Below are 59393 nucleotides of genomic sequence, written 5' to 3' on the forward strand. Positions count from 1 at the left end.
ACAGAAAAATAATATAGTTATATATTTTTATGGCATTGTAAAAGTCTGCATAAAATATTTGGCCCAGTAATCAATAATTGAACAAATGATAAATTTTAATGAAGCACTGTATCATTGGGATACTCTTGTATTTTGCATAGCTTTGACCCTTTTCGGAAACATTTTTGTAGCATGTTGAGAAGTTTATAGAAAGCAGGTGCTGTACAGCTGTATTTGAGTTTCTGCCCCTAAGGTATTTGCCACTATTTGGACGTATAAAAACAAAATGGCTGGCTTAGCGAAACATCTGATACTAAAATGATTTGAGGATCATAGTCATAGCACATTTGAAAAAATTGTTGCAGTTGTGTTTTAATTTCAGTAACCTGGTGCACAGCAGATAAAGATTTATCAATGAAATATATTTCCTTTGCCCATAGTGATCAAGCATACTCTAAAAAGATAAATAGATATGGATTGGATGCTCAATCCTATGTAATGGCCAGAGTTTTCCATATACAACATCTGTATATGCACATGGAGTTAAAACTATTAGCTTAACTTGCATGGTGGTTGAAGCTTTTTGGGAAACAAATGCCTGTGAGCTGCATTCAGGCTTTTAGATTTTGGCCAACTGGGTTGAGAAGGGTTTTACATTGTTTACTGAGTGAGAATTAGTGCTTATTCAAGGACTGAACTTGGGTTTTGGTGGGGGGTTGCTTTCAAGACAGATGTCCATTTATAAACTACCCTTGCTGATTTGAACAAAAGAGGCTTGGCAAATCAGGCGAAGGCCCATCTAGTCTAACGGCCTGTTCTCACAGTAGCCAACCAAATGCCTATAATAAGCCCACAAGCAGGTCCAGCCACTGGTATACAGAGGCATAATGGCTCCAACAGGGGAGGCAGAACATAGACACCTTGGCTAATAGCCATTGATAGCCTTATCCTCCAGCTAAGTGGATGGTCATCGTACATTGTGGGGAAATGAATTCCATATGCGCTGAGTGAAAAAGTACTTTCTCTTGCCTATCTTGAATCTCCCAACATTCAGCATCATTGGATGACCCCAAGATCTAGTGTTATGACCGATAAAATTGCTGTGTTTGTGTGATTTCTTAACAGATAGCCTGCCTTCTCACATACTTTTTACTACACGATTCATTTTGTACCACAAAGCTATCATGGGAAGTGCCAAGTTATGTGAGAAGGGTATGGAAACGGGAATACTGGTGTGAAGATGAACGATATACAGCATGGGTTCCACCAACGTGGTCTCAGGTTTCAGATTGTATCTTTTCAGTGTGGGAAAGAGCCACACTACAGTAGCTCCCACACTACAGAGGCGATTAGCAGAACACAAGAGTTTGTGTGTACATGAACCTTCCATTCATTTCAGTGGATCCAACAGATCCACATATGCAAAATAATGGGCAAAGATTTACTACCTCCTTTTAAGAAAAGGGCAGCTCTTGTGGATGGGATTTCTCCCTATCTGCTCTGGAGTGGGCTGAAGGCTGGTTGTGATCCCTGGGAAATTGGCAAGGTTGTCTCATTCTCAGATAACTGATAGCAGTAACTAACAGGCTCCCCCCTCCACAACACCTAAGTTAAGCTTCTGAAGCAAATCTTGGGTGGGAGACCATGAGTGGACAGAGGTGCCTTGTCATTATTTCTGAGTACTCGTCCTCCCTCTTGAACCATCTGGCTCTGGTTGGTGAACCTCGGTATGCTAGTAAAAAAAGCAAAGTCGATCCTGCGGGCCTTAAGACTGCTCACCTCTGCACTACAGCTCCTGCACCCATTGAAACTCTCTGGATCAAGGTGTATATATGCATGTGCAATAGGTCTGTTTATAGGCACAAATCTGATGCTGGAATTACAGCTACTAACATGACATCTGCTGCAACTTTATTTGTAACAGTACAGGGAAAAGAAGATAAATAATTCCAGATGAAAGGGCTAAACATAATATAAAACCTATTGTTCTCCATTACTAATTATGGGATTACAAGATGTGCAATGTAGAGATGCTTATATGAAATTGACAGAAAATAGTGTAAAAATCCTGACAGTTCGCAGCTTTAATTCGTTTAATAAAAAACATTCTGTATAAATTGAGGATGACAGCAACCCAAGAAATGAACCCATAATCCACTTGTACAAATTAATCTCTGATTATATTTCATCCATTCGTCGTGATTTTTTTTCAGTTTCCTCCCAATGCTGTCACTGTTGATTCCACTGGAAATGGCAGACAAGTAAGGACTGGACTGTATGCTACTTTATGTTTCAGAGAAATCCCCAGGCTCACTGAAGATCTTCCTAGATTTCTTCCACTGTAGCAGAAATATTGTCCTTGATGTTTTTTTTTTAGTGCCATTGAAGTCAGTTATAAAATTGTACATGTTTTTGATTTGCCCTCTTCTCCTCCACCTCCTCCACCACCACCACCGCCGCCTCCTCCTCCTGCTGCTGCTGCTGCTGCTTCAGCTAATAAAAAGCAGAAAGCAAAGGGTTATTGAGGTGATGTGTGTGTGTTTTAATAGTGTTCATTAGATATTTTACAGGTGTTTACTTTGTGGCATGAAAAGCACGTGTGTTTGGCCATTTTAAAGCTCAACACATTATCAGCAATTGTGCCATTTGATGAATAACCATTTAGCAACTTGATGACTAATAACCAAATATTATTCACCTAAGGTATGGCACAATGTATGAAAACTTTTCAAAGGACAAACACACACTGAACCACTCTTCCTGGAAAGTTTCAGCAACTAGGTATACTTAACTGCATTGACAAAATTGTAGCTGATGAAAGGTCTTAGGACAGAAAATTAAATCATAGGTCGATATAATCCTCCAAACTCTTTGGGAAGAAAAAAAGTGGACCTTTTTTTATCCTGAATACAGATGACATGGGGGGGACGAGCCAAAAACTTTTATTGAATCTCAAAATCAAACCCTAAAACTTCTTTTTCTATTGCTTCCAACGTCTTTCAAATGATTCCACAGGTTTTAATTTTTCATAGTTTTTCTCTTTGTAGTAAAGCAAATTGTTGCTTTCTGGTTCATGTAAATTAACATAGCAACATTAGAATGAAAACTTACATTTGAAAGCTGTGGATCACCATGCTACTAGGTTATTTTCGACCCTTTCCACCTGCATTGAAACACGTCACATGATCAGTGGCCTAGCCTCTAGAATGTTTACCTAAAATTAACAGCATGATATTCAAAATATTGATCTTAATTTTTGTAATATCTCATATCATCCTGTTTATTTTCTGTTCTGAACTTTCCACTGTAGTGGTTCAGCAAATAAAATTTGTTTTTATTTTGAAAGGCAAGCATTCAATGCAGCATCACAACCAGGTAGTCCAAAGATATGAGTGTAATCCAAATCATATATTGAACTCCAGTGGCAAGCCTACCTAATGTTTCAGGATTGCACTGTTGTATCAGTGAAGTATCTGAATGGTCCCTACATGCTATATACAAAACTGAAGTGTTTCTACTACTCTACAATTTTTAGACCATTGATCTCTTTCTATAAAGACCCTGATTTTGTGAGCTTACTGTTTCACTGTAACACTGTAATGACTAATAATAATCCTTGAATATTGTACAGACTATTTTAAATACATCCTGCCAAAAATAATATTTTCTTAGCTTTTAGAGGAGCAATCTTTCCATGTTATCTTGTCTTCACCTACTTTTAAAAGATGCTTTTTAAAGGCGGCTTTTCTTTTTGAAATTAAAATTAGCAGATCAGAGGACCAAAGACCCAAAGCACTTTCCCAAACACATCCACATTTTTCACAGGAAGAGAAAAGGCAAAAGAATCTCATCATTTAAAAGAAAAAATGAATTGTGTAGGGTGCCAATTTCTATGTTCTTACGAACCAGCTTAGCTGTTGGCCCTGATGTAGCCCTAGCTATATATCCACAAGATATTACCACATACCTTGTTGCATGGGAAAATGTACATGCACAATGGAATGCACTTTGGAATATGCATCTTATTCAAGGCAGTCAAGTACAGATGAATAGACTTTTTCACTTGCACCTGATCCTATACTCTTAGTTACAAATCTAGTAAGTGGTAAGCCTGTTTATTTATGCAGATCTCCTTAGCAGGATTGGGCTGACTGCGTTTTTATGAGTCTTGCTAATAACTTGGGAAATATCAAGTCCAGAAGGCAAACATGAACATGAACTTGTCGTTGCAGCTGGAGTAACAGATACAACAGCATTTTCTGTTGTTTTTGGCAAGGATACTATTTGTTTTGGACTCAGGTTTGTGCAAGGAACAGCATGAAAATTAAGTATTGTATCCTCATAGGGAACAAGGCATTTTAAAAAAGTTATGAAAGCATCACAAGATGAAGTCGATTCAGTTGCTCATGCCATTTTCCTTTTCCTTCTGCCAAGACTCACTTCTTAAACTTAGGCTAGAAATAGATGTCTAGTTCAACAGATAACAACACCAGTTGATTTCTCTAATGTTCAAAGGGAGATTTTGCTAAGGATTTTCAAACTGGCAATTCATGCTACTGTGACTCTTCCACTTTCCCCACTAACAGCTCAATCATGTACATATCTGCTCGGAGAAGTAAGTTCCACTGAGTTCAATAAGGCTTCCTCTGAGGTAAGTGGATATCAGATTGCAGCCTATACAGCAGCTAATGACATGGTAAGGCAGAGACACTTAGGCAACCTCTGAGCACATAAAATAGATTGAAGACACACACACACACCGTACATTGGACAATTCTCTTCCTTCTCCACGCAGGTCCTTTTTTCTCTGCTGAAACGCTTGGGGGAACTCATGGTGGGAAGGAGAGTGTACTACCTTTGCCCCTGCACTGCGGGCTTTCTCTGCTGGCTTCCTCCTGCACACTACATTTGGCAGGACTGGTCTCTCTACAACGGAGTGCTCATCTAGCATTTGCAGTGGCACCACAGTTTCCAGTGACCTTCATTCTCAGGAAATCAAACCTGAGGGTTGCCTGGCACTCCTGAAATCTCTTACCACTCAGAGACTGGGGCACATGTAACACAGGTGTTTGACTTGCGATTGTGCTTCCTGGAAGACGAACTCTGAGCAAAAGGTGTACTGAGCTAACATGGTAAGAGTAAGCACCAGACGACTTGCTGTTCCAGCAGCAAAACCAGAGGTTTCTTCTATTCACAGAAGGGTTAGGGTCCCACTAATGGCTGCTGCTCATGAAAGCTGCAGAGGAGATGACTTTCAACCAAGTCTACCTTCCTTCTGCCACCTTCCATGGTGTTCCAGAGCCCCTAATGCACTCTGGAACACATTTTATGGGGTGGAAGGAGGAGTAGCAAGCAGAAAGGGGAACTGTTGAAAATTGCCTCTCTCCCCTTCTGTGAGTCGAAGGTTTCATTTGCAGAGCTCAGCTCATGGAATCTCTTAATCCAGCCCATTCCATCCCTACTTACCACTAAGTGCTGATCAGCAGACTTTAGCCTTGAATGCCAAATCCAGCCAAAGTTACCCAAATTGCACAAGCATGTGCATGCATGTAGGAACACATTTTTATATGCCTAACCTTTCTTGGCAGCTTCTTCCTCCTGCCTTTTCTTTTCTTCCTCAATCTTCTTCATCTTTTCTTCATACACGTCAGCTCGCGACTTCCATTCCACCCGGTTGTTTTGAAGACCATCAAACATAGGCGTAATTTCCTTATGGAACCTTGAGAATTCCTAAGTAAACAGTGCAGATCCGTAAACTGACCTTTCATGGTGAAATGGTGTATCTACAGTGGTAACACAGACATTTCTGACATGTGCAGACTAAAGATGGCCATTAGCTGGCAAGCTGCGGTGACAAACATATTTATCTCAGGGCAGAACTAAGTTGGCTAGCAGGAAGGTTTCTGATGTGCAAAGCCAGGATGAGGTAGCATTTGTCAAAAATAAGTGGTTGATGGGCAGAAGGGGTTTAATTCCCCCAGCCTGGCTTAGAAACTTGATTTCCCAGTCAAATGAGGGTAAGTGTTGGGTTCTCCCCTGTAAATGCCCCACGAGGCAAATTTGTGATTAGAAATCATGCACTTGCTGATGAAAATCTAATTCTGTCCTTAGTTTATGTATACGATAAGAATGGTGCTATTTACATTGAAAGGAAACTTTTAAAAGTAGGGCGGATCAGACATCCTGATATGAAAAGCTCTGAGTAATACCAGTAGGAGATGTTTTAGGAGACTCAACAGTTCAAAACATGCACAGTTGTAACCATTTAACATACAGTGGTGCCTCACAAGACGAAATTAATCCGTTCCGTGAGGCTCTTCGTATAGCGGTTTTTTCGTCTTGCGAAGCAAGCCCATTGACAGCTTAGCGGATTAGGGCTATTAGCAGTTTAGCGGCTTTTAGCAGATCAACTGATAAGCGGCTTAGGGTTAGGAAAAGGGGGGGAAAAGGGAAAAAAACCCCGCAGGAACTCGCAAGACATTTTCGTCTTGCAAAGCAAGCCCATAGGGAAATTCGTTTTGTGAAGCACCTCCAAAACAGAAAACCCTTTCGTCTAGCGGGTTTTCCATCTTGCAAGGCGTTCGTCTTGTGGGGCACCACTGTACATATTTGACTCTTATAATTCCTTATGTCTAAAAATTTAGGTATACATTGTAAAAACAATAATATGACAGTCAAATTATTCGTCTTACCTTGTATACAAAAGTACACACAAAATCAATGAAACCAACTTGAAGCTTGGGCAGTTCTTCACCTTTGTTCCTGTCCATCATAGGCTAAAAAATGAATGAAGCAGATATTGTCAGTTGAAATACTTGGAAGTCTTTGTTTTTAAAACAAAACAATATAATAGATAATATAATTACAATGAAACACTTACAATTGGCTGTTGCTGTAGGACAGTTCGTTCAAGATCACCTTGCTCCCAGAATTCATTTGCAACCATGATGGCAACCTAAGAGTGAATAATGGCTTCTATTGAAAGATTCAAGATTAAACAGCAATTGTAACCTAAAACCGTATTCAACAGAAAACATAGCAGAAGAATGTGTTTTTGCCATCATAGTAATAACTCTTTAAAAATGACCAATAAGATATATTTGCCACACATTCTGATCGTTTTGAAATACCACAAACATGTCCTGAATCCAACTCTGAATTGAAATATATCACAGCGAAGAATGTGGGAATGCATTCTACAAGTATTTAATATGTTACTCCAGTATCTATAGCTGGAAATGAATAGTATGCTGTCTACTCGCTACCCTCTGGAACTCACTAACTGATGGCATTCACTGCTGCAAGAGATGGTTATGGCCAATGGTTTAGATGGCTTTAAAATATTACCAAACCTGAATGATTGGCCTTAGCTCTTAGCTCAGAGCCAGAGCCTACATCTGTCTGAACACCAGTTGCTTGGGATGGCAAAGACCATCTGCTTGAGGGCTTTGCAGAGTGCTTGGGCCAGACAGACCCTTGGTCTGATCAGCAGGATCTCCTCTTCTGAATTTCTTTATTATTGTTACAGTAAGCTCGTTTTGGAAAAAGAATAGGGAACAAATCTGGAAATCAACAAACATCTTCACATGCTTCAGCATCAAACATATATCTAGATATTACTGAAATAAAAGCCTCATGTATTTTCTCTCAATAAAAATTACATCAAACTAGATTCTGAAGATGCTCACCTTACTTTGCACCTCCCAAGGTTTAGTGATAGCAGACAAGTCACAGCCAGTCATCATCATCGCCCTTTAAATAAAGATAATAGATTTATAGCAGGAGGAAAAACAGTACTAGCCTTAGTGGAGGAAGGGTAAAATGAAATTGACCTACATTATTACTTCCTTTTTGGTTGGGTCCATAGATATATATTTAATTGCTTCCTCTTCTTTTTCCATCTTTTCAATTGCATCCACAATCTTTTGAAACATAGTCCTTTTCCTGTGGAAATATGGTGACTTTTACAATGCACGCATGGTCACTTTTACAGCCTACTTGGGAATTTTACTGTCCTGGAGCCCAACATGGGCCTCTGAAATGGAATTCTGAGGCCCAAAGCAAGAAACCCTGATGGATATTAGGCACTAAAGTTAATTACGTTGCGTTTCTAATTGCAGTAATGACCTAATGGACTAACCCTGTCAGGTAAACCTTTGCTAAGATTAACAATGGAATCACATTATCATCACTTTTCAGGTATCCTTTAGTTTAAATATGCACCAATATGTACACAGTGTACAGGGTATCTGACTAGTTTTTTTTTTTCACATGATGAGACACAGACAAAAAATCATTCCATACATAAATGCATTTATTTTTTACATTGTTTATGTTTTTGCTTTGTTAAAGTAATACTTAAAAACATTTTTAATCTAGTAGGCTCAAAACATGAAAAACTACACAGAAAAAAAGTTTTAAAAAATTGTAAAATGGCCACAGTAGCTGCATTTTAAATTTTCATAAGAAAGCATTATAGTAGAAAAGAATTTAGCACTTACTTGAAATATAAAGCCAAGTCAGTTGCTATGATTGCAACTTCAAATAAATGTAGAACAGTTTCATACTGGCGCTTATTTAGGTTCTGGAAGATGTTTAAACTCTGCAAGATCGAGATTTTTGCAAATCAATACAGTTTACAAAATTATTCCATGTGTATATGCTACTGTATAATAATGCATCTACTTAAAGTAAACTGTCTTAGTATTTCCTAGTCATCCAAAATAAAAACAAAAACTAGGGATAGCAGTACTGTTGTGTATAAGTTGTATATAAGTAGCTAATAACAGACATTCTGGACAAAATAAGTAAAAATAAATAACCTGAACACAGACACAGACCTCATCTTGTAGCAAGGTTTTACTGTACTCTAGATGGTGTCTTTCTAAAATGGAAGAGCCATGAAGTCTTGCCAGTGGAGATGCTGACCTGATGAAACACAATTATATAGTTTAAAATAATCCACAGGGTGTATTTCTGAACCATGAACTTACATACTGTAGAGCTTATCCACACTAATTTGCTTTTAATTAATAGGAAACTATTCTCCTTCATAGAGTACCAACATGTCTTCCTGCTGGTCCATCCTGTTGTAATATAGTTATTGACTTCAACTTTCATGCATGAAAGGGATAAGCTGAATCCAGAGTTCAGCTGTCCCTCCTTGACTGACTGTGTAGATCAGGGGTCAGCAAACCTTTTCAGCAGGGGGCCGGTCCACTGTCCCTCAGACCTTATGGGGGGCCAGACTACATTTTGGGGGGGAAATTAAAAATGAACAAATTCCTATGCCCCACAAATAACCCAGAGATGCATTTTAAATAAAAGCACACATTCTACTCATGTAAAAACATGCTGATTCCCGGACCATCCGCGGGCTGGATTTAGAAGGTGATTGCCTACCCATGGTGTAGATATAAAGGAGGAATGGAAGTGTGGGTGGTGGGTTCTTGGGGTTGTGTTTTGTTTTTGCAATAAGTGGCTATCTGAACAAGAGGACCAATAAATGATGCATGTTGCTCCCACCACAGCAAATTTATCTACTACGTATCCCTGGTTGGCCACTGCAGAAAAGAGGATTTTAGCCTAGATGCATATGTGGTCTGATCCATTAGGCACTAAGTTGAACTGGCTGCTTTAGATAATGGCAATTTCTTTTCACCACCATCCAATCATGTTCCCTACTTTTAAGACAGTTGTTCCAGATGTATATGTCAACAGATACCACTTACTTCATTTGATACAAGTTGTTGGTCCCTCTGTGATCAATGTCATGGCAAAAAGCTGCAGATACCATAGCAAAGGCTTCTAGGTCCGTATAATATTTCTTTATTCTACCTGTCTATAGAAAGAGAAGGGTTTTAAAAAAAAAACAAAAAAAAATAACAACGTTGCATCTCTGCAGGTGTGTTACAAATGAAAAACAAATTTAGGCATAGATTCAGAGAAACAAAAGATACCATCAAAAGGGTGAACATGGTCTGCCCAACATTGAATCCATGCCGCCAGTTGTGGTAAGTGATATCACGATAGCCTTTTCTCACAGTATACATCCACCTTGTAAGCACCTGTGGCAAATGAAAAGCACTTGATTCTCTGTACTTTTAAGTCTTGTAAACAAAATACAAAGCTATTTTGCCACAGCTATATAATTGGTTGTACTATAATAAAGTTGAGATTAATCCTGATTTTGTGTCAGCGTAGCGTTAACAGAATACTAGACTACATACCCTCCAACATTTCTCCAATGAAAATAGGAATTCCCATGCCATAGTGATAATTTTACAATTTAAACACCCACACATGGTTGCCCCAGCCATTCTGGGCAGCTTCCAACATATATAATAACATAAGAAAACATTAAACATTTTTTAAAAAAACTTCCCTATACAGGATTGCCTTCAGATGGCTCGGAGGTCAGATAATTCCATACCCTCCAATATTTATCCAATGAAAACAGGGACATCCTAAGGAAAAGTGGGACATTCTAGGTTCAAATCAGAAACTGGTAGGGCATCTCTAAATCAGGGACATCCCTGGAAAATAGGGGCACTTGGAGGGTCTGGGACTGTGACCTAGGAGACCAGGGGTCAAGTCCCCTCTCAGCTCATCTTGGCCTGCAAGACCATTTTGGGTAATCCGCCTCCACCCACCCTACGTCTGACATGATATAGGTAAAGGTTGGGCCTAAACAACCTCAGCCCAGTATACCTGAAGGAGCATCTCCACCCCCATCATTCAGCCAGGACACTGAGGTCCTCCTCTGAGGGCCTTCTGGTGGTTCCCTCACTGTGAGAAGTAAAGTTACAGGGAACCAGGCAGAGGGCCTTCTTGGTATTGGCGCCCTCCTTGTGGAACGCCCTCCCATCAGATGTCAAGGAAATAAAGAATTACATAACTTTTAGAAGACAGGGCTTTATAAGGAAGTTTTTTAATGTTTGGTGTTTTATTGTGCTTTACATTTGCTAATATACAAATCATCATCATCATCAGAAAGAGTAGGGATTTGCCAAAGCTCACTTAAGTAGTTTCCAAAGCACCAGACACCCAGCTGATGCAAAGGGAGGGCAATCCTGTTTGGTGACTGACTGATGCCAGTTATGAGGAGCAGCTGCATAAGATGGAGGGTGCCAGTGGGCCTGCCTATGACATAGAGTCAGGCCTACACGCCATATTGCCTCTTCTGTGTTGTGTCGCCACCTATTCCCTGGCTTAGTTTGCATGATGAAATGGTGCGTCCTGGCGCACCACAGCTGAATATATATACAAGAGCAGATCTGCCTCATATTTAGGACTATTAATGGCACGCTAGGTCTGCAAAGGTAATGCTATGTTCTTTGTTTCATATGGCACAGGCTTAGGGAAACAGGCAAAATATATCTGACCTCTGCTGGTACTTTGAACTTTTCCACAACATTTATCTCAAAGAACATCCGTATCCCACACTTGATCAACTCATGTTCTGTAACGGGGAAGTCACTGAAGCGAAATTCATAAAGTTCTACATCCTTTGGTTCAGGCAATTCCTCTTTCTGTTGGGAAAACCAAACAAAACCCCATCAGTTTGACATGTCACAAGGGATTAGGCGGAGATAATTTTTCTGTCTTCAGCTTCCGTGGGAGGGTTGCCATGCCAACACTTTGGAATCAAAACCACCATGAATATACAGATCTCTCATGTTTCAAGCAACAGTTCTAGAAAAATTAGCATTGCATACTAAGTTGCTTAATATCTCCAAATTATTTTTAAGGTGGGGAGGCGTATGTTTATGCATTGGTTAGATCCAGTTAGATTTGTCATCCAGTTAGATGCACTTAGATCATAGGGTATATATTGTTTAGATCAGACTGGCCCAAATTGTAAAGGCGAAAGATTTATACGATCTGAAGAGAAACCTGAGTATAGACTGGCCCAAATTGTGACCCATCAGACTGAACACAGCTCACAAAAATAAAATAAAAATGCATTGTGGCTGCCAGGTGCTTGACTTTTACCGACCCCAGCCATCCTGTTTTCTCTTTCTTTTTTTCTGTGCCAGGCAAAGGAGCAAATCTTGAAGGTTGAATGAGCTGCTAATGGCCACTGGTGGGCTATGTGCAGCTTGGCGGGTCACAGGTTGGGCAGGCCTGGTTCTGGAGAATATTATTTCCCCCCCCCCTAAAGAGTTGAAGGTGACATGATTATAGACAGATTGTGGCTTCTAGTGTGTATAATGATCCCACTTCCCCCTCTGGCTCAACAGGCTTTGCAGGTTTTCAAAACAGAATTGTTTCAAAAACCTACAAAACCTGTCTGATGATGAAAGGCAACAGTAGGCCAAAATACATGTGCATGAGTGTATGTTATAGAATTTTTAAAAAACTTTTGCACCACTTTAAATGTTCTTTCAAACTATTGTATCCCCAACCTGTGGCCCTCCAGATGTTTTGGCCTACAACTCCCATGATCCCTAGCTAACAGGACCAGTGGCCAGGGATGATGGGAATTGTAATCCAAAACATCAGGAGGGCCGAAGGTTGGGGATGCCTGCCTTAGACTGTCAGGTATTATTTGGAGACCTGTGCATAGCCTAAAAGATATAGAGGACATTGCTTTATAATAGCATTGCTACATTAAAATAATCTAAAAGCAGCAACTCTATAAAAACAATATTCAAATAAAACAATTTAACAAAAAATATAAGGAAAAAATTAAATTAGAAATCTTCATGTGGTGCCAGAAAACCGTCAGAGCATATTTCTGGGGAGAACATTCTAAGCTGAGTCACCACCTCTGAAAATGCTTTGTCCCCCAAGAGTTACACACCACATGTCAGGTGTTGGAAGAACCTAAACTAGGGGCCTCGGATGAGGACAATCTCAAAGTGTGGGCAGGGAATAAACAATATTTCAGGCAGCCTGGGCTCAATCCATTAAGGGTTTTAAAGATCAAGACTCTGCACTTGGAACTGCACCCCAAAACAGACTAGGAGCCAGCACAGTTATCAAAACACCAGCACAACATGATCATAATGTCCAGTCTCACTTAGCAGTCTAACAGCCATTAAATTAACTAAAGTCAACCATTGTTTTTCGTGGGGGTTATGTACCTGGCTGCCATGCATGTCGGTGGAGTGGGCATAAGCCCACTCTGTACTGCTATGCCCCCTTTTCTGGACACTTCCCGAGTTGCGGCGATGTGTGCGGTTGCAGCTGCACACATACAGTAATCTAAAGGTTACCAGAGCAACAGCTGGAAAATCAGCCTAAGCTGGTAAAAGGGGATTCATGCCACAGTGGAAACTTGCACCTCTAGTGACAGAGACTGTGGAAGGAGCATCCTCATACTGCAAACCTGTTCCTTCAGAAGGACTACAACCCCATCCAGAATTTGGGGGGGGGACATTTGAATACACAAACATGCTACAGAAAGCCCCTCTGTCTTATATGAATGGAGACTCGGTTTGTTGGCCCTCATACAGTCCGTTACTGTACTCAAGCACCAATGTAGCACTTATACTGATGGCATCTCAGCCCAAATCTCTGGGTGACCTAACTCAGTGGTTTCATGGTAGGTACCGGTAATAAAAAAGCAAGGAACAAGACTTAGTCCCATGGAACACCACAGTATAAATGTTGTTGAGCTGATCAGTGGTCCCCCAGCGTCATCATCTGAAATTGCCCGTTCAGGTGGGAACTGTAAAATTATACCTCCAGTTCTCAATCCAGATAGCCTAGCCAGAAGGATATCATGGTCCACTCCATAGCACTGGTGGAGGAAGAGGAGTGCGGGGGGGAGCGCACTGCCCCCAGCAGCACAATCCCGGTGGGGTGCCATCACGGCTGCCCCCCCCGCCTGCACCGGGTGTCACACCTCCAGGATGCGCCCCAGCCCCGCCCCCGCTTGCTCTCCGCCCCCCCCTCCGGTGCCAAAGCATGAAGCTCCGCCACTGCTCCATAGTATGAAAAGTCATTGAGAAGTCCAGGGGAATCCCTCTCCTGGCACTGGTCATGGGTCAGGGTGACCAAAGTTGTTTCTGTACCAAATGCAAAATCTACTTATATTCTACAGTGCCCAATGGAACTGCTGTTTAGCACTGGGGATACTGAGTGCAAAACTCAACATGCCTCCCTTTTTATTATCATTCTTTTCAAAATAAGTCGGTTCCCTCTTCTATTTATTCTGATCCCAGGTCAAGGACAAGAGCCAGTCACTTCTGGAGCAATGACAGTTTTAAGATGCAACACCTGCTATATCCCATTAGCAAGCTGGGATTCCAAGCTTTCTAATAGGATAAAGCCGTTGTATTTGGCAGTGCACGGGAGATCAGACCTTACATTTAGGTGCCCTCTATCAGGAATTTGGCTGCATTATTTTCTAGAGTTTTTCAGCCCAATGTTTTCTCACATACAAGCTCAGTGGGGGGAAACATGGGACCTTGATTTTTATTTTCAACACACACACCTCACTATCCAGGTAAACTAGAGGAATTACCACAATTCAAGGGCTCAGGCAAAATAACACAAGGAGAACACAGATCAATGCCAGGGAGGGGTGTGATCTAGGGAGAATTCTGAAGGCCAGATAAAAAGGTCTGTAATGCAACTGGCCCCTGAGCCTAAGAATTCCCTCCAATGGTTTAATGAATCTCAGGGTACAACTCTTTGTTATAGAAGACTCCTAGTGAAAATGGCATTCTGTGTCAAGTCTATTTCCCATTATTTTTTCTTCTCCCTATGCCATGATAGGATGCTGTACATATTTGGTTGGCAGTGGTGCAGAAGCACATGATGCCATGAAAATCTGACATATATACATAACAAATACATGATACAAAATGAGAGAACGCTCAACATGTGGATTTCATTTTCAATAAGAACCCTGTGTCTCCCTGCAATACAGTCCTACCCAAGCATATACTATATGAAGTCACAGAGAGGCACACAGCTGTAGTAGCAATGAATTCATCAAACTCCCCTACAAATGCTTTCTTGGGCATGGTTCCTTCCCTCTACACCAGAGCTCACAAAACTGCAGCAAAAGCCCAGTGTGAGCAAGAGCTATTCTTTGCTTCTTTATTCGTTAAGACTACATATCCCATGCTTCACCCTAAGGTCACAGGCTTTTTGCAACATTAAATCACATAAATCTAAACAAATAACATAAACAAAATTAAATCACTAAAACTTCTAGAACCAGTACCCAATGCTCATAATATTTATCATCTCTGAATAACAATATAAATTAACACGTACAACTAATGCATAAAGACTCAGTGAAATAATGGTGTTTTCTGCCTGCCTGATCTCAGCAGAAAGCTCATTGGAAAGCTGTAGCCCAGTTCCACTTAATTGGATCTCCCTTGATGATAGTACAGCTAATAGCACTTCCGCAGCCGAGCTGGGATCATGGGCAGGATAGTATTGGGAGAGGCGTGCTTTCATATAATCAGGTGACTGTTTCCCCACACCAAGCCATTTAGGGTTTTATATATCAGAGTCAACATCTTGAATGGGACTCGGTGACAGTGTTCCATGCTCCCATTTGTTGGTACCCATGCTGCATCATCTTTGAACCATCTTCAGGATGCACATAGAGTGCAATACAGTAATAATAATAACGATAACGATAACAATAACAACAACAACAACAACAACAACAACAACAACAACAACAACAACAACAATAATAATAATAATAATATATTTATACCCCGCCCATCTGGCTGGGTTTCCCTAGCCACTCTGGGCGGCCTCCAAAAGAGTATTAAAATACTGTGATAATCAAACATTAAAAGCTTCCCTAAACAGGGCTGCCTTCAGATGTCTTCTAAAAGTCTGGTAGTTGTTGTTCTCTTTGACATCTGGTGGGAGGGGTTGTAGTCAATACAGTAGTCAATGTGGGTGTGGGTTACTGTGGCCAGGCTTCACCTGTACATGGTGCAGCAGGTGGAACTGGGAACAGGCATTTCATGCCCCTGCAACTACCTCAGCCTTCAGAGGAAAGACAGAATAGGAGTATCCTCAGACTCTGTATCTGATCCTCTGGGGACAGTCTAACACCATCCCAAACAAACAACGAATGCCCTGTCCCATATAAAATATAAGTAAGCCTTTAGTTACTTACCAAAATTTTGATAAGTTGTTTCTCATCACAGTTCTCATCTATAACATCTAAGTTCAGTTTTTCTTTGTACTTCTAACATGGGGGGGGAAAGCAAATAAAACTATTGAGTTCAGTCGATCTCACACAAATGTCCAAACTTCATTTTTGTACAAAAATGTCCAAACTACATTTTTGAACTCACACTCACCAATATGGTCTGAATTTCAGCCGGTGTTGCCTTTGTCTGATACATCAGCATTTCCTGAGCAATGTCTTTTCTGTTTTCAAGCTTATTCATTTTGTCATAGGTGTCAGTATTTAAAACAGACCACCCCAGGAACTGTGTAAGCATCTGAAATGGAGTAAATAAATATAAACATTTAGGTATTTCCATCTGCTCTGCGCAGCTGGGAAGGCACACACACTGTGATAATGCAAAACACCTGTCTTTTATAGACAGGTCTTCCACTAGCACTTGAGCATCACTAATTAGTGAACAAGTTATTTATCCACTACTTTGGATCAAACCCATTGGCATTATCTTTTATAGAAAATTATTACTTTTTATAGGAAATTTCTGTTGATAAAAGCAACAGTGACATCCAAGTCCTCACACTTACTATGACAATATATTAGATGCTCAGGATAGGTTGTATACATACCAACTACTTTCCCAAGATACTGAAGTGTAGTGTAAGATGTTAGTATTTTGTTTTTAAATTTCCAATTATGGTAAAACACCCTCCCTCCAGTGTCTGATTGTAGCCTGACAATGTCAAGCAACTTGGAGCGTACTTCAGTAAGCTGTTCATCATGCTCGTCAAAGGGTTTGCCATCTTTCCTGTTGTAAAATGTAGCTACACCGACAATTTCTTCCTTCTTGTTGACAATAGGTAAAGATAAGACATTTTTAATAATCCACCCTGTCTCATCGAAAGCTTCTTTCTGCAGAAGAGAAAAAGAAAAGAAATTACATTACCACACAGGTATTAAAGCACTATAATGCCTGTGTGAACACGATGGATGGATAGATCAGTCGACTTTCATTCCCTGTCAGTTTTGCATGTCGGGTGCCCTGTTTTTTGCAAATTAAAGACACACACAGAGAGAAAATTGACATTGAGATGTTTTTATTACTTGCTGCTCTGGACTCCTTTGGGCGGAAGATATAAATTTAATCAATCAATAAATGTAAATGGCACACTTTTTACTGTGCTATTCAATGCATTTTACCTTAAAATACTATTTCTTCTGGGCAATTATAAACACATAAGATACATGTTTTAGATCTGATTGGTTGCTACATTCCAACCCACGTGTAATCTAAGACTGGCAAATTAGGTCAATTCACTTTAAAAAGCAGACCAAGAATTGTCTCATCCATCTCTAGTGCTGATGTATTATCTTAGCATTATTTACTTCTTAATGCAATAAACGAAAACACTACCTGAAAAGTGAAGTATTCATCTGCTGGTGCATTCATCATATTACAAATCTAGAGAGAGAAACAATAAAAAGAAGCTGTGTCATTTACATGTCAGATGCCAGCTGCTACAGGAGACAGGCCAAGTAGAGTATTTTTGCTTGTATCTTCTTGGGGGCACTTCTAGATGATGCTTCTACAGAGTGGGGGGGGGGGCTCTTGCTGTTATGGCTACAGACTTCTTCACATACACTGATCCTTGGTAAAGTAAACCTAAAATAAATACCAGATATAATCTAAACTTTGGGTGAAATTTGTGCAAGGAAATCAGGATGAATGCCAAATAAGGAGGTCACCTGGAGGAGCCCTTATACATATATTTAGATTATTGTGAAACATACTGATATAAAGATTTAAACAAAATACACCTATACATATGGAACTGCATAAAAAAACCCCTGAAACTTACAAATCCATTTTCAGCAACGTAAGTTGGCAATCCGCTAGCAAGACACCAGTGATCTGGAGGAGGTGATCTTTGAAGAAGAGAATGAGATAAAATTGAGCACTTCCAAACCAGTACCAGATCTACAAACTGAAAGGTGACCAGTGACACCCATTAAGCTCTTCAGACTGTGGTGTTGGTGTGGGTGGGTGGGATATAGAGGTTTTTTTAAAAAAAAAATGTTGTGGGTAATGAATCTGAGCGTTTGGGTGCAAGATTGGCATTAATAAAAATATATGGAAAGCGCCCCCTCACATATTCTTGTTCTCAGGTTTGTCTCAAATAATTACATCCTCTGTGTACAGTATTCTGGTCTCTCTATCCCACCCCTCTACCCTTATCACCAAGAGAGAAGCTGCTCTCGTGGTCAATGTCAAAGAGAGAGAAAAGGTGCCTTGTTTCATTTAAACAGAAACACCAGAAAGGTATTGAATGGTGCCCACAGCTGCCCTCACCTCAATCCCCCTCCCCAGATCTTAGAGCAAAAGCAGGCACTGAAAGGAAGAAACATCTTGGACTCTGGCTGGACCCCTAGTCTCTTCCCACTTCCCTCCCTTCCTCAAGTGGATGTTGCATAGTGTAAGTCACCAGAGGAAGCCATTTGCTAAATTCTGGAGCCTGGGGGAGAAGGAAGGAATAGCAAAAAGTAACAGAGCAGAGCAAAGCAAAGCAGTGTCCATGTTTTTATATGTACTGCAAGCTGCCCAGAGTGGCTGGGGAAACCCAGCCAGAAGGGCAGGGTATAATTATAATTATCATCACCATCACCATCATCAACATTCTTACTATTTTCCCAGACCTGGAGCACAAAGAGCAGCAGCAGCAGTAGATATCTCTCCTTTTGCCTCGTCTCCATCCACCATGCAAAGCCTCACTGACAGTCTTCTTTGCTACAGAGACTACTCTGACTTGCAAATGAAGGACGGAACACCATGGTGGGCCATAGGCAGCCACACCACATTGGCAACAGGACAACACAGCATGGCAGTCTATGGCCCACCATAGCAGAACCAAGCTAGGGTGGGATGCTGTTTTGCCACCCCACTAGCCTGCCACCCAGAGCAAGTACCCCCTCGTGCTCCCACTCCCACGCAATCCGGGCCTGTTCCAAACACACTCTACTAATTTCTATCTAACAAACTGGCAGGAAACACTCACGGAATGACTTTGATTTCTTCTTTTCCATGTAAGATGTAATCAATAATCTTATAAAAGTTGACTTCCTAAATGCAAGGGGAGAAAGAAATGTAAGAATCTGTCAATAGAATCTAGAAGGCTGTATTTGGAGAGATGAAAGAATTGTACTCACTCGGCCATCAGGTGTTTTTGGTCCTTTGTAAGGCTCTGCTTCTCCCAGTTTAATTGGCCATTCATCATAGAATTCCTGGGAATAGGAATAGATGAATTAGCAAAATGTCCCTGAAAAATGGCACCAAGGATTGGGGGGGGGGGCAAGAGTTCATCTCTGATTTTGTGGCCAGTTAGGCTGCTTCAGTCCTGCTGAAGTGGATTCGATTTAAATAGACTCACCATACACAAGATCATATAGCCTTCCTGTAGTGGCAGCAGCAACAATCAGGAAGTGGGGAGGGAAACTAAAGACATTTCGAGGAGGGGCATGCTTGTTCCACATTTATGAAAGAGAAATAATGCTCCCATCCAAAACATATTTTAGCTGAAGTAGTAACTCCTATTGATTTCTGACAGAGTTAACTTTCAAGTAAGCACGCTTAAGACCACAGCTATATTTTAATGATGATTCATTTACAATTTGTCTGTGCCTTTCATTCAAGTAAAGACGAGTGTGACAAGTGGGGGGGCAAGCTGCCTCTTCTCTGGCACCACCTCATTAGTCTTTTGTAAAAGTATAGTTAGGTTAATTAGTTATAATAAATAGTAGTGACCTTCTCTTTGGTCATGTCCAGCAGACCAACAGAATATCTTTCACAGTTTAAGTATATTCGAATGGTGTACAGTGCTTTGTGAAACTGTCGCTCAATATCTGTAAGTTCTTCAAATACTTTGTTGGCAGACCACAAAAGCATCTATTTAAGAGAGAGAGAGAGGGGGGGGGAGAAATGAGGAAACATTTAAAACTCTGACTGATGAAGGCCAAAGCATAAACGACAACACTGGCAAATCATGAGGAAATATGTCACAATCAGTACATACTTTTGCATTTTGGGGCACATTATGAAAGTATAAGCAGCAGCAAGAAAAATAAGTACTGACTTCACATTTAATTAAGTAATATGTAATACTTTACCTGACTTTTTCTGGATTCAAGATTGTACAAGTATGCCGTGTGATACTGCTTTACAGCAAGTGCAAGGAAATTAATGTATTTGTTAAATAGCTGCAAAGGAAAAAGAGAGAGAGAGAATAGCAATTATCATGGGCATGATCCAAACAAAGTTAAGAGCTTCAAGTTCCACTTATTTCAATGAGACAGTTAAGCACAAAGATGTCTTACTGCTACTGAAGTCAATGGGCCTTCACAGCGCTTTGGTGGGATCGTGGCTCATAATGGTTGTTGTTTTTTACTTGTACCGCACTCTTCCTTGGAAAGGCAAACAGCTTACACAAGGCTCCTAACTTTCTCCTGTCCAGATCTTTACTCACTAAGGCTGAAATCCTATATCCTCTTACCTGGAAGTAAACCTCACTGAACTCAGTGGGACTTACTTCTGAGTCGACATGCATAAGTTCCAACAATGCTATAATTTCCAGTGAGTTAGTTGTAGCAAAAACAGGAGAGGTTCTTGTGGCACTTTAAAAACAATCAAATTTACTGTGGCATAAGCTTTGATGGCAAGATTATCAGATGCATCAGGTTTTAATCTGCGTTGACTGTTTATATATATATATATATATATATATATATATATATATTCATGATTGTAGAGACAAATCACAACCAGTGAGATCAGAGAGAAATTAAAGGCAACCAAGTACAAAAAGTTATAATGACATAAAGTCATAATAGTGACTATTCACAGAACAGTATTGCTGGTAATGCAAACACTTGGCACTGGAAAGTTAATTAACACCTGTAGTGGGATAAAAACCCATTATCCCAGTTCTGGCCACAAGGGATAGAACTGAATTTATGGATTTATATTCTTTTTATTTATTTATTTTATTACATTTCTATGCCACCTTTATCTGCCAAGATTCTCCTCCTCCCCATTTCATCCTCACAACGAGCCTGTGAGGTAAGTTAGGCTAAGTGATGATGACTGGCCCAATGGTCACCCAGTGACCATCATGACTGAGTGGGGATTCAAATGCTGGTCTCTCAGGTCATGTTCCAAGACTCTAACCCAGGCATGGGCAAACTCAGTCCTCCAGAGGTTTTGGGACTACAGCTCCCATCATCTCTAGCTAACAGGACCAGTGGTCAGGGATGATGGGAACTGTAGTCTCAAAAACATCTGGAGGGCCGAGCTTGCCTATGCCTGCTCTAACCATTACTTCACACTGGCTCACAAACTGTAATTCAGCTGTTTCCTGCTGTAGAAATTCCTTTGTTAAATAATTGCTACTTTAAAGTCAGCAGCAGAGTGTCCTGGAAGGCTGACATGTTTTGCTACTGATTTCTGGATATTGCCCTTTCTCATGTCAGATTAGCATCCATTTAGAAAATACAGTAGAATGCTACATTTTTCAGGTGACCTCAGGCCCACAGCTGTCAATGTTTCCCTTTTTTAAAAAGGAAATTCCCTTATTCCAAATAGGATTCCTCGCAAGAAAAGGGAAAAGTCGACAGCTATGCTCAGGCCACTCAGTGAACCCAACTTGTTACTTCTTGTTGCTCTACGGACCACAGCATTCTTCATGTCAGTACTTACATCTTCATCTTCTTTAGAGAATTCAGAGGCATTTTGCTTGTTAAGAACCATGAACACAGCGAGAACCTCTTTCCCAGACACTATTGGAGCTGCAAGCATGTTGACGGTTGTATAGCCGGTTTGTTTATCCACAAAGTCGGAGAAATGATTATTCTGAAACAAATGGGACCAGTCCATTAGCCTTTCAAATATTATCAGCAATTCATTTGTCACTTTTGATTTGCAAAGGACTATACAATCTTTGGGACGTGGGTGGCGCTGTGGGTTAAACACAGAGCCTAGGACTTGCCGATCAGAAGGTCGGCAGTTCAAATCCCCACGACGGGGTGAGCTCCCATTGCTTGGTTGCCATCAATTTTTATTTTAATTCATTTTAATCCATTTTTATAATGTTTTATAATGTTGTACTGTTTTAGTGTTGTTAGCCGCCCTGAGCCCGGCTTCGGCTGGGGAGGGCGGGATATAAATAAAATTTATTATTATTATTATTATTATTGGTCCCTGCTCCTGCCAACCTAGCAGTTCGAAAGCACATCAAAGTGCAAGTAGATAAATAGGTACCGCTCCAGCGGGAAGGTAAATGGCGTTTCTGTGTGCTGCTCTGGTTCGCCAGAAGCAGCTTAGTCATGCTGGCCACATGACCCGGAGGCTGTCTGCAGACAAACGCTGGCTCCCTCGGCCAATAAAGCGAAAGGAGCGCCGCAACCCCAGAGTCGGTCATTACTGGACCTAATGGTCAGGGGTCCTTTACCTTTACCTTATACAATCTTCATTGTGCTTAGTTTCACATTTATTCTTTTGGAATGGAGAACTCAGCCAGAGTAACTATCATATTGAACAGTGACACCTTTAGAAAAGTTCTAGAACTCAACTGGCTCAAGAGAAAGGTCTTCAATATGTTGTTGGACCACTTTCCCATAATTTCTGATTGTTGGCCATGCTGATAGGAGTTGTAGTCCCAACATTTGGAAATTACCATGTTGGCTATTCCTGCCATAAAATCAAACTGACAAAGGACCCTCGGCATGGATACTGAAATCGCCCAGAACAATGAGTATCTGGGAAATAACAGAAACAGCAGCAGACATCAATTACACCAAAACTTGTTGAATTAATGGCTCTGGAATAAACAATCCCAGGAAGAGTCAATTAAATGAACCAGACAATCCATACAAACACAGATAGCTTCTCATTCAACATAATGGAGATATTGCAGAAATGTTCTCTTGCTGCAGAAAAATATGCTTGTTCTCATGAGAAGCAGAATGATGTGAAATGATCTGCATTCCATCTCTATAGGTTTTGCAACACACATATTACACTCCAATTCTACACAGAATCATAGAATTGTAGAGCACCCTGAGGGTCATCGGGTCCAAACCCTTGCAATGCACAAATCTCAAAGTATCCATGATATGGCACATTTTAAATAGGATAGGATGCTGAAAATGATAGTATTTATCCAAAAATTCTGTGCATTAGAACACAAATGAATCCATTTCTTTTTCATAGAGAGGGCATGTTCTGAGTATGACTTAGTTGGATATCACTAACTAAAATTAATTTTGATCACAATAAAGTTACTAGAAGGTTTGCCATGTCAGTAACTGCTACCTGACCTAGAGGAGACTGAGTATTCATTAAAGTGGATAAAGAAACTTATTTAAATAAAATTCAAGATACAATCAATAAGCTCTTAACAGCAGAGGAAAAGGTAATGGCTACAATCTTCTAGATGGGGCTCATGAACAACAATAGCAGGCAGGCATACAGAGAGCATGAGCCAAAAACAGCCATGCATTTTTCCCCCTCACATCCTTTAAAGCAGAGCTTTCCAAACTTTGTGTTGCAACACAATAGTGTGTCGGCTGCAGTCTGTAGGGGTGTCGTGCGAACTTTCCCCGCGCTCGGTTTGCTAGTAAAACTGAATTACTGTGTTGTGAAATGATGCATGTCTAAAAGGTGTGTCACCAACATGAAAAGTTGGGAAAGCTCTGCTTTAAAGCCTTGCCATGTTGGAACTGTGCCCTGAATTTTCACAATGCCTTCGTCCATTGACATTATTGCCATACCCTTCCATGTGCTGCTTGTGAAGCCGAAATAGTGGCAGGCTTGAAATACCTCCTTTAAAGCCATCTGTTTAAGCAGGTTTCCCTGGCTCATAAGATTCACCACACTGTTCTGTTATTCATTTACATTTAATTGAATGTTTTATTGATAGATTTTATGTCTTTACAGATCTATTGCTATGTAATTTTGGTTATAGTGTTGTGTTTATATTTTTTCTTTTCTTTTAAAAATGATCTTATGGTGTTTTATGTAAATATAAAGCAGTATATAAAGCAGTATAAATGTTAAAATAATAATAGTAATAATACACTTCTCGCTCCACATGAGAGAGTGTGTGTCAGCAGAGGGTGTTCATTTAGATTTCTGGTACAGTATAGCATCTTTGTGTCAGCAAGCTCCTTGGAACAAACGGTTTGTACTTACATTTCAGGGTGAAAATCTTTTCATCAGTTGTTGATCAGTTTTCTCAACAATTTGGACAGTTTAATGAATTTCTGTGAATGTTGCTTTCTAAAATAGCCAACTCAGAGTTACTGTTTTTTTAATTTCAGTTGCCCCCTTATGGAGATCTAGAGGATCTTGCATTCAAAATAGCAATCAATGTTTTGCCCTCTAAAAGGCTTTATATTACCTTAATTCCTACCCTGCAATGTTTAGCCTAGATAAGATCTCTTCCATGGCATGGTCTGAAGGCACAGGAGGCCACCATATTACTGAAGCTAAGCAGGTCTGGATCTTGTCCATGTCTGGATGGAAACCACATGAATGCTAACTTGGTTTCCATGATGGAAGAACAGCAGGATATAAATGTAAGAAAGTCTAAACTGGTGTCTAGGTGGAGGAGAGAGTAGGGGCAGAGGAGAAATTAAGTTCCATAAGCCAAATCTGACAAATTTGCACTCTCCAAAACAATATGCAAACCAAAACATAGCTATCCTTCCAAATTTGCATTCATCCAACTGTTGTAATGGAGTCCCCCAACCAAACGTTTACAGAAATGCATATATTTTGGAAATGTGTGCATAAAAATGGACATTTATGAAAATAACATACAAAGATGCATTATATTAGGGGGAATTGCCTGCCAAAATGTGCATACTAGTCCAAACTGCCAATAAAAATGTGTTTATCAAGAGAAATTTGCACTGAAATGCTGGTGAATTTTCATGAGAGGACTTTAAAAATAATAATAATCACAAATTGCTGCAAAATGTGGAGAACTGAATTTAAGACAGGGAAAATATGAAACAGAGAGTACTGAAATGAACAGATCCTTCCATCCCAAGGAGAGAAACCTTGCAAAGATGACTTGGTAGGAAGGTGCAGAGAGATTAGCCTATTATCTAGGAGAGAACACCAAATGCCTAGTAACTGTATACAGCATTATTACTGCTTTCCCATGCATTTGGGAGCCATCAGAGTTTCTGTGACTTCGGCACCCATTAAACCAATCAGCTCCTACCTCACACAGGTCACATGTAGAAACTACCAGACTTAAGCAGCCCTGAAACTTGCAATAAGTCAAGAATGACTGTGGGCATATAAAGGTAAAGGTAAAGGGACCCCTAACCATTAGGTCCAGTCGTGACCAACTCTGGGGTTGCGGCGCTCATCTCGCTTTACTGGCTGAGGGAGCCGGCATACAGCTTCCGGGTCATGTGGCCAGCATGACTAAGCTGTTTCTGGCGAACCTATTTATCTACTTGCACTTTCAAACTGCTAGGTTGGCAGGAGCAGGGACCGAGCAACGGGAGCTCACCCCGTCGCAAGGATTCGAACCGCTGACCTTCTGATCGGCAAGTCCTAGGCTCTGTGGCTTATGTTTTGTCTATCAATAAAACATTCAATTAGGAGTTATATGTACCTTATTTTCAGTTTGCCATTGTTTGTATAATAAATTGCTTCATCAGCAAACAATAATTAATTAATAATTAATTCTGTGATATAACACATAAAATAACCATGACACAGAAGAGTAAATCAGTTTTGTTTGAAATCATGAGGCCAGATTCAACTAACAAGTCCCACTAGGTACAATGAGGCTTTCCCATCTCTCCTCCCCCTGTTACCCAATAGACCAGGCATAGGGAAAATCGGCCCTCCAGATGTTTTGGGACTACAACTCCCATCATCCCTGACAACTGGTCCTGTTAACTAGGGATGATGGGAGTTGCAGTCCCAAAACATCTGGAGGGCTGAGTTTGCCTATGCCTGCAATAGACTCTAGGAGAGTCAGGAGAACCCCGGAACAGCTTACAGGGAGAGGAAAGGGACAAGTCGAAATGCTTGTGCTGATGGAACAATTGCCATAAGAAAACACTTTATTCTAGTGATCAAATACATTTTAAGCCAACATGTTTGAATTATAATAATAATGATAATGATAACAGCCCCCTTAAACTAAGTTGGACTTGCTTCTGAGTAGACATGTATAGGATTACACTGTATGCTTGATACACTTAATGCTGGTAGCCTCATCTGCAATTCCAAGTATATCTTATGTGAAACCTGACAGTAAGAGCAAAATGGCTTCTTCTGATGGCTTTTGGCAGAAATCTGTAGAGACCTAATTACTGCTTGTGTGACATATGTAACCCGAGGGGATCTGGGAAGTTTTGTACAGCTTCAAAAGTGTAGAAAACCCTTATGAGACTAAAGATCCCTCTAATCTAGCATTCTTCCAGTGAAAAGTTAGCATAAGATTTGCATTTGTTTCTGAAGTGGTTGTTTATTTCCTGACACCAAGGATGAGAAAATGAAAAGTAAATAAGGACACAGCATGTGCTGCTTGGTTCAAACCAGCATGAGTTCTCAAGAGTAAAACGGCAAAACGTCGGGAGATTTCCCCAAAACTGTTTCTGTCTTTTAGCTCTAGAAAACCATGCTATTTTCCTGTTCTCTGGCCAAACTCAACCTGAACAAACTATGCTTTTCAGCTCCCATTCTGCAATTAAGTGTTACATTATGCATCATTTATATTGTGTTTTGGATAAAGACAAGTCTACTGGTCCATTAAGAAAACATTTTTTTCTTCATCATTAACTTAATCATTAATTAACATCATTAACTAACAGGCTATACAGGAACATAGAAGGAGAGGGATATCTCTTTGCTTCTTACAATACTATAAACAATATATTTGGAAGAGCACTGCCAACACAAGCAGTTTGACAAGGCGTCAGCACTAAATGCCTTGCTAATGCTCTGCATATTTTACATAGTTTATTTCTTGGCTGAAGCATGAACAGCTAGCAGGCTTCCAGAATTGCTGTTCTTGGGTGGGATTCAATCACCTACAGAAAAAATTAGGATCCACAATTAAAATTGATTTGGGGCTTTTGCACAACACACACACATCCCCTTTTTTGCTATAAGGAAAGCAATGGGGAAAGTGTGGGATAAGATTGATTTGATGCAACATCGTCTAGCCTCTCAGAGTGAACGCTCATTAATTAACCAGTGTCATCTAATATCCCTGAAACAAATCAGGATAATGCTCAACAAGCAGATTGTCTGGGAAAATTCCTAAAGCAAAACATTCCATGGAATCCTGCAGCTGGACTAGTCTTTGTCACCTGACTTTTGCCCATAGTGGGCACAAGTTCTTTGCATTACCTTTATGCAACATTAATGAAACATGTAAACAATGTCCCTATCACATGACATGCAATTCCAACGTATTTTCTTTAGCAGTTCTGACCAACAACTGTAGCCGCCTCTGCTTTAGTGAAGCCACCATCCTATGCTTGGCAAGATGACTTTGAAGGTGGTATGTACTCTGATTCTATGTGCAACATGATCTAGCTATTGTAGCTGAACCCCCTGCAATGCAGGAATATGCAGCTGTGCTTTACAGGGATCAAACTTGCAACCTTGGCAATATCAGCACCTCACTCTAACCAACTGAGCTATGAGGAAGCAGGTAATCCCCACACAGACTAGCAAAACCAGCAGAAGCATCATAATAGCCTTAGTACAAAGTCAGAAGTAAAAGCCACCACCCCCAAGATAAAAACAGCCATATCCTTTTTGACGTACTTCTGGTTTCACTTATGGGCTTGGCATTGCACAACTGCTGCTAGGAAACTTGTGTCATGAAGGCACCCTCATTCCATGTATATAGTGTCAACATTTGGAGTAAAAAGTAAACAGGAAAAAAACCTGTAAAATATTTTGAATAAATTACAACGGTCTGCAACATAACTCCTGAACTGATATTTACCACGGTATATCAATGAACAAGCAACAAGCATTTCAGTGAGTGGCATCTGTGGGGATGCAAAACCCATGCCAACTTCACAATGCTCCAGCTATTGGGTTGTCATTGCAAGCCACCCTAAATAATTCTGTTGCTTTTCACACTGAAGCATATTAAAGCAACTTACAAGATACAAAATCACAAGAAATATTAAAATAAAATAGAAGTAAACCAAATATTAAAAAGCAATAAAAAACCCCACCTAAAGCGCTCATCCAAAAATATATTCAAAAGAACATGCAATCAAAACAATCCCTACCGGCAGGCAGGCAATTTAAACAAAAACAAAAACACAACACACAAGGGAAAAGGAACAGGGAGGGAAGAGGATAGAGGAGTAAAAATAAAAATAAAATTCAGGCTTTATATGTAAAAAACCAACACTTTGAATTGAGCAAGTAAATTAACTGGTAGCCAGTGTAGTCATGCCAAGGTTTGTGTTACATGTTCAATTCATCTTGCCCCGCTAAGCAATCTGATTTCTAACTTCTGTACCAGTTGCTGTTTCTGAACAGTCTTCAAAGGCAGCTCCATGTATAACATACCCTCCAACATTTCTCCAATGAAAATAGGGACGTTCCATTCCATAATGATAATTTTACTATTTTAACCTCACACGTGTTACTCGGTTGCCCCAGCCACTCTGAATAGTGTTGAAGTAATTGCAATACTTGTGATAAAGCCGGGACATGTTTATAATGAAACAATCACATGACCCAAATAGTGACGATGGAGGTCACATGGCTGACAGCTATGTAATCATGACTGATCTAGAGAGTTCCAGTCTCACTTCTGCCATTTACTCACCAGGTGGCCTTACACAAACTACTGTACTCATTTATTGCATTCTGAGGCATTTGTTTTTAGGGCAGGAACTGCTCAAACTTCGTACTTCCACACCACTTAGAATGTCTCTTTTCATCCTGATACTGAATGCAAAGTTCTTTGAATGCTCTAAATTTTTATAGACATGTTATTTCTTGGTGATGTTGATGGTGATCGCAGCCTAGCCCCCTTTAAATCAGATTCCACCAGGGAATTCTGATTGCCTTCACAACTTCTGTGACCGCTTCATTCAATCAGTCTCACAGCAGACTGAACAAAATTACCGGTACTTGCCCTGAGGCTTTGCTTTGCATCTCTGCATGTTACTGTTCTGTGCTTGTCTCCTTTCAACCAGGAAGCACACCCAGATCAGTGACTGATGCAGAAACATAGGGACAAGGATTGTCAGAGATTGTGGGTATTTTTTACTCTAAAAGTAAATCGTTTTGGCTGAATGCAAGTGGTGTGATTTAGTTTAAACCCAGAGCACATATGCACACAGAAACACTCCTCATCTCAGCTATCAGGAATTTGAGGAATACTGTACAAATAAATCAGGTTTTTATTATTATTATTGGTCCAACATCAGAGATTTGGATCATCTCCTTGATCTCACAGCAGGTTTGCAGATCACGGGATCCTACCACTACATTATTTTCATTCATTCATTCATTCACTCACTCACTTGATTTGTATGTCACTTTTCCACAAAAACAAATCATGCTCCAAGCAGCTTACAATGAAGAAAACAGGAATACATTTCAAACAAACACTGCAAAAACATTTTCATAATAACATAGCAAAACCAGGGGTGGACCTTGGTCTTCCATATTTTCAGCGGCACCCTGTGCAAGGACCCACCACATCTCTTTCTGCTCAGTTCACTACTTCATAGTTGCAGCGCTCTGCAGCACCCCCTAGCCTCGGCCCAGTGTGGCAGAACTAGTTGCGCTGCCCTAAATCAGTCACTGGCAAAACAATAGCAAATATAAAAACATACTCCCTGCCCCCCCCAAAAATCACATTTCAGTACTATAAATGCAAGAAGATTACAAAACATGCAACATCCAATTGTTGTTGTCTAGTCGTTTACTTGTGTCTGACTCTTCGTGACCCCATGGACCAGAGCACGCCAGGCACTCCTGTCTTCCACTGCCTCCCGCAGTTTGGTCAAACTCATGCTGGTAGCTTCAAGAACACTGTCTAACCATCTAGTCCTCTGTCGTCCCCTTCTCCTTGTGCCCTCCATCTTTCCCAACATCAGGGTCTTTTCCAGGGAGTCTTCTCTTCTCATGAGGTGGCCAAAGTACTGGAGCCTCAGCTTCAGGATCTGTCCTTCCAGTGAGCACTCAGGGCTGATTTCCTTAAGAATGGATAGGTTTGATCTTTTTGCAGTCCATGGGACTCTCAAGAGTCTCCTCCAGCACCATAATTCAAAAGCATCAATTCTTCTGCGATCAGCCTTCTTTATGGTCCAGCTCCCACTTCCATACATCACTACTGGGAAAACCATGGCTTTAACTATACGGAGCAACATCCAATAGCAAAGCAACAAGGAAACTTCACAGTTTCACCTAAGTCCTAGAAACACCCCTCCATTATGTTGATCACAGGCAAGGCCAGCACCAGGTTTAAGCAGGCCTGCAGCATAGTTATGGCTACCGATGGCCTCCCTGGCATAGTGCCACTTTTAAGCACTCTACTGAGGCCTCATGACAGCAGCACGACAGCAGACCTTGGCAGTCATGCTGGCACACTTCCAATGGGAGCCAATCAGTTGCTTGGCACTAGTCGTCGTTGAGTGGCTACCATTTAAAATTTCCCAAAATGCAATGTCCCATAGTGTCTTATGTAGTAAAATCCAGCCAGCGGAGGATTAGTGGTAGCATCATCAGAGGAGACCTGACAGGTGGTGCTCACCATGAGGGAAGGAGGCAGGGTGGGATCCAACAGCTGTCATATGCCAAGGGCTGACACCACATCTGCTCTTTGGTTTTCGAGATGACGCAGTTGCTCTAATATTGGAGTAGGCATAAATCCCTCCTCCTTCACTAAGCTTACCAACCCTGACCTTGTTCATTGGAAACTCCCTTCCCAACACGGTTCTCTTAATCTTAGCCTTCTAGGTGCCGAAGATCAGCTTATGTTTCACCCTTCTGCATCAGATAGACCTCCACTGTATTACTGTGATAAATAGGGAAGCAACAACCCTTTCTCTCCGCAGCGGCCAAAAGCTGGAATGGAAGTGCTGATCTCTAAGCCACATCATTGACTTAGGTATCTAAAAGAATTTATAAACCACTTAATATTTTTAAAAAATGTCCAAGTGGTTTGCAATATTTTAAATATATATATATAATTAAAAGAAAAATACAACCTAAAAATCAGTTAAACAGCAGTATAAAAAAGCAAATAAAACATAGGGCTTTACAAGATGTCTGAGACAAATATAAGTCTTTACAAGATGTCTGAGGCAATTGATGGTTGCTGCTTCCAAGGTATGACAGGGGCAGCAGCATAAAATCTGTATTTAGGTCACCGTGCAATACTCTGAAGGGCATGGTGCCATGAGTAGAATTTCCCCAGATAATCTAAATTATCTTACAGGTTTGTTCTGAGGCAGGTGGTCTTTCAGTTACTACTATACTAATTTCACTGGATTTATCATATTTCACTGGGTAATGGTCGTATTTTTTGTGCCGATTTTACCTTTCCAAAAAGGGGTGTGTGACCATTATGCAGTGAATTACCGGATGGAGGAAGGGGCCACAGGTGGGCAGTGGATGTGGTTGCTCACCTGCTGCTTACCCCTGCAACTATTATGCAGGGAATGCTCTTGGGCCTTTTTCGGGGTCTGAAAATGGGGGGAGGGACTATTACACAGTGGCAACCAGTATGTGGTGAAATACAGTATATATATTGTTACACGCCACCCCCAATCTCTGCCAAGCGGTGACAAAATTCCAGGGAGTTCCCAGGGCTTAAAAAGGGCTGTGTTTCCTTTTGGACAATTAGGCACAGTGGAGGCTGTGTTGTCTTTATGGAATATGGTTTATATACACATATTTACAACCTGAGTCTAGACTCTAGATGGAGAGAGTTCCCAGCATTCACCTCACAAGAAAGTCCTTTATTGTTCTCCTAAGCGCAGCAAGCTTGAATCTACAAGCAGAGGTATCAGCCATGCTGCTTGGGCCTCGTTGTTATGGCTTGGCGCTCTGCCCACTTTTACCCTCCCAGAACCACTTGCAGAAACAACTGCTAGCCTTTCCGCTTACAGCACCACCCACTATTACCCTGGCAACTTCTCTCTCCAAGCCAGACAGGGAGACTCATGTTTTGCAGCTGGCTTACCATTATCAAACAAACCAGGCCATTATCAAGCAATAGATTCTAACAAAATTCAGAATAAACTACCGGTTATTTTAAAAGGTCTTGATTAAAAGACTAAAGATGAACATTACTAACCCACATATTGTTAACTGCATAATAGAATATGCATTAATACAGAGAAGCATTCCTGGTGTGTATATACTGTATACAACTTCCTAACTTTATTTCTCCTTGACTGAAGTATAGGTCAGGATTAGCATCTCCAGCAGGAGAGAGAGAAAGAAAAGGCTCTTTAACACTTATTATATTAATTTGTTTAAATATATGCAGATATAATAACTTCTCATGACTTCCTATTGAGGCTGAAACCTGAAAGGGAGACAGGATATATTGGGGCAGATTTAAAAACCAACAACAACTACTAGGCATTAGGGATGGGGAAGAAATTTGATTCAGTTTGCAGTTAAAGGCGAATCTGCCAAATTTGCACTTTCTGAAACAATATGAGAACCAAAGCACAGGCATCTTTCAAAATTCACACTTATCCAGAATTTGCTGTGCAGTTCTCCAGCCAAAGTATATGCACATATATTAGGGGAAAGTGTGCATAAAAATGAATACATTAGTGAAAATAAGACTCAAACATGCATTATTTTAGGAGGAATTGCTTGCAAAAATGTGTATATTAGTCAAAACTGAACAGGGAAAATAATAATAATAATAATAATAATAATAATAATAATAATAATAATAATAATAATAATTTATTTATACCCTGATATTTATACCCCAGCCACTCTGGGTGGCTTGCAAAAGAATATTAAAATACTGTGATACATCAAACATTAAAAGCCTCCCTAAACAGGGCCGCCTTCAGATGTCTTCTAAAAGTCTTGTAGTTGTTGTTCTCTTTGACATCTGGTGGGAGGGCATTCCACAGGGAGGGCGCCACTACCGAGAAGGCCCTCTGCCTGGTTCCCTGTAAATTGGCTTCTCGCAGTGAGGGAACCGTCAGAAGGCCCTCGGTGCTGGACCTCAGTGTCCAGGTAGAACAATGGGGGTGGAGACGCTCCTTCAGGTATACTGTACCGAGGCCGTTTAGGGCTTTAAAGGTCAGCACCAACACTTTGAATTGTGCTCGGAAACGTACTTGGAGCCAATGTAGGGCTTTCAAGACCGGTGTTATATGGTCTCGGCGGCCGCTCCCAGTCACCAGTCTGGCTGCTGCGTTCTGGATTAGTTGTGGTTTCTGGGTCACCTTCAAAGGTAGCCCAACATAGAGCGCATTGCAGTAGTCCAAGCGGGAGATAACCAGAGCATGCACCACTCTGGCGAGACAGTCCGCAGGCAGATAGGGTCTTAGCCTGCGTACCAGATGGAGCTGATACACAGCTGCCCTGGACACGGATTTAACCTGTGCCTCCATGGACAGCTGTGAGTCCAAAATGACTCCCAGGCTGCGCACCTGGTCCTTCAGGGGCACAGTTACCCCATTCAGGACCAGGGAATCCTCCACACCTGCCCGCCTCCTGTCCCCCAAAAACAGTACTTCTGTCTTGTCAGGATTCAATCTCAATCGAAAAGTGTTTACGAGGAGAAATTTGCACTAAAATGTTGATGAATTTTCAAGAGGACTGCTGCAGAAATGTGCAGACCTGAATTTAAGATCGGAAAAATGAAAAACAGAGAGAACTGAAATTGACAGATCCTTCCATCCCTACTAGGCATTGAAGGTATCCACGTTCATGGACAAATTCATGCTTCTTTTCCTTTCTTCTTTTCTTTATTTCTAACTAGAAATTACAAAAACTGTACATATTTTGAGAAACCATACCACAATCTCTACTGAGGTCCCATTACTTGAGTGGCTGCTTGCAGATTAATATAATGTCTGGATATTTGCATGCTATCACCAGCTAGAAGATACTTGTATTTAAATGGTACTCAACAACCTATATTCTTTCAATAGTCCTGGTGTGAAGGTACTAGGATAACATTATCTGCAGCCAAGGACTATTCCAATAGAAATGAAATACAACTAATTGAACAACTCATTTGTCCCATTTGACTAACCATTTGTTAGGTCAGTGGGCATGGTTGCTTTCTTCTTGCCTGATACTATTAAATCCAGGATTAAACACTATTAGCTCCTGTGATCAACAGCGCTCTCTCTCTCTTACTAATCCCTGTTGGGGGAAGGGAACAGATGCTGTTTCTAAGCTAACTGATGAAGGTCTAGATCTTCCCCTCTCCTTTAACCCTCTGAACCATTAGTCAGGCCAAGATGCTTCCTCACGTTTACTGGTAACTGTCCAAGATTTAGGGAGATAATCTCAGGATAAATGAACACCAAGAAAGTAGTATCTCCAGTTTTTAAAAATGGATATTTCAACCCACTTGGCAAATTCTATTGATATTTTGTTTTCCGTTAGAGTTCCTGCCTTTATCTTGACATGGGTCTATCAAGCTTCCATTCTAGATAGAATGGTATAGAATCTGGTATAGAATGGTATAGAATTCTGGTATAGAATCTCCACACCTTGTTCACTTGCATTTTCCTGGAGGTCCACACTCTGCTATCAGCTGTTTGTAAACCTATGTTTCCCCAGCATTTCTTCCATATTTTTTTCTTACCAGAGGAAGTCCAATGTTTTTGAGTAGATTAGCACAATCTTCACAGATTCACATGCCTTTAGTGCTACCCTTCTGTCTTTTTGAAGAGGTCATTAGTCATTAGTTTAAGGTAGAAAGTGGTCTTGACATATCGGGCAAGTAAACCTATTCACCTTAATCTTTGCAGTGGTCACAATTCTATAGCCCTGCTCTTTTTTATTTTAAATCCATCTTTTAATTAGTGCTAAAATGCTTTTCTTCCTATTTTTTTAATATTTTATTTAAATATTATTTACTACTATTAAAATATTAGCAAAATACTGCTTAAATGAAAGCTATTGTTGCATAGCAATCTCCAAGCAGTGCGAGATTTCCTTCAGAATGAGCTACAACAGAGACTGTGGTGTCTTTATGATATATGGTTTATTTACACATATACAGTGCTTTTTTCTTAAAAAAAATGTTTAGGGGTACTCTCATTTTGACTCAAGAAAATCACCATTTTATAGTTCAAATCGGGGGAAATAAATACAGTGGTACCTCGGGTTAAGTACTTAATTCGTTCTGGAGGTCTGTACTTAACCTGAAACTGTTCTTAGCCTGAAGCACCACTTTAGCTAATGGGGCTGCCGCGCTGCCGGAGCATGATTTCTGTTCTCAACCTGAAGCAAAGTTCTTAACCTGAAGCACTATTTTTGGGTTAGCAGAGTCTGCAACCTGAAGCGTATGTAACCTTATGTAACCTGAAGCGTATGTAACCCGAAGTACCACTGTACAGTAAATGGCCCAAAGTACAAAGATTCACAAAATGTTTAGGGGTATGCATACCCCTGGATCGCCCCCAGAAAAAAGCACTGCACATGTATACAACCTGTGTCTACAATAGAGGGTGTCACAGCATTAACACCCCAAGAGGGTCTCGCTTCCCCCATAACTGCAGCCTTGAATTCAAACAGCAATCAATCATGGCTCTCTCTGCCTGCTTCCCAACCCACAGTTTATTTTACATCTTCTAGCTCACCTCAACCCAAACTTTCAACTCTCTATCTTTCTAACTACCCACCCGTTTGCCATATCACACAGAACCCCTTCCTTTGTTTCCTTAATGGCCCATTACCCAGGCTATCACCTCACCAGGAAACTAGTGTGGCTATTCCAAGAATTTGAAGGAGGCCCAGGCATTCAGCCCCATAAAACTCACTAAAAAACCTTTCCAGTCACCAGCATTTCAGCAGTGCCCCACGTCGAACATTTCCATCCTTTATGATCCACCAGAAACATTAAACTGTTTGAAGAAGAAACCTGTGAGTAGTAATGGGAGACCGCTCTTAAATGAATAACCACTTAGAGCTAATGAAAGAATTTTGTGTGTGTGTTTAAGGATCTCTCAGAATGTTCCAAGTGGTCACTCAGGTAAACAGGACCTTTGCCTAACCTATCCAGAGTTAGCTATTCAAGCTAACTTGTGTGGATGGAACATAGCAGGGTGAAGATGCAGGGGAAAGTGCAATATCCCCTATAATATAATCACTTGCAGCTTACAAAGTAAGGGAAATGATTTATTAGCCCAAGGAGCCACCCGTGTGGAAGCAGCCCATGCCTCTTAAAAGCTGCATGATAGGTGCAAACACGGGATGTGCAGTTTTCGGTGCCAGGAAACGCTTCCTAATAGTCATTAGTTTCACGTAGAAAGTAGAAAAGGTTAGAAATCCTGTGCTTATTAAGCAAAGCCACAATGGTTTGAGACTCATATCAAAAGTATATTACAGTATTGGATTTACATGAAGTGAAAGGATCAAACTGGCAACAGCAAATCTTAAAAACAAATTCATCCTCTTGATTGTTTATCCCCAGGAAGTCAAAATAGCACTATCCATGCACAATATAGAGGAACCAGGAGGCTCTGGAGAATCCCAAGGTTTTCAGAAATAGGAAAATAATTATATAACTACCTAAAAGCGGGGGGCAGGGTGGATCCCCCAAAGCAGCCCAATGGAGACTAGGCATGCTCAGTGGCCACAGACTATTTTGAAAACGGGAGAGTGGGAATGGAATGTACCGTAATATCCGGGGAAAGGGTATGGCTAACTGATTGGCTATGACACTGAATAAGAGCTCTCCACACCTGTAAATACCATAAAACACAGCTAAACAATGTTTTACGTAACCGTTTTTCTATTTTATGGGTCTCCTTGCATTTTAATGACACTGTAAGCCGCTCTAAGCACAACAGGATGAATATGTTTCTTTTTTAAAAAAACAACAACTAAATAGATGAATAATTATTTAACCCTAAAGGTGTCATTCCAAGAAGATATTTCCTTTTTATACATTTCTTTTAAAACCATCTAAGCAGTGCTATTTTTCTAGAAAAAGAGGTGCTGGGACTCACCATGAATACCTCTCTTGTTCTCTTATAATGCCAAGGCAACCACCTGAGAAGTGACAGAAGTTTGGGCTGAAAAAAAAAGCCCTGTATCTAAGTAATGCTGTGTCTCACTTGAAATTCCTATGGTTCAATCCTGACATAATGTCAGCTTCTTCCAGTGCCCTGCCTTCTAAGGTAACATGGGTAGCCATTGGGCAAAAGACCTTTTCAATCATGCTGCTGTCCCTTCACATTTACCTCAGGGAGGTTTGCCTGCTTTTGTGTCTTTATCTACCTTTATATTTTCTCGGGTCCTTTAAAACGTTCTCAGAATGGATTTTATCTTGCTGCAGCTATGTTTCTTATTTGTTCAGCTCTTTAAAGATGCTTGAATCAGGTTCCTTAATATATTAGTTTTAACATTTGAAATGTTTATTAGTATTCTATAGCTGCCCTGCAGAAATAGGGAAGTGAGGCATGTGAAATTATTTAAATAGCTGAGCTTTTCATTTGCTTGTTTTCAAGGCCAGAAAAATGGCATGGAGGAAGGCAACCATACTGAAATGAACTGTGGCCTTTAAAATGTTTACGCTATAATAAATGATGTATCTTTGCTGTTTCACATTTCATGTAACAGTCGCAATAGGAATGCATGCACTCTGTGTGTCTTTCTCTGTGTGTATAGTGAGAAATGGCAATACATTGTTTGTTTCCTTGCTTATTTATTTTTTTCTGAGCAGCGCATATTCCAGAAGGTTCCATTAGGCTATCTTCCATGCACAAACACCCTAAAACTCTTGCCCCAAATATTAACTTAAAATTCCTTAAAGTAATTTCTTAAAATGGGGAAATTACAGAGTGGTAGCCATGCTAGTCTGTTGCTACAAAAGCAGCAAAAGAATGCTGTGGTATCTGCCATATAATGCTGTGGTATCATGCCTCTGACGAGATTAGCTTTCCCTCACAAAAGTTTAGGCCTCAATATCTATGTTAGTCTTTATCAGTCTTCCTCAACCCCATGCTCTCATTATGTTTTGGACTACAACTCCCAGCCCACTCCTGGTTGGGGATGATGGGAAATGTAGTCCAAAGCATGGCATGCACCAAATTAGGGAAGGCTAGTCTTAAAGGAGCCACAAGTCTCTTTGTAAACGACAACCGAATTCAAACTGATAAAATAGTTGCAAGTTCTAAAATGACTATCTTGAAAAGGACAGAACATTTCAGGAATATTTTCCCACTGCGTTTTTTTTCTTCTTTTCAACAGGAGAAATCATTCTAGAAAAAATTAGCATAGTCTCTTGTTAACTCTGACAGAGAAGAAAATGATCGCAAGTGTGGCAACCAATATTTAAAAACATAGGCCTAGGAATGCCTCATAAATGAACTTTTACTCTTATCCTGGTACCAGTTCACACCTCTGGTTTGCTCTTAGTTTTGTTAGATAAATGAGAAGAGGAATAGGTTGTGGGTAACAGATCCAGACCTTTCAGCTGGCTTTCTGACAAGGTCAGTTGCCCTGGCAGCCTCTCACCTCTGTGGGAGCTGATGAGTAGCAAACAAAAGTGGCCCCTCAGGGAATTGCTCCTGGCTCAGAGACCACTAGTTGCAAGCTTCTCATTTGAAAGAAGAAAGAAATAAGTTGGGCAAAAGTACTGAAACTGATAGGTTGACGTATAGAATTTACTGCAGTGACAATACTGTTCTCTCCAAGGATTTCATCAATGACATTAATTAGGGTTGCCATATTCCCAAATATGGGTTTCCCCCGACATTTTGCCAATTCAGCAAAAATACGCCCAGACACCATTTTGCAGCCGGATATGCCCAGGAAAACCCAGACGTATGTTACTGCATGTAATCAAGACCATTTGCAGTACAATCTTCAACATATCTGCTCAGAAGTATGATTCAGTTCCTTGTGACTTGGCAGCTAGCATAGGAGCCAACTCCTAGGGGCTGTGGGGGCCTTGGCCCCGACAATAAAATATTTGAGGGGGCTGGGCTCCCCCACAGTTGATGGGTATTCCCATTCAAATGGTGTATCATGTGATCAATTATTCAGGGCAGGGCTTACCTGGGCCCCCGCAATATTTTTGCACCCTTGGCAGCTAGTCAGGAAACTTTTAAAGACAGCCATTTTGGAATTTGCATCCATTTTATCTGTTTGGAATTGGTTGCAGTTCATAATCCCCTACCTGGAACCTCAAAGATTTCCAAAGATGGTAATGCTATAGGGTTTTAATAATGTTTAAAGGATTTCAAGTAGAAGCACTGAGGACTCCTAATATAATTAACCACAGCAATGGATATGCTACTGATTAAAGCCCCATATTTGAAGACCTCCCTTAGGTAACTTCCCAGGGACATCAATGGGATTTCTGAGTGAGGTGTTTGCGAAGAATCTTCCCCGCCCCACTCCAGAGCAGGTTCACCATATAGGTTTCCATTTGAGTATTTGGCGCCACGTCCCGTCAAGGCTGCCCTTTGACTCTTTCATTGAACCAGTCCCCTGAATCTCACGGCTTTTTTCAGCCAGAACTCTCTGGAACTCAGTTCCGGCACCTCTCAGGCGGGCGCCATTGCTATTCTAAGAGAAGGAGGGAAGTGTTCGTGGTGAGTTCCGGCACCTCTTTTTTTAGAAAAATAGCACTGAGGAAAAAAACAGCTAGCAAAATTGTAAGGCTAAAGTACTAGTGAATGCTAGACTACACGCAGAGTTCTCAGACATGGAAGTCAAATAGAAAACCTCAAGTAATGGATAGTGGGGTTAATATTTGGCTTTACATGTTTGAGAACCACTGTGAATGAATATGAATTAACACATGAAAATCTCTATTTTCATGTTTTGATTATGTATCATAAATGATACACAAATGATACATCATAAAATGATACAGCTATCATTTTATTTTAAAATGTCAGTGACAAGCAAAACTTTCTTTTTTCCTCTTTTACGAACTTCCAGTTACTGTAAGAATATTCTAAAGAAAAAGGAAAAACTGAATGTTGCGTTAGCAAATGTAAATGACACAGAAAACACACCTAATCCCTCTCCTGCTTTATAAAGAAACTTGAGCACAATCTAGTCAAAGATAAAAATACAAAAAAAACTGTTTAGCTCCATTAATTTCAATAGGAGATATCTAACTGGGCCATGCCCCTAGGTTGATTTGTTTCTTAATTATATCCAAATATCATTGGTACCAAAATGTAGAGCATACCATATTTCAAGCAGCAACAGTCACTCATTAATATTAGAATAACAGTGCTTAGTCTAATGAGATGCACATATCCTCTGGTCCTGTCGATCTTTTCTCCTGTAATCTGCTTTATGAATTTAAAAAGATTATCCACCCAGGCCTCTGTTGATGGCAATAGGCAGTAAGTACAATATTGCTTGCCATAGAAAATGGTCCCAGTAATCAGAACCAAAATACCGAGACAGGTGCTATATGGCATGATTTCAAATTTCACAAGTATATTAGCTTTCCTACCTCAAATCTGGGTATATTTTTGGTTGTGGAAAGTAGTTTCAAAACACGTCATAATAAGCCTGTAGCCAAAGCAGTCTGATTCTATAATCGAACACAGGCCTATCTGGTATGTCCTCTCCCTACAATTATTTAATCCAGGTTACAAGGCATCAAGACAGTTCTCTTGTGCAAGGTCCATTGAAACAAATAGCAGCTGCATAAGGGCACAGCAGTGAATGGTTCCTTGGAGTTGCAATCAGCCTGTTTCCAACTGCATACCCACCAACATTTTTCCAATGAAAATAGGAACATCCTATTCTTCTGTGGGACTGTCCCTGGAAAATTGGGACACTTGAGGGGCATGCAACAGTACTGCTCTCAGTGGCGCCCAATACCTGAAACTGGATGCAGAGCCTCGTGCCTGCCCCGCCTCTGGCAGGTCTGCATCCCATTTATTTCAGTCTCTACTGAAGTCTTTGGGATTGCTCCAGATTAAAGCAGTTGAGTGGAGGTGACTACTGTAAGCTTACACAACTTGTGACCCACTAAACAGACCAATCCAAAACAGAGTTAGGCACACCTAAGTCTAACTCTGCAGAGGATCAGGCAGACAGCCCTGCGTTTCTCCCTCTTAAGGTATTTTAAGGTGGTTATTCCTGAGAGATTGAAAACTCTCTATACTTTTCACACATGTGGCTCAAATCAGCTCTGAATCTCTCCCTCACTATCTATGTGAATGCCACTGTTTGGATGTTCAACTCCCAAGTTTGCATTTACTTTCTTAACACACAGGGTAAATACAGGATTGGGAAATTTGTTAATTGACTGAAAGCTTCCCCCCTCCGCATTTCCAACAATATGTCTAGATATGGGTTTGGCTCTTGAAGGAATGGTCCTGTAATTCCTTCGTTCCATTTGCCCCGTAAACTATAAACTGGGGTGGCCAATGTGGTATCATCCATACATTTTGTACCACAACCTCAGCCAGAGTGTCAGGGAAGCTAGGAGTTGTAGTCTGACAGTGTCTGGAGGGCACAATGTTGACTAGCCTTTCACTTAAAGGGGAGCGGGGAGAGGTTACCCTACACCAAACCCAGAAAAGCTTTCTCACTTACCTTTTTTACATCTGGTATGTTAAATACCTTCTTGGTATGAGCAACCCACCCAACTATCCCAATGTCCAGAGGAAAAACGACTTCTTTCTCAGGAGGCACCAGATTGCTCTCATATTTGGAAGTAGGAGTGACATCCATGAGCCTGCTAGCCACTTCTGGAATACCATTGCGGGAACGTTGAATAAACATACTACACCGGTCAGCTGCCAGCAACTGTGCCAACCTTTGCAGGATTTTGTGCACTATCTTTTCCACAGAGCTGGCTTCTTCCTGCATTTCCATCATCAGCTCAAAAAGCACCTGACATTCCTCCAGCTTTGTCATTTCCTTGAAGGAGATTCCATCCTTTATGTCCCCAGGATTGACTTTGAAGACGCTTCCCACTACTTCCGCACGCAGTTTTTTGTCGTAATACTCCTTGGCAAACTGTGGGTTGTTCTCCAGATATTTCTCAACATCATCTTTACTTATCTCACCCATTTTTCCTCGGTAGCTTTTTCGTCGCTTCACACCTCCATCACCATCAAAGCAGCAGCAATCACAGCCAAAAGTCGAACTTTGCTTCTAAGGGGAAAATGGTAGATTGCACATTCTGTATGGAATATAGGCATAGGCTATAGACCTGTAGCCTTGCTCTGTGGCTTTCCAACCTTCTGAAATCCTTAAGATTTGACAGCAGTCCGCTGGCTTAGTGTCTTCTTAGTGAAGGATCCAGGAGACTGCTAATTAAAGAGATGTCAGGACACTAAACCCTTGAGCACTCTTAGCTCATAAATCCAAAGGGAGACATTTTGGAGTGATAAACTAAACCAACTGTTCCTAGGTTGTGCAACGGTGTAAAAAAAAAAAGTGCATGTAAGTGGGTGCCCATATATTCTCGCTTGTATTTTATGCTCTTTATTTCTTTAATGGATTAGAAATTTCCTTTGGCGTACAGTGTGGGAAATACTTAAGCCTCTCTCCCTCCCCACAGGTATGCAAATAAGTACTTCACATGCCCACACGTGCACTCCTGTGCACATGCACAGACACTCTTCAGTATAAATGATACTTGTACCTTGGATACACGAAACACACCAGGAAGCCAGTCATTGTATGGGAAAGCTTTCTCTTGCTAGGAAACTGGGTAGTTCTGGAAACAATAACTGCAGTAGTACAAATGTATAGAATGGAACAAACGTTAAAAGTATTTACACAAAGGTGGGATGATTTAACTCAGTGAACCTGAATGTCCAAGACAGCTAAGTAAAATGCTTTAGGCTGCAATCCTAAAATTAATGGCCATGACTAATTTAGACCCATTGATTTTAGTGGCTGTACTCTGAGTGTAACTTAGGAATACAAGCCATTGAACTTAATAATTTCCCTTCAGACAAGGCATGCAAAGGAGTGGGCTGTACAGTTTGTTTTAGTATAGGAAGAAGTGAGCCAAAAGAGTTTTGAATCACAAGATAGATTTTAATTGATAATTCTGTAAAAGAAATAACAAACTCTAATTCTCTTCTCTTTTTTAATGGCCAAAATCTTTTAAGGAAAAAACTTCCCATTGGTTCAAACAATCATGAGATAATTTCCGACCTTAATCCTTGCCTAAGTATTATTAGTAAATATTTATGATGCTTTAAAAAGAGTCTTCTTTTTATTAAAATGCATTGTATTATTAGGCAAGAACTGACTAAAGAAATCATAAAATGAACTCTTAATAAACTGCTTCACATACAATATAGTCGTAATCATAACAATAACTTTTGTGTGCTAACCCTGATGATAATTTTATCACATAATTATGTATAGTGGGTGGAATTCATTGCTGCACTATGTTGAACATTCAAACTGCACAAGCACATCAAGTTGCCAGACAGAACAATCCCCCTTTCCTCTCACCCCATGTGCTGGTCTGGGGCTTCCCCTACCCACCCACCCCAGCCAATTTCAGGAGGGGGAAAGAAGATTGGGGAGCCCTGTTGTGCAAGCAGACACCTTGCACAAAGCATCAGTTGAGAGGGTTTGTCAGGTGAATCCCACCCCATGAAAGTAATATAGACATCTAAATTTATTTCAGTACATTTTTTTAGTCTGGCCGTTTATGATATATATATATTTTTTTAAAAAAACCAAAATTATTTTCCACAGAGGAAAGCAATGGTCTTTGTACATTTGATCCTGTCTCACATTAATAAAAGCTTATTAGATAAACTCTATTTATTTATCAAACTTAAGCAGGTGGGAGAGGCAAATTCCTAAGCCCTGGTGGCTTCCTCTGGCATCAAGGGTACACAGTACCAGAACCTTAAAAAAGAAAAAGGTCTGGTTTTGGCCCAGTTCTGTTAAGATCATCTTGAATCCCAATTCTGTCTTTTGGAGCATTGGCTACCCCTCCCAGTTTGGTGTTATCTGCAAATCTGATGAGCATCCCCCCAATGCCTTAATCCAAGTCATTTATAAAGATGTTGAACATCAACGGGCCCAGGACAGAACCCTGCAGCATCCCACTTGTCATTTTTTTACAAGGTGAAGAGGAGCCATTAGTGAGCACTCTGTATCTGATCGATCAACAAGCTACAAATCCACCCAACAGTTACATTGCTCAAACTTGTTATATAAATAAAATAAGCATGAGTGGAGATCAAATATTTCAGTAACACATGTTTTTAAGTGTACAATTTAATCTCACTTTGAGTATACAGGTATTTGTTTTCAAAAGAAGAAGCTAGTTTTAAAAGCTTGATTCTGTTTTCCATATAAATGCTTTTGGAGTTTATGATTGTGGTGAACTAAGAGTATTTTTCTTTATTGTGTTGCTATTTCAAAATAATATTGATATACACATGTCTTGTTCTTTTAACATGCATGACATATTGTTGACGCTTGCAGTTACAACAGCAAACGCAACTATATATGGAATGCTTCTTAGCCATACGCCATCTTTGAGCTCCTACAGTACATGGAAACTCCTAAGAAGGATAACTGACAGACATGTGGCTATTCAAAATAGATTCAAGTAGCATGTAAATGCCAAAGGTATTTATAAGGTTCCACTTGTTCAGCCTAGTGTTTACATCTGAGTGTAGTCATGGCAACAGGAGTTCATTCCTCAAGATGTGGCTCATTCTTCAAGATTTTCAAAAGAAATTAAGAGTTTGTGGACTGTACCAAAAAGGGATGAAGCGGTCTATCTTCTTCTACTTCTTCTTCTTTGTTTGTTTGTTTCAGTTTCTCATTTTACCAATATAAAATTTAGTTCTCCACATTTCTGCAGCAATTTAATTTTTTTAATCCTTCAAAGAAATTCCATATGAAAAATCAGTGTTTCGCTTTCAGTTGTGTTTTGGCTGTGTTTCAGTTTGGTTTGAAAAATGTGAATTATTATTATTACTGTATTTATTTATTAAATTTATATATTATAGGTCTATTAGGCGAGTTTGTCTTAAATGGGACTTGAATCAAATTTCTCCTCCATCCCTCGTTCTAGCCTACCACCAAATCATAAAAGTATAAACAGAAAAGTCATGGGCTCCAATCCTTCATACAGGTAGGCTGTTTCAATTCCAATTTACTTCTCTGTAATGGGCCATGATCTCTCTCTGTCACACACAGAACATTCTTAACATCCTGCAAGTTATGACAAAGAAATCAGAAATTCATAGCTGTTAACATTCATTTCAAAAGAAATAACCCAAGGAAGGGAGGAAGCATCCTTTCTCTCAGCCGATATATGATAACATGAAAAACATTGTTCTTGGCTCTTGAACAAATGGTTGGGTTAAACCCGAGGTAACCCTGTAACCAAAGGAGGGTGGGTCAGTCAGCTTGTGCCCTCCTTTTTGGCCCAGCTGAAGCTAGAGCACATGTACAAAGCCTTTTATATCTGGAGGATTTCCCAGTACAGGGCTTAAACTACTGAAGCAGGGAGTCTAGCAATTATTTTATCCCGTCATTCCTCAGAGGAGCTCAGGGCAGCATATATCTTACAGCCTCTTTTTTAATCGCATATCACGCCTGTGAAGTGGCTTAGGCTGAGAAATAGTGGCTGAGTTCAGGGGTCAGCAAACTTTTCCAGCAGGGGGCCGGTCCACTGTCCCTCAGACCTTGGTGGGGGGCAAATAATCCAGAGATGCATTTTAAATAAAAGGACACATTCTACTCATGTAAAAACACACTGATTCCTGGACCGTCCACGGGCTGGATTTAGAAGGCGATTGGGCCGGATTCGGCCCCCGGGCCTTAGTTTTCCTACCCATGGTTTACACACACAACAGGAGAAGCATCCAATAAAAAAGACAAAAAACGAAAACAAAACCAATCTTGAAATGCTGGAGAAAAGGTATGTTTCACGCAGTGCTTTTCTGCTTGCACTTCACAGCGATCTCTCAGCCCATCCCAACCTCGTTTCACATCAACACAGCTTAATTTGTTTGTCTTTGTGCACACTCAAAGGAGCATTATCAGAGCATGGTATTTTTACTCTGTGCAAAGGTGTTCACATCTTGACTACAGCATACCCTCCAACATGTTGAGTTCCCCAAACCAGGATGTGTGTCTTCCCAGCCATGCTCCCACACATGTCACGTGACCCACATGAGATTGCTATCCCCCCCAAAGGGCGAGATCTCGGCACGAAATCGGGTAAGATTGCAGTGCCCAAAATGGCTGCAGTGCTTTTGCAGGGGAAAATTGGATGTCCTGGTTTTTCCAGGACACATGGGGGTTATGAATTAGGAATAGAAGAATTAGGAATAGCTTAAGGCAGAGGTTTTCAACCTTTTTGGGTCCATGGCTCCCTTGTCCAACTACATTCTTTCTGTGGTACCTCTGTGGGGCTCAGGAACCCAGTTATGCCACCCTTTGCTTGCAGAGCCCCTCACCCTTTGGAGAGTGTTCCCTCATCCGCATCTCTTCTCCCCTCTCCTTAAGAGTCCTTTGGACAGCTGCAGCTGCTGGTCCTGGTCTCTGAGCTGCCCCAAAGAAAGGTGCCTCCTCACACTGCCCCACAGGGGCCTGGGAAGCACCCCCTGGCCAGCCCCAGAGGCACCATTCACCTGAGCAGCTTGAAGCCAGGCCTGCTGCAACAAAGTGCTGTGCAATCCTTTGGGAGGCAAAGACAAAAGAGGGCATCAGAGGAAGGTAGGGAAGGAAAGAGGAACAGAGGCCAGTGTTGCCCACGGCACCCCTGACTATCATTCAAGGCACCCCAGGGTGCCACGGCACACTAGTCGAAAACCAGTAGCGTCAGGACTCCAATGGGTGCAAAGGTGGTTTGAGAAACAATGCACCAGACAGGAGTATTTTATAGAAAGTACAGGATCCATATGCATTTTGGATAATGTTATGTGAACACGGATTAAAAACCCAGCATTGGAAACACAATGAGTGCACAGTAAGCAGGAGTGTGAACACTAGCCAAGTCGTATCAAACTTGTTTCAACCAATCGCCGTTAAAGCAGTTCATCCAGGTCCAGTCAAGATGGCATGCTGCCGTTATTTTAAAAAAATAAGCAAAACCTTCTGGACTCTTCTGTGTGGCTGCCCTGGAGGAGGAGACTGGGCCAAGGTCACAGTGCGTTTTGTAACCAAATGGAGTTTGAACTCATTCAAACTCCACCATCCGCCATTCCACACTTGCTGCACATCCCTCTTTGGATCCCATCACACTATTTGAAACTGAGTCCTTATGAAAACAGGATAAACAGGCCAAACTGGATGTGACAGGCCAAACTGGATGTGACACTTAAACAGGCCAAACTGGATGTGACACTTCCATGTCTATTTCCTCACTTTAACCAAGATCTCGGCAGCATATGAGTTAAGTGGAGTATTGGGGACGGAACAGCTTCGCCTTTTTTACCCCTTTACCATTTGCTCTCCTAACAGAGATTCAGCAAACGCCTTCTATTTTAACCTTTAAACAGCTGCTGAACACTTTTCTTTGCCACTTGGCTTATGCAGGCCATTAGGAAAATATTTTCCTGTAATAACAAATGATCTCTGCTTGTAAATTTTTGCAGGGTTCTCATTGTGTATACATATGGTTGTTGCAAACCATCTTGATTTTTTTATTACCGTATATGGTGATATATAAATATTTTTATAATAAAATAAAATCACCCCTGGTTGCTTTTTTTACCTGTACAGTAGTACCTCAGGTTAAGTACTTAATTTGTTCCGGAGGTCCATTCTTAACCTGAAACTGTTCTTAACCTGAAGCACCACTTTAGCTAATGGTGCCTCCTGCTGCCACCGCGCCTCCGGAGCACAATTTCTGTTCTCATCCTGAAGCAAAGTTCTTAACCTGAAGCACTATTTCTGGGTTAGTGGAGTCTGTAACCTGAAGCGTATGTAACCTGAAGCATATGTAACCCGAGGTACCACTGTATGTGTTAGATATGAGGACTCATCTAGTTTGGGCCTGATTGGTTCTGTCATCCTGTCCTACTCCAGATTACATAGCTGGAAAATGTTTAACAGGATTCCTCTAATGCTTCTTGAGATGTTGAAACTACAGAACAAATATTGACCAGCGACGCAACACCATGTGCTCAAAGAGGAGGAAAATAAACATTTTATATAACAATAAAAGAAGCTCAACAACAAGGGGGGGGGGACATGAATTCTAAGGATCCTGATACTTACATTGCAGGGAGTTGGACTAGGTGACCCTCATGGTCCCTTCCAAATTTACAATTCTATGTTTCTATGAAATGTGATTCACACAGAAAACAACCGCAACATCGTACCCCATGGCCATAATCACTGGGTATATACACTTCGTTATGTTCTTCATGTGTCTGGAAATCAAAAGCAAAGCCAACTTGTTAATCTCTGTATTAATGGTTCTACACATTAAAGCCTGACAACATTACTTTCTTCACACATCTAACAAATCAATTCGAAAATAAAACCCTCCTCTTCTACGGTGCCCTCACCCTGTATGAGATGTCGTCGTCATTTTACCACATCAGGACTCTCCTATCACATTGCCACCTCATTCTTCTTCATGGGAATTCTGACCACAGTACTGGGTTTGAATGCGAAAGACTCCATTGAAAAACATTTTCAGGGTTGTCACACATTAATACTCCACAGTTCATCTCAACCTCAGTGAAGGAGGGGAAACATTCATACCATTGCGGACAAAGATTATAGAGCTGTTCACACAAAGGACCTCATCAACATGTTAGTGGCAGTGAGGCTGTACCTCCTAGCCATGCCCCCTGAATGTTGAAGCACCTGCTAGCATGCAAAAATATACAGATATCCCCTTATAGCAACTTCTCTGCCTGAATAGGAACCTACCTAATCACTTAAGTGGAGGAGCCTTCCTTCGTTCCAGACTCAGAGAAAAACTTTACAAAAGATTGTCAATATCACTCTTGGTTAATGTGGAGACCAATGTGGACTAACAAGCTAGCGGGCTCTAATGGTGAAGCTAATAAATTACAAACCATGAAACCCTGTTGTACTAAACCATTGTTTAAGGTGATGCTCTCCAACATTACAGATGAAAATAGGGGCATTCTAAATGCTTTAGAATGAAATGCCCCTGTTTTCATGAGGTATAGCGGCAAGTAATTTTCTTAACAATATGGGCGCTATGTATTGTATAATGGAAAGAAGAACACACTTCTTTCCCCTCATATAGTCTTCCTTGTTAGCATTTCTTGTCTTGTTGGCATCTTCTCCTCTAGGAGCCTCAAGTTGATCTTGCTGTGTCCCTCCTGCCTCCTTGGTCCCCCCCCTTTTCTTCTTCTAGGTTCTGTTTCTGCAAACTAGAGAAGCATTGTCTGGTCTGAAACCCAGGGTGGATCATGCGTTTGCAACATCCCCTGCGCAGCCAGTGAGCAGGATCAAAGATCACTGCAGCTCCATCGGCCTCCCGTTGCAGAGTTAAGCAAGAGTGTTGTGAAAACAGCTTGACCAGCAGTGGGAATCGATCAAGCTCTCATGTGGCTCATCACCTCCCCCTAACAATATTGATCTTTTGCCTGCTGGGTTTACAAAAGAACTGCTCCCCGCTCCTCCTCCCTACCCAGAGCTATAAAACATGCATCCAGCCTTGCCTCTCGTACATTGTAGGTTTGGCTCTTTGGATCTGTGCTGCTCCTTGACAGACGGACATATCCTCTTCAGTGGCTTTTCAACCCCACTGTCTGGTGATTATGGCTCTGTTATTACTGAAAGAAGGAAGGCCCCGTCCTTCCCTGCACACAGAGGACTTTTTAAAAAAGGGTGGGGGCTTCTTAGGATCTTGGAGGTGGTATTTATGAAGCTGTCTCCAGCTTCCCCCAAAGCATCTGCCATCCATTCTACTGATGTAGAATAGAATGTCCCTATTTCCTGAGGAATGTTGGGGCTGTGTGTGTGTTGGGTGCTTTCCTTTCTTCTCTGTGTCAAATTGCATGTTCTGTTTGTTGCTGGTGCGTAGGAGCAAGATGGTTCACCTGAGAGGAGTCCTTGCCTGGTTGGTGCTTGTGGCCCTGGCGCTGTTGGACACCAGATGCCAAGCACAGCGCGACTGTCGAGTGAGCAGCTTCAAAGTCCAGGAAAACTTTGACAAGTACCGAGTAGGTCTTTTCAGTCTGCTTTTCTTCTTTTATGCTACTTGACATGTAAGATACTGCCTGTGTTGGCTTGTAAATTATCTGCACTTGAGTTCCAGTCACTTAAATATAATCAAAACAGAGTTGCTTCACTTAGAATTATCATTTTAATTATTTTGTAATGATTACAGAGAAAGGAACGCCAGCTCTTCAGCAAGGGAGCAAGTTGCGTATACAGACAACATACATTTAAAGCATATTTCTAACACATTCTACGCCCTGCCCCTGAGAATCCAGGGCAGTGTTTTACCCCTCACAGAGCAACAGTTCATAGCACCCTTAACAAACTGTAGTTCCCAGGATTCTTTGGGGGATATGCTTTTAATGTATGGGGTGTACACAGCCAAGGACAGGATGAAATGCACCAGAGTAGGATTCTTGTATAAGCAAAGACTTGGGATTATGCTTACATTCTTTAGTATTGGATTCCTCTCCCTACCCCCACCCCCCAAAAAAGGTAATTGAGTAGATCAGTGTAGTGGATTTTCTAAAAACAGCAAAGTTCATTCTATAAAGCTAGGTGACTACATTTATTATCTCCTATATTAGAGAAAGCAGAAATACTATTTTGATTCCTGTTTCCCACATTTCCTGATGGGCTGCCTGACTTGCGTTTATTTTTAAACCACAGTTGCACTATAAAGCTGGATGCTGCTGGTGTTAATTTTCAGTCTGAAATATAACTAAGCCTAAGCAGATATAACAACCAGAGATACTGTTTGCCTGTTTACTTTTAGTGAATTTCAAAAAGGATAGTTTTGTGAATCTCTTGCAGAAGTCTCTTTGCTGATTTGACTGTAGCATGTTTTAATTTCTAGCACCCAATAACCTGATTTTAGCTCATTTCAATGGTGGTAGTAATAGTAGTAGTAGTAGTAATGCTTTAAAATACATTATAAAATAGGGGTGGGTGGGGCATCTCAGGTATGGGGCCCAAATGACCCGCAGGAAGAAAGGCTTTTCCTATGGGAACGTACAGAATTCAGCTCTTGGAGGGCTCTAAATGTGTGGGTCAAGTTACGCTATGGATTTCTACATAGAGCTTGCATCATAGTAAATAAAAGAATTGGTTTTGGATATTTTACGTATGACGGTACAAACTACTCCCTTAGAATTTTCCTTAAGTTTCTTATCAAAACTGTTGGCTTTCCTCAGAATTCCTTGAATGTTTCTTCCATCAAGTTGAAGCTGAGAAAAATTTGCTGAGAATTCAGACAATTTTTCTAGCTAGCCTTATTGAAATTCTTCAGGTGTTTCAGCTGAAATGTCTCAAGCTGCTCCCCTTTGCTGCTGATTTTATTTCGGCAAAAATTTTGGGCGGCAACCTGCATCTGGGAGAAGCCAGCAGCTGTGGCTACAATCGGTCAGAACCGCACAAGCCGTTTTGGCTTCCTAAGGTGGACAAAATGGTGGCCCACCATTTTATGTACAGAAGCTGTGGGCTGGCAGTTGTGTTTTGCTTCCTTTAAACCTGATGGCAGCCAGCTAGTTTTGTGAGTGCATGGGAGGCTATGTGGTACACCCAGTTCCAATCTCCCTCAGAGGAGAATGTCTAGGGGGCTCGGGAGGAATGGTTAATGGTGCTGCCAGAATATCTGTGGCTTAGGCAATTTCCTCCCTCTGTCTAATGATATGGCCAGTCCTGAAGCCCGTTTGAGATGCATCTCCTTGCCTTGTACTACATCCCCTAAGCTCATCCTCTAAGCACCTCTGACAAGACCTTTTCTGCTCCTACTGCAGTATGCTGGCTTCTGGTATGCCGTGGCCAAGAAAGACCCCGAGGGACTGTTCCTTCAGGACAATATTGTAGCCCAGTTCTTTGTCGATGAGGCTGGGCATATGACTGCTAAAGCCCAGGGCAGAGTTGTGCTCTTCAAGTAAGTCTGTTTCTTTTTCCACTGCTTCCCCACAGGCTCCAAATCCCTTTCTCCATTTTGTAAGCCCAAGCACACCCCTAAGCTCAGAATCCCAAGGCTTAACTCTATATCCATTGCTCCTTCTTTTCAGTCAGTTGGAAATATGCCCTGTCATGACGGGTATCTTCACGGAGACTGAGGATCCTGCCAAGTTCAGGATGAAATATTTTGGGATGGCAAGCTATCTCCAGAAGGGAAGTGAGTATCAGTTCTTTTTAGCATGCTGTATATTATTTGCGTTGCTTGTTTTCTGCTGATTGGTGTAACAAGTCCAAAGCTGACTAGTAAGGCTACCATTTGCAGAATTGTGTCAACCTACACGATATATGATGCTGAAGGGAAAAAATTGGAAAGGAACCAGAACACACAATGTTTGATGTTGTGGGAGAGTGGATGCATAGAGTGGCCATGTCTCCTACTTTACAGATGACAGTCCTCTGTGTTGAAGGGCTATCAGAGGATGCTTCTCTGTTTGAAGGCGTCTCCAATGGGAGGACTACTAAGCCCAAGTCTAGCCTAAAGATAAGGAACTATAAAAAGTGACAGCAGGAGCCTTGAAGTTGCCCATCAACAGTTAGAAACACGGGGTGAGCAGCCACACAAGTTATCTGGTTTCTTTCCCCACTATAGTGAGATATATTGCATTCCTGTTTAAATTCTAGTAATTATTCCTAAAATTCCATCTGTACAAACAAGTTACCATATGCAAAATTGGCATCCTTTTTTGTAGTTATGCAAATCCTCTCTTTTTTCTCTTTTTTTGGCAGTGCATAACTTGCTACCCTAAGCATGCACCAGTAACAAAAAGTACATATAACTAAACATTATTTGCTGATAGTACATGCAGATGTAGAGCCATCTGAAGACATATTGCAGATTTTTCTGGTCTGTTGAGAAGGAGTGAAATCGACCTGTTCTTGACAGCAGTGGCAATTGTGGCCTGGCACAGCCATGGGAGAGCAAGTCGTGGGAGGGGGTGAAGGATTCTTGCCTGCGCAGCCAGCTGACGTCACCATTGGTCTCAGCCAGTTGCGGGGGGCCGACAGGATTCCCCCCTTCTTTACTTCAACCTTCAACAAGTATTCTACCTTTGCCCTGCCACGAAATCAAAGCATGCAGCTTCCTGAGGACTCAGAGTCCAAAAGGCCATTGTCCTTATCTATGTCCTTATGTGAAATACCAACTCTCAGCATTCCCTTTATTGAATGTTTTCAAATGTTGGCTCTGCAAGATGACCCTGTGAAGGCTTCTCCAGTTGGCCTGTTTGTTAAGCATTCGCCATGACTTGCTTGCACAATGGTTATTGACTGGATATAAATTATTCTGATTTGTGGGAGATTTATACAGCAGTGAGTATTCGTCCTGTTTGCTTGTGTGGGGTTTATAGGTCTTCTCATTAAATCATTCCACACTTTTTGATGCATTTTCCTGTCACTTTCCAAACTGCAAAAAGCCACTTTCAATTTTTAAAGTGGATTGGCTGTGCTAGGGCAACAGAATGCTTTGATCCGTTTTAATTACACAAACATAATTTTCCCAGCGTGCACTTGAAACCTTTTCACAAAATTCTGATAGTCTGGAGGCACCTTGACAGAAGAATCTGCTAAAATGTAGCTACCTTTTCTGACATTTTGACAGCTTTGAAGATCAAGTAAAATACATTTGTTTTCAAACCCAGATTTATCCCCATTCATTTTTCCCTTTTACTTTTCCAGTCTGTTTATTATTCTATCCTGTCCTTCTTCCCAAATTTGCTGAACCCAAGGGTCTGATCCAACCCCCTGCAATGCAGGAATCTCAGCAAGATCATACACAACAGATGGCCATCCAACCTCTGCTTAAGAACCTCCATGGAAGGGGAGTTCACCACCTCCCGTGGGAGTCTATTCCACTGACAAGCAGCAATACATACTTTACATATGCGCTTTATATTTGCTTGTGCATTTTACATTTCTACCTTCCTTCTGAAAAGATTAATCTTCATATTGGAAAATGGTCACACATGTACTATACATTTAAAACACTCTTGTTCTACTTCAACAGTCATGGCTTTCCCTCAAAGAATGGCACCTGTATTTTGTTGAGGAGATCCCAACAAAGCTTAGTACCCTTTAACAAACTACAATTCCCAGGATTCTTGAGAGGAAGCTATGACTCTTAACGTAGTAAAAGGTAAAGGGACCCCTGACCATTAGGTCCAGTCATGGCCGACTCTGGGGTTGTGGCGCTCATCTCACTTTATTGGCCGAGGGAGCCGGTGTACAGCTTCCGGGTCATGTGGCCAGCATGACTAAGCCACTTCTGGCGAACCAGAGCAGCGCACAAAAACCCCGTTTACCTTCCCCCTGGAGTGGTACCTATTTATCTACTTGGACTTTGACGTCTTGCGAGTTCTTGCGAGTTTGTTTCCTTTTCCTTAAAGCTGCTAAGCCGTTAATAGCCGCTAAGCCGCTAATAGCCGTGCTTCGCAAGACGAAAAAACCGCAAGACGAAGAGACTCGCGGAACGGATTAATTTCGTCTTGCGAGGCACCACTGTACATTGACTGATCCGCATTCCATGTAAAACAAATCATGGTTTAATGCAAAATGTTTGAAGTGCACAGTGGTGGCACAATGGTACTGAGTTTTCTTAATTGTTTTTATGGCTTCTTCCAGATGACGATCACTGGGTAGTGGCCACAGATTATGACACCTATGCTCTACACTACTCTTGCCGTCAGCTGAATGAGGATGGCACTTGCGCCGACAGCTACTCCTTTGTGTTTTCCCGCGACGCCAATGGACTACGTCCAGAAGCACAAAGAATCGTCAGGCAAAAGCAGACAGAGCTCTGCTTAGACAGACAGTACAGGGTTATTGTTCATAACGGTAAGAAACATTTCAGTAGAATTTTACCAAAGGGTGGGTGGGCAAAAGTACTGTTGGTAATTCCTGTGCTGCTATGAAACTGTTTGAATGCCCAGGCACAGTAAGCCTGAGGTCACCTGGGAGCTGGAGGGGTGTGAGAAGCAGAAATGAAGACATGACAACTTTGGGGGATCAAAATGGCCACTACCCTTATTGTTGGCATAGGCATCGGGTACCCATCTTGAACCAACCCGCCTGTTGGCTGGTTGATTATTCCATCGGGGTCCTCTGGTTTGTTTTTGAGGGGGCCAGACTCCTTCAATGTTCAGAGGGCTGCACATGTGATCCCAGGAGGTCATGTTGGGCCCCCACAATTTAATGGAGAAGCTGGTGCCTCTGCCAGGTGATAAGGATCACAAACACACAGACCCATGACATGGATTTATTCTAGGCAATCCCTCCAGGGTGCTATTTTGGAAGTACTATAGCCTGTCCCATCAATTTCCAGTTTGTACAAAAGCCTGTACACCAGAAAACAGGCTATTTATTCATTATTACATTTACATTCCAACCTTTCATCAGCAACAGTTCCCATCACCCCTGACCTTTGGCTATGCTTGCTGTGGCTGATGGGAGTTTTAGTTTAGCATAATTTGGTGGGAGAAAGGTTCCCTGCACATGATCTAGAACTTGTATTCTCTGACCCACGAGCCAATCTTGACACATCAGGGGGTCCAATTTGGCCTGTGAGCTCATTTCCCCCCAAACCATGCCATGGCATGACATGGGCTGACAGGGGGGAGGACAAAGTTTAATCTTCCATTGGCTGTAGAATACTGTCAAATTGAGATTTGCTAATTCTGATTTGAGACCAAGGAATAAGGGTAATAGGTAATATACTTCATTGTGGCAAGAGTTGAACTGATACACATGCCAGACTAATTTCACAAATTAGCTCTAGTTGCATATTATTATGTTAACACCTTGCCTCTATTTTGTAATGTCGGCTTAGACATTTTAACAGCTTTTCTTTTTCTTTTCCGTTTTAGGATACTGCTCTGAGGAAAACGCTCAGTAGTTGCACAGTTTGAAAAACTAATTGTTTTGTAGGAAAGTCCTTCAAGCAGATTCTTTTCGATTTTGAGTCTATTTATCTGAACTGTACCATTTACCCTGCCAGTATGTGGAATTTAATAAACCTGAGATTAGTGAATTACATTTTATTTGTGTTGCAAACACATGCTCATGAATTTAACATCTGTAATTAGCATGTTGCGCCAGCTAAACATTCTTTTATGCAAGTGCTTATAATTATAAATCCATATTGTAGTAACTAATTTCATATCATTTTGATGATGATGATGATTTTTGGTCACCACAAGCTTCCCCCCCCCCAAAGTTGGCAATCCTAGTACATTATTTCAATTTTTTAAAAAATACAAAGTATCTATTTTGTTTACTTTCTGAACAAGAATACTTTATTCGTTATTTAAAACTTTTATTCCCAGAAACAATGGCTTGACATTTTGCACCTGATCCACAAATGCTGTTGTGTTGATACATTCCAATCCATCACCATTCCAGAGACAGCATACCTGGAGAGTTCATGTAACACTCCCATGCCAATGGCTGAAGGACAATGTTCTGTGCTGACACAGCACCAAACTAGCACTGACCAAGGTTGCAAGTTGTGACATCCATGATTGCTGCAACTGCCAATTGGCTTGGAGCCTTTGTGATAGCACCAAGTCAGGAGCTATGAGTCCATTTCTTCCATGACCAGGTTGGTGACCATGGCAACCAAAGGGCCAGGATGCAAAGGCCTCATTAAATATGGTGGAACTTTCAAATAAACTGCATTGGGGTCATCACAGATTATCGCAGTCGTGCTTTCAGTAGGACCACACCAGTTTAAGCAGTATGAATTTGCCCCGAAGGAAGGTGTAGCTAAGCTGAGAAACACCTCTACTCTGAAAGAGGTTTATGTCATACAAACTGACATCCTCACTACGGATTCCACGCTGAGGTTGGTGCCATCTAAAATTAAATACTTTACTATTTCAGTAATTGCATTGACATCCCTCTTTTCCTCCGAAGGGTTCAAGGCAGCATACAAGATGAATCCCTCCCAAATTTTATCCTCACAACAGCCCTGTGAGGAAGGTTAAGCTGAAAGAATGGCCACTCAATATCACCCAGTGAGTTTCATAGGTGAGTGGGGGATTTGAACTTTGTCTCCTTTGTTCTAGTCCAACACTCTAGCCCTGACCTCCCCAACCTGGTGCCCTTCTGATGTTCTGGACTACATATCCCATCAACCCCAGCCTGCACAGCCAATGAATGAAACCACAGACTAGCTTTTTAAACTGCAACTTGATTAAAACTCCATAGGTTTGCCAGAAGCTGTGTAAAATAACTTTTGGCGCAGGTTGCCACCTTCAGCCATCAACTGTCCCTCCTGCTTCATGAGCTCATAGAATTGTAAAAGGGACTCTGAGCATCATCTAGTCCAACCCCCTACAGTGCAGGAATATGCACTTGTCCTCCACAGGGATCAAACCTCTGACCTTAGCATTATCAGCACCACACTCCAACCAACTGAGCTAGAGAAAGGTTGGGGGGGATAAACTCACATTACCATGAAATATATATATATATATATTATTTTACTGTATTTCTTATTGGACTAACGACCAAGTTGTTTGTTTTTTCAAAGAGCATGCTGTAATGCTCAAAATCGTATCTAAAGCCTCCAAGGAAGCAAACTGATTTTTTATTCTGGGTGGGGCTTTGTTTTCGGTGACATACATTTTGATTCTGTGCAAAACTACTCAGCAGCAGCCAAGTAACAGGGCTCAGTGTGGCTTACATCCCAAACAAACGCATTACCTCCTGATCCTGAAAACCAGGAACGCAGAAGGAGATTCCATACTCACCTCTAGTTTTAAGGAGCTCCTTTCATTCTACTTGCCCAACAAATGTTTGCTTAGTTATTCTCCAACACATTTGTGTCATGCTGTGTCTGGCTTTTCTTTCATGAAGGGACGTGGGTGGCACTGTGGGTTAAACCACAGAGCCCAGGACTTGCTGATCAGAAGGTTGCCGGTTCGAATCCCACCGACGGGGTGAGCTCCTGTTTTCTGTCCCAGCTCCTGCCAACCTAGGAGTTCAAAAGCACGTCAAAGTGCAAGTAGATAAATAGGTACCGCTCCAGCGGGAAGGTAAACGGCGTTTCCGTGTGCTGCTCTGGTTCGCCAGAAGTGGCTTAGTCATGCTGGCCACATGACCCGGAAGGTGTACGCCGACTTCCTCGGCCAATAAAGTGAGATGAGTGCCGCAACCCCAGAGTTGGCCACAACTGGACCTAATGGTCAGGGGTACCTTTACCTTTACCTTTACTTTCTTTCATGAACTGTAGGGTGAAGGGGTTCTGAGGTGATATCCCATCTAGGCACTGATTTCGCTCTAGGCAAGCTCCAACAAAGTTGCTGCATCATTGTCAAGTATGAGAGTTCCCTTACCCCTTCTGGTAACTCACCAATAAGAATTAATGAGCATTTGGTAGATTTACAGTCCTTTAATTACAGCATTATGTTACAAGCACAACAGGCAACCCTCCGCAAGGATATCAGTTGCCTACTCTGATTCCTCCCACTTCTGCAGCAAGAAGCACACCAATGGGAAGTGCCTCACACACACCCCTTGCATCTCCTTTGTTCTATGACACACACGGACCTCCGAGTTTTGGGGGGAGGGCGGGGTTCCAGCTGCTTCCTCCCTTCTGGTTGCTCAGCTACTATCTCATAGCTGGGTAGCTCCTCTCTCAACCGAGCAGCTTCTCTCTCTCTCTCTGTGTGTGTGTGTGTCTGTCTGTCTGTCTGTCTGTCTGTCTGTCTCTCTGCTTCTGGGAACACTGGAAGTGGGGGGGGGCAGGGACAGCAAATATTTCCCTTCCTCTTCTGTTAGGAGCTAATCTCCCTGTGATTGCATTCCCCAATCTTCCGATCCAGACCAGCCCCTGACAATCATGTGCTTTCATCTGTTCAGTGGATGGAAGGGGAGCAGCCTGTGCTAAGTCCCACCTGCACTTATCCCTCACTCTCTTGACTGAACAGGTGATGGGTTCTTCCA

General features: G+C 41.3%; 2 protein-coding genes across 5 annotated transcripts; one reads left to right on the forward strand and one right to left on the reverse strand.

Annotated features, from left to right (window-relative positions):
- Window positions 1–2192: 2192 nt before the first annotated feature.
- On the reverse strand, window positions 2193–42542 carry PDE6C (phosphodiesterase 6C). Of its 4 annotated transcripts, XM_081863948.1 has the most exons (23): window positions 41901–42542; window positions 21843–21995; window positions 20258–20347; window positions 19896–20036; window positions 19301–19375; window positions 19150–19214; window positions 17956–18022; window positions 17511–17558; window positions 16859–17008; window positions 16272–16415; window positions 16085–16156; window positions 11364–11510; window positions 9939–10046; window positions 9711–9820; window positions 8820–8907; window positions 8481–8581; window positions 7816–7923; window positions 7668–7731; window positions 6860–6934; window positions 6672–6755; window positions 5556–5709; window positions 3091–3142; window positions 2454–2472 (listed from the first exon to the last, which is right to left on the reverse strand). In XM_081863948.1, exons 1-22 carry the CDS (start codon window positions 42378–42380, stop codon window positions 3123–3125), a joined length of 2544 nt encoding a protein of 847 aa, XP_081720074.1. In that variant the 5' UTR covers window positions 42381–42542; the 3' UTR covers window positions 2454–2472; window positions 3091–3122. The 4 variants fall into 4 exon arrangements, with proteins under 4 accessions (XP_081720072.1, XP_081720071.1, XP_081720074.1 ...); XM_081863946.1 differs by lacking the exon at window positions 3091–3142 and having other exon boundaries at window positions 2193–2466; XM_081863945.1 differs by lacking the exon at window positions 3091–3142 and having other exon boundaries at window positions 2193–2472.
- Window positions 42543–49912: 7370 nt separating this feature from the next.
- On the forward strand, window positions 49913–56480 carry RBP4 (retinol binding protein 4). Its single transcript, XM_081861694.1, has 6 exons — window positions 49913–50050; window positions 50323–50461; window positions 52238–52374; window positions 52505–52611; window positions 55071–55283; window positions 56312–56480. Exons 2-6 carry the CDS (start codon window positions 50330–50332, stop codon window positions 56338–56340), a joined length of 618 nt encoding a protein of 205 aa, XP_081717820.1. The 5' UTR covers window positions 49913–50050; window positions 50323–50329; the 3' UTR covers window positions 56341–56480.
- Window positions 56481–59393: the final 2913 nt, after the last annotated feature.

This window comes from Podarcis erhardii (assembly GCF_964252035.2).
Source record: "Podarcis erhardii genome assembly, chromosome: 5".
Classification (NCBI taxonomy): Eukaryota; Metazoa; Chordata; class Lepidosauria; order Squamata; family Lacertidae; genus Podarcis; species Podarcis erhardii.

Excerpts from the sequence above, each read along its gene's own strand:
- PDE6C (XM_081863945.1), bottom strand. The coding sequence starts at position 42,380 with ATGGGTGAGATAAGTAAAGATGATGTTGAGAAATATCTGGAGAACAAC. Across the intron at positions 17,009-17,510 it reads ATGAATACTTCACTTTTCAG|AAAGAAGCTTTCGATGAGAC; the intron begins GTAGTGTTTTCG and ends TCTCTTCTGCAG. Across the intron at positions 6,935-7,667 it reads CTTGGGAGGTGCAAAGTAAG|GTTGCCATCATGGTTGCAAA; the intron begins GTGAGCATCTTC and ends ATTCACTCTTAG.
- RBP4 (XM_081861694.1), top strand. The coding sequence starts at position 50,330 with ATGGTTCACCTGAGAGGAGTCCTTGCCTGGTTGGTGCTTGTGGCCCTG. Across the intron at positions 50,462-52,237 it reads AAAACTTTGACAAGTACCGA|TATGCTGGCTTCTGGTATGC; the intron begins GTAGGTCTTTTC and ends CTCCTACTGCAG. Across the intron at positions 55,284-56,311 it reads CAGGGTTATTGTTCATAACG|GATACTGCTCTGAGGAAAAC; the intron begins GTAAGAAACATT and ends TTTCCGTTTTAG.